The sequence below is a fragment of the Natator depressus genome, chromosome 3 (assembly GCF_965152275.1).
Source record: "Natator depressus isolate rNatDep1 chromosome 3, rNatDep2.hap1, whole genome shotgun sequence".
Taxonomy (NCBI): Eukaryota; Metazoa; Chordata; order Testudines; family Cheloniidae; genus Natator; species Natator depressus.
Window position 1 is genome coordinate 105320661 of NC_134236.1, and position 72089 is coordinate 105392749.

The following is a 72089-nucleotide window of genomic DNA, read 5'->3' on the forward strand; positions in this document are numbered from 1 at the left end:
GAAGCTAATATCTTGCATGCCTGTAGAAGGTATTTACACTAGAGTCAGAGTTTAAGGACAGAAGGGACCACTAGATCTAGTCTGACCTTGTGTATATCACAAGCCAACACCAACACCCAGCACTCACACACTAAACTTAACTGAAATTAGCCCCAAGTGTTGCAGCCTACAAGAGGCTAGACTAAAATATAGACTAGACATTCAAATATAGAAGTGTTCTTACTCTGCTGATGGTAAAGGGAAAACATCAACATGAACATTTTAAGGCTAGATTTCAAAACTTTAAGACTGTTATTGATACTATGGTGAAGGGTGACACAGAAGAACCTATAGATTCCTAACCAAACTGCTTTCTTACAACAAAAATGTTAAGGCTTACATTTAAATGTTAAAAGAAATTTCACCAATGAGATTCTAAATGTAACTGAACGCTTCCAAAGTACGTGGCAGTTAGCGGTAGTACAGAATTGTGACAATACTATAGTTAGAATATCAACTAAATCTCATTTTTAGTTAAAACTCAAAAATGACTGTTCAGACTAAAATTTTTCATACTGAGTGCAGCCCAAAAGGGGAGGAGGAAAATGCAGTCTAAGCCAGTTTCTAATAGTTTATAAGTCTCTGCCACAACTGCCAAAGAGGCAATGAAATACCATTTCTCTGGCTAAGAGGTGGCAGAGTCCAAGTCAAGAGAGCTTTTCAGAATGTAAATCACTTAGGGTATGTCACATTTCAATAAGAGACCTGTAGCCCAGCTATGGCTGCCCCGGGTCAGATGCCTTGGGCTCACTAGGCTACACAATTACAGTGTAATGTTGAGGTTTACTAAGGGTTTGTCTACACTGCGATCAAAAACTTGCGGCACCAATTCTCGGAGCCCAGGCTCCAGCCGGAGCCAGAACGTCTACACTGCAATTTTTAGCCCTGCAGCCTGAGCCCCACAAGCTTCAGTCTGCTGACATGAGCTCTGAGACTTAGTGCCATGAGTTTTTTTAATTGCAGTGTAGACATGTTTGTAAACCCACATTACTTCCACACAACCCCAGAAGGCAGCAAGTCTTGTTGCCAAGGGATTATCTTATTTCCAAGAGAAATCAGAATGTCATCCACTGAAACTATAACCACAACACTCCCTTTTCAAGAATTTGGCCCATTCACATAAAGCAGGAGTTGGGAAGCGTCTGGATTTTAAAGCTTTAATGATAAAATAATAAAGTAACAGTGGAGAGTGATGGGTGCCCCCCACGTCACTCAGAGGAAGGAAGAAAGCGTTAGTGCCCCAAGCCCTAACCCACTTTCATACTCACACGCTCTACCCGAGGCTGGCCAAGCCTGGGTGTAACGTAAGAAGAAGAGAGGGAGGGCTGGATGGGAGTTCTTGTCCCGTGCACGGGTCATCCAGGGTCCGCTGCCAATCTCCAATATGCCTCAGCTCCCGGGAGGGTTTTAAGTCCTGGGGTCTCTTGGGGGCATCTCCTTCAGAGACCTTTGTTCCCCCTGCTCTGTGTACCAGCCCAAACCAGCCTTCTGTGGCTTCTTCAGTTTTCCCAAAACATCCTGGCTTTAGGGATGCTACATCAGTTGTTTTCCCTCTCGTCGGCCTTCAGTGTCTCGCTCCTTTTCGTGGCCCCTGCATTCGTTCAACAATTCTCCTTTCTCACAGCTGGTCGGGGGGCGGGGGGGTGTGGTGGACTTCCCCCACTTGTGTCTTGGCAGGTAGCAGCTGGCCTTGGGCTAAAGTCAGCTTCTATCTTCGGGTTTAGCTAGAACATCAAGTTAACCCGTTCCTTTCTTTTTTTCCCTCCCCCTTCCCGGCCTTTTGCAACCTGCAATGAAATCTTTTAGTCCGCATTCATACCTTTAACCCTTCCCTACATTGTTTCCATTACCTACAAAAGCATTAGCAGCATACAAGGCTACCGTTTACTCAGCCCCCGCATATTGTGACAGTGTCCTGTGGCCCCCAGGCACAGGGGCCATCAGGGAAATTCCATGTGAGGTCCCCGACCCCAGCGCCAGCTCCGCAGCTCCCATTGGCTGGGAACCACGCACCACGCAGAGCCACCTGGCTGCACCTCTACCTAGGGGCTGGACATGCCAGCCGCTTTTGAGAGCAGTGTGGAGCCAGGGTAGGCAGAGAGCTGGACTTACTCTTGCTGCGCTGCTGACCAGGAGCTGCCTAAGTTAAGTGCCGTCTGGCCAGAGCCTGCACCCCAACCCCCCTGCCCCAGGTTGGAACCCCCTCCCGCACCCTAACTCACTCTCAGACACCACACCCCCACCCCAACTTCCTGCCCCAGCCCTGAGCCCCTCCTGCACCCCACACACTTCATCCCTTCTTGTTGCCAAGAAGGCCAATGGCATTTTGGGATGTATACGTAGGGGCACTGCCAGCAGATCGAGGGACGTGATCATTCTCCTCTATTCGACATTGGTGAGGCCTCATCTGGAGTACTGTGTCCAGTTTTGGGCCCCACACTACAAGAAGGATGTGGAAAAATTGGAAAGAGTCCAGCGGAGGGCAACAAAAATGATTAGGGGACTGGAACACATGACTTATGAGGAGAGGCTGAGGGAACTGGGATTGTTTAGTCTGCGGAAGAGAAGAATGAGGGGGGATTTGATAGCTGCTTTCAACTACCTGAAAGGGGGTTCCAAAGAGGATGAATCTAGACTGTTCTCAGTGGTAGCTGATGACAGAACAACGAGTAATGGTCTCAAGTTGCAGTGGGGGAGGTTTAGGTTGGATATTACGAAAAACTTTTTCACTAGGAGGGTGGTGAAACACTGGAATGCGTTACCTAGGGAGGTGGTGGAATCTCCTTCCTTAGATATTTTTAAGGTCAGGCTTGACAAAGCCCTGGCTGGGATGATTTAGTTGGGGATTGGTCCTGCTTGAGCAGGGGGTTGGACTAGATGACCTCCTGAGGTCCCTTCCAACCCTGATATTCTATGATTCTATCCCCAGCCCCATCCCAGAACCCACACCCCCAGCTGGAGCCCTCACCCCTTTATCCCCTCCCACATCCCAACCCCCTCCCCCAGCCCAGAGCCCCCTCCTGTACCCTGAACCCCTCATTTCTGGCCCCACCCCAGAGCCTCCGGGAAGCCCCAAGCCTCCGTGCCCCACCATGGGGCTGTGTGTGGCCCACAATCAGTTTTTTTCTGTGGGTGAATGGCCCCCGATAGAAAAATGGTTCCCCACCCCTGACACAATCGTTTTAGAGGTAGGCACCAATCAGGACCACCACCTATGACTGATTCCTGCCTTACCTACACAGTAAAAGGAGTAACAAATTCCTGCGACATCAGCTAAAGGGAGAGGGAAATCTGCTAGCCACCCTAAAATATACAATAGTCTGACCTATTCCAGAGAAACCACTGCTGGACCCTAATGATTTGGCAAACTAATCCTTAGTGTCCAACTTTTTCTAAGCAAAATGAAAGACAATTTAAGCACTTTGTCTTCAACTCCTGCTCATTTCTATCTGAAATTGTCAAGGAGATTGCTCCCCAACCTGTCAGTCTCAGACTTAACTAAGTGATCTAAACATTTATGAAATCCAGGCTTGAGGATGACAATTCATATTTAGGTATAACCACAAACCCCCCCCAAAATGTCATCTGGTACAAAATGCAGCAGTCCAAATGCTTAGCAACACAGACTGCCATTGTGCTTCACTGTGTTCCACTACATTCACTGGCTTCCTACTGAAGACAGTCCAATTCAAAATTTCTGTCCTGATAACCAAAGCCCTCCATAGCAGTAGCACAAGAAACTTGAGAATGCCTCTCCCTCTACAACCAGCTCACCTATCTTCTTCTGGAACTTGAGGCATGCACCGAATAGAATTTTCTTGGGGCTAGACCTAGAATATGGAATTCACTCTTGCAAGAGCTGAAAGTGACCAGAAGTCTCATTTCATTTAGAATTAAGAGCCAGATGCAAAAGCCAGGCATGCAAATGGAAATCTTTCCACTGATTTAACTGGTCTCTGGATTAGTCTTAATCGCAAAATTCACATCTAACTTAGCTTTTCCTCAGATTTTACACATACACACAAATGAACTAATCAGCTGTTTTTCCTGTAGGCTGAGAAGGGGAAAAAAGAGCAAGATACAGATGCTATGGCAGTTGAGACCAGATAAATACAGTAACTCCTCACTTAACGTCCTCCCGCTTAACGTTGTTTCAAAGTTACGTCGCTGCTCAATTAGGGAACATGCTCGTTTAAAGTTGTGCAATGTTCCCTTATAACGTTGTTGGCTGCCTGCTCTGTTCACTGCATGTAAGATTTTGTGGAAGAGCAGCGACTTTACAAGGTAGCAGTGCACAAGTTCCTCTTCTCCGCCTCCTCCCCATCCCTCCCAGCGCTTCTCCAGGTGCTTAGGACTTTCTGGGAGGGAGGGGGAAGAGCGGGGAAGCGCCAGGTCTCCACTCCTCCCTCTCAGAAAGTCCTAAGCCCGCCAAACAACTGTTTGGCGGCGCTTAGGGCTTTCTGGGGGTGGGGAAGGAGCGGGGATGCGGCGTGCTCTGGAGAGGAGGTGGAGTGGGGGTGGAAAGAGGTGGGCCTGGAGTAGAGCGGGGACGGAAAGAGGCGGGCCTGGAGCATCCCCCGGCAAAGTCAGCGCCTGTTCTCCTCTGGGTAAGCTGCCACTGTTGCTGCGAAGATGCTTCCTAGCGTCCTTGCCTGCAGCGGGCTGTGCCTGTGTGGGATAAGCCGGGGCACTTCCCAACCACAGTACAGTACAGAATGCCTTTTGTCTGCCCCCCCCAAATTTCCTTGGAACCTAACCCCCCGCATTTACATTAAAATGTATGGGAAAATCGGATTGGTTTAACATCATTTCACTTAAAGTTGCATTTTTCAGGGACATAAGTACAACGTTAAGTGAGGAGTTACTGTACCCTTTTTCCCTTGGGGAGATTGGGCCGGTGGGTTGTTAATCCAGTGACTGCTGTGGAAATTAACTCTGGATTTCCTTGCTTGTGAGTGTTCACCAAAGAACAATAAATGTAAAGACAGATCTTTCACTGACATGAAGTTCACTAATGGTTCCCCATTAAAACATTCAGTTTGCTCCAAAGTGCAAATATTTTGGCAAGAATTAAGCATTTTCAAAACACACAAAATACCTCTACACAATGCACCCATTCAATAAAGATGAATGTTACTATGAATATAATATATACCTGCAAAATTATGTATTTCCAGCCTTTTTCCTGTATTGTTTCCTAGCTTCATTTGGATCCATTTCAAAACACTTCTGGCAACACAATAAAATCGTGTCTACAGGGGGAACTATATTTAGAGTGCAAGCATCTAGCCTTAGAGGCCTTTAAATAGTAATAAAGAATTGAAATATAAAATCCAAACTTTCTATTTTCAGTTTGATAGCTTCATGCTTCAGAGTTCCATCAAGGGATCTAATTAACTACATCAAATTACCAAAAAATATTCCATTGTCTCAAGAAGATGAAAAAATGCTATTAAATGGGCATTTTTAATTTGATAAGAAAACAGTTATTATTTCCACAAAGTTCAATGGAATTATTAGCAAGCCACATATTTCTTTTAAGAATTAGGATAAAAATGCTTTAGAGGAAAAGTGCTAAACATTTTTAATAACTGCCTTAACCGTATTGCTTCTTCAAGAAATAGTGCAGATAAGAGTTCAAAAATAGTCTTTTTCAATGAGGGTAACGTAGCATGCTAACATCCAGGTTTCTCATAGCATAAGACATGATTGCACAATATGGTTTCTGTATACAAAACATGGATAAAGCTATAAGCACAAGAGATAGCTGTTTCAATAAGTGCAAATGTAGAATGTGGGCATTCTGAAGGGGTGGCATACTGTCTTGCAATTAGTGCAGATGTACAAATTTATGACCCACCATGCAGAAGCACTTCTAGTTAAAAAACAGGCTCCAATATAATCTGTTCTCAGCCATGGAGTTGGGAATTCCCAAACTGATATGGTATATAGATGATTCTTCAATGCACTTTATTTAGAAGATACTGCAGAATCTTTCCTTTGTATAAAGATAGTTCTTTAATAGCCTAAAGGAAAATGTCAAAGGCAAACCACCAAGTAGCTTAATGTGAGACCTAGAGCCACTTCCCCTTTTTCTGCACTGTCATCAGACATAACATTAGTTGCAGTTTCCATTTGAGTCCCCTTCAATTTTAAGAGTCTGCTCTAAGAAGTCACATTGATAATCCCATTAGGACTAAGATGTTCACAAACTTCTAAATCTCTATGTTGTGGACACCAAAAGGGACTCCCTGTAGTCTTCAATGATTCTCTTCATGACTCACGCACTTCATCAGTATGCCTATATGCAATCACGGACTCCTCTTCCCCAACATCTATCAGGAGATCCACTGGTACATGAGGTTTGTCATAACCAGAAAACTTGTTGCAGCTCTTTAGGACAAGGGACTCTTGCACCTCAGTGTTGGAAGGCTCTGGGTTTGAAGGAATACTATTTAACTCCGTTTGGCTACTATTAGAATGAAAATAATTCTCTTTCACTCTCGGGCTTTGTTCATCATCAGGGGTCATTTCAGCAATGCTTTCTTGGATAGCCATCTCTTCTGTTTTGTTTGATATCTCCTGGGAACTGACAGTATCTGATTCTTCACTGCAGTCTTCAGAATTAGGGGTCCCTATTTCTTTAACTTGGTCTACTTGTTCTATCACGTTTATCTCGTCACTCACCAAAAACATTGGCTTGGATGATGATGAGGATATGACTGAGATATATTTTGCTTCTGGTTTTGTTTCTAAAACGTTGCGCGAGTTCAGATTTCGTACCACAGTGACCTTAAAAAGTAAAGAGGAGGTACTTTTAGTTATACATAAATTACGTATTCTGATGATAATCTAGTTTACTGTCTCTATAAATCAAAGTTTAGAGGCAAGACAAAATAATGCTTTAAAAGGGATACATGTGATAATTTAACTACATTTTCCTTTCAGGAAATCTGAATTCAAACAGGAGTTAAGTGGAAATCAGCAACTGACATCAGCGTATGGCTTTGACACCAACAGACCTGCTGGACTTTTTAGGTGAGATGTCACAAATTCCACAACCATCTAGCAGGGACCTAAAAGAAGTTTCATCACCCATTAGACTAGAAGAAGTAGTGGTACGTAAATGAGAAGGAAGGAGGAGGAAAAAGCAGGGAATATTCCTCTTACTCCTGTTATTTAAGCAATCTTACAAGCTTCAGCTACAAAGGAAGTCAAATCTTGAAACTAGCCATTTTCTTCACCAACTTCCAGCCCAGCTACTTCACTTGCAGAAAGTTGGGCTTTTTAGGTTATTTAGGCTTTGTCTACACCACCACTTTTGACAGTAAAACTTTTATCGGTCGGGGTGTGAAAAAAACATCCCCCTGACCAATGTAAGTTTCACTGGCAAAAGTGCTGGTGTGGACAGCTATGCCCCTCCCGTTGACAACAGTGCTCATTGGGGTGGTTTAATTATGCCAGCAGGAGAGCTCTCTTCTGCAGGCAAAGAGTGGCTACATGGTAGACCTCACAGCGGTACAGCTGTGCTGCTGTAAGGTCCGTAATGTAGACATAATCTCAGTCTTACAACAACATTAGAGCCCTAAAACATCCCTTTTATAATCTTTAGGTATGTTAAAAGTGACATTTCTCCTTGAAAATTAATCCACAAGAAGAGCACCTGATATGCTTTGGCTGATTTTAACTTGCTGAAAAAAAGATGAGTTGAGGGGTGCTTTAGGGCTCTCAATTTCTTGGGATTATAAACTGAGGATTATGGGATGGAAAACAATGTAATTTTAAACTGTCATGAGCCCTGCTGCTTTTTTGGCAGCTGTGTCTCTCTAAATATGTGTCACTTCTTTCTGTTATAATGGAGACAAGTATTCAGGGTCTAAAGCTGCTAAAGAACAGTCACAGAAAATATAGGGAGAGAGACCAGGGGTCAGGAGTATTCATGTATCTCAAAGTAGTTATGAACTGCTGCAGTTAATCCCTAACTTTTTGTACTGGGGTGGGAGGGTGGGGAAGAGACTCTTACATTGCTACTTCTAAGAGGACACAAAATAGTTAAAAGTCCAACATGTTAAAAGTATCCTGGTCCTGGAGTGAACATAAGGCTCAAGTCTCTACATTCTGAACCAAATCAGAATTAACTCCCTCTCAGGTACTAAGAAACTGGATGTTAACATCTAGATATACACTAGATAGAAATAGGAATTGAGATCTGTGTAAACACAAAGCTCCTCCCTTCACTCTTAAAATAATGTTATGCTCTGAAATTCATTTAGTTCCTTGGAGCAGCTACAAATCCAACTCCAATATCTCTTATAATTGGAGGGTAAAGAGAGAGAATTCCACATTTAAGCCTGAATATGAACCACGGGAATTAAACTGAAATGAAATTCTGTAAAAGCTATTAGCAACAAGAGAACAAAATGTGCATCTGCGATAATGGGTAAAACATCTGCATGATGGCTATATTACAGCTTCCAACATTTTAGCACCAGCGTCAAAGATCTCTAAATTTTTTCTAACAGTAGACTATGCCTATGAGTGAGGAAGGGAGCCTTCATCTTGATGTTGTTCTTAACAGATGTTCAGAAGGGACCATTATCATCATCTAGTCTTGACTTCCTTTGAGTTTGCAGTGTTGTGTTATAATATAGCTCTTTATACTGCCTCTACATTACACAGTCATGTTAGCAATGGATACTATGGTGACAGAGGCTTTCTTTATAAATGCTGAGAGGTACTTGCAGCTAAGGCTTTTGTAACGGACAGTAGAATAAACTTCTCTGCAGTTAGTTTTTGAACAAAGCAAGCCCTGGTACATACACGGTATGTCTATACTGCAATTAGATACCGGTGGCTGGCCAGGCAACTTGGGCTCGTGGGGCTTGGGGTGCAGACCGAGCTCTAGGACTCTCCCCCACTCACATGGTGCTAGAGCCCAGGCTCCTGCCTGAACCTGAATATCTACACCACAGTTAAACAGCCCCTTAACCCAGGTCACCTGGCATGGGCCAACCACAGGTGTCTAATTGCAGCGTAGACATACCCATAGACCTACCTATTTCTCTTGCCATAAAACAAGGAAGTAATTAGAAGGGAAAAAAAACCTCCCCTAAGCAGATGTTTCCTATCACCAGATAGATTTACTGAAGCTAGGTCTAAAGGTTCCTTATAAAATATGACTCAATGACTTCAAAAGAATTTAGCAATTCAAGGAGCCCAGCTCCCATGACATACTTAAGCACCACTCCTCCCATCACAAATGCACTTCCAGTAACATAAGAATAAGTGCAATTAAGATATAAGTTAATGTTTTAAGAATGGATACTAAGGGCTTGGCTACACTTGCAAGTTAGAGCTTATTAAAGCAGCCCCAGGCGCCCTAACTTCCAACCCGTCCACACTGGCAAGGCACTTAGAGCGCCTTGACTCTGCAGCTGAAGCGCTCCTGGTAATCCACCTCCACGAGAAGCATAACGCTTGTTGCGCCTTGGCTGAAACGCCCCAGTGTCAGCGTGAACGAGGTGTTGCATTACTGCGCTTTGATCGGCCTCCGGAAAAGTCCCATAATCCCCTTAAGTCAAGTGGCCTCTCTTGTCATTGTTTTGGAATCGGCTGTAGGAATGCGGATATGCCCTTTCAAAGCTCCGTTTGTTTCTGACAGCCGACATGCTTATCTGCTCCAGGACAAAGCAAGCCATCAGTGTGGAATATTGCTTGCTGCGAGTATGTGAGAGAGCGGTGGCGGCGGCGGGGAGGTGTGAAGGTCTGCACTTACAAGACAGCATGCTGACACACTCAGCACCCCAAAACCCCACTCTCACCCCCTCCACATACACACAACACACTCTCTGTCACACTCCACTCCACCCCACTCCCTCATTTGAAAAGCACACTGCAGTCAATTGCATGCTGGGATAGCTACCACAATGAACTGCTCTTTGTGACATTGCAAGAGCTGCTAATGTGGCCACGCCAGTGCGCCTCCAGCTAAGTGTGTAAACACTCGGCAGCGTTTTCCCTGCTGTGGTCTCCGAAGGCGGGTTTAACTCCCAGCGCTCTTCATCTGCAAGTGTAGCCATGCCCTGAGTACTTAAACCTGGCCTACTGGAGTAAACTCATTAGTAAGGAGAAAGTCTAGTATTAAAGGAAATACAAAGCATCTAGTTGGAGTAAAAAGCTTACTGGTGTATAAATTCAGAGCACATATAAGATCATGGTGGAAGGATAAGACAAGTGCAAAGGATTTAATTTAAGAACCCATACAGATATTGTGACAAATAAAGGCTATTTAGTTAGTTAATACTGTGGCTATACAGTATGCAGTTTTGTTTACTGATGTTTGTTTTCTCCTACATGTTGCCCACTAGGTATTTCAATACAAATATTAGCTGTAAGACTAAGCTTCTTAGATATTAAAACGTGCTACACAATAACAGACTGACACCAAATGTGCTACTGAACAGTACTGTAAACTTACCAAAGACTTGGGTAGTTCAATTTTTCTCTTCTTTAGTTGCTTGCAAAGACAATACACTGCAAAAATCAGTCCAACGCCAAAGACAACGGTAACACCAATAATAATACTTTTTAAGTCTAGAAAGTTAAAGCAAAATATAGTGAGAGGTTTGGAAAACAGGACGTTGCTCTTTCACAAAAATCATAAAACAGAAATGGCACACAACCTTTAGAGCAACTAAATCCACAAATTAGGGTTTTCACAATTGAGTGTATATTTTGGAATTAAATGTATGATTTGGTCCAAGAGAATTCTTTAAAAAACAGCTTTAGGGTTTCTTTTTATTGATGTTTTCTTTAATTATGAAGAGGACAAGAAATGCATGAGCAAATTGTAGCTTTTTCTGCTCTTTATAGAGATTCAGTGTGGATAAATAACTTGATATTTTTAAAAAACAAGTGCTCCAAAACACAAGAATTGTAGAACTACTGATTACAGACATAGGGGTAATAGGGGAGTTGGTCTCTTAAACAGAATTGGGCTCAGCTCTCCTGTGTGCCCAAGTTTGCTGTAAGGAGGAGGATGGGGCTGTCCCAGGAGTTATGAATGAGAGAATCCCAAAGGCAGGAGAATTCAGAACCCAGTGTTGAGAGAACACATAGTAAGGAAGATTAGCCATCCTCCCTCATTTTTAAGTTGGGGAGAGGGGGAGGGGGAGAGACACTTGCTTTATATTTGTATCACAAGCTTATGGTTACCTTAAACCCAGGAAAGCCTACACATTTTAACTGGTTATAAAATTTCCAACTGAATGTCACTTGTGCAATTCCAAAGTCTGTCTTCCAAAAACTAATTTAATGATCCATTTTTTATTCAGTAAATTACACAACTGTCTGGCTGCAACTGAAACAAATTATGGTACAAATCAAGTAGAAAATGACAGCCATACAACTGCTGGACAACGTTAATACAATACCAGTTAAAAGTCTTCAGAAATATGGATCAGATTTTTATAAATTGTTTTACCTAGTGGCTGTTTTGAAGGAACATGAATGCAACTTTCATTTGATTTGGAAAATCCTCGATCTGAAACAATCGATGAACGTCCTCGAGCTGAAACACAGTAGGTGGAACCGGTAGAAAACACTGGAATGTATATGCTACATGTATGCTTCTTACATTCCTCTGCTTCAAGCTCTTGGGGCTGAAAGAAAAGTAAAGTTAGATTCAGACCCTTAATCATTTTGAACTTACAATATTGACTCAATATGTAAAGACAGTATTGTCACCTTACAGTGTGATAACTTTTAAAGTGCTGAGTATCAGACCTGTGGCTCCTGCATCTTTGTGCATTGCAAAAGCTGTACATCTCAACTAACAGCTATTTGCAAGGCAACACCTCTAACTTCTAGCATTATTAAGAACTCATATTAGACCACTGTGCCCATGGGTAAAATATTCAAGAGCATCTAAATGACTTAGGCTCTTAAATCCCATTGATGTTCAAACATTTCCATTCTGAGGCTCTTTCAGTTGCTTATAACTGAGAAACTTTCCCGTCAGACTGAATTGGTTTCCACCTAGAGGCAGTTTTTTTCTCTTTTTTTTTAAAAGGAAATTTGAGCATAAATGGCTTAACATTTTTTGAGAGCAAAGCTCTCATTTACTGTTAAAAAAAAGTGTTGCAAGCTTTTTTGTATTGCTTTAGTGGCTTAGTTGATAGGGATATAAGATTTTAAATCTTCCACAGAGGTGGTCCCTAGACTGGATATGTGCCTTTAAACCGTCTGGTGAAAATCTGCATTGATTTCAAAATCAAGGATGTAGATGTGTACACAGAGTACAGTAATTTTTAGATCATTTAAAAAACCCCAATCTCCCAATTTTGCATTGGCACCAATTTTTGGATCACACTAAAACATTTCCCCTGAGGGCCGCTGCTTCATTCAGCGTGCAGAGCAGACTGGATGGTGTTCAGTGAATGAGGTAGCTCAACGCACCTAAGAAAATTTGAGACTTGCCTTATATGAAGTCAAATTCTGTGTGTCATTATCGTGCAGTAAATTCATACAAGTTAATGGATGTACTCTGAATCCACAGTGGTGACTGATTATTTGGACAGGATAAGTGAACGAGTTAGTGGACAAACACATTTATCTATGAGGATAAAAGCAAATACTGAACAGCTCCCTCCATTCAATATAAGGTTCTCTATCATCACAATGAGGGACATGAAAGAAAAACCTAAATGGATTAGGTATCCAAAAGGCACGCTTAATAAAGCAGGGGTTCTACAGAAATAATGGCATGTGACCACATGATTAAAGATTACTGCAATGGATACTCAAAGGACAGGGCTATGGTCAAGGTTCCACATTCAACATTTCAGGGATTCACTTTTGCATCATTAGTAGTTTTAAAATTGTTTAAAGAAATTTCTCTTGGCTGTGTGTGTAATTTAAGGTAATAAAAACCTATTATTTATTAATATATGCCTTTTCTAAAACTATGTATCTTTGTAAAAAAGGCCAAAATACAATTTAAAACATACCAGTTCTCCAGTGGACCAAAAAAACACCTTGTACGTGAAGTCCTTATATTTTCTAACAGCAGATGGAAGTTTCCGATATGGGTGGCGAATCTCAACCCTGATTTGGTCTCTCTCAAATGAGACATTCAGAGTAGGTGGTCCTATTTTTCCTGAAACAAAGGTTCACTATTAGGTTGAAGCATTTTGATACAGAATTCAAAGACAAATGTAGGGCTAACAGATATGGCATTTATCGTTCATTTTCAAGAGGAAAAAATTGTTTCCAAAGACATGCCAGATTATTGAGAGTGATTACACACCTCGATGGGAGGGATGCTGCAGAGGAGTTGAGTCCTTGTTAAGGGAATATATGCTTTTGGATGGGCACAAATCTAGCATGAATGGGCAGTACCAGTGAGGACACTGGGCAGAAATGTTTCCCAGATGACTTATAAAACTTAACATAGAAAAATGTAAACATATGGATGAGGTTTTAAAAAAAAAAGTGTCAAATGGTCTAAATGGGCAAAGGTTAAGGCACTGAACAAGAAAAAGGATATGGCAACTGGACAGATGTGATGCTTGTTTACAAGTGCTTACACATCGTTATTTTGGTTAAAGGGTGGCTCGCCCCCCACCCCCCACAGTGTAGCTACATTAACTAGGAACAGCTGTAAGCTAAACCGTAACAAGCCACTTTTAAACCAAACAAAAATTCTTCACACAAGAGTTTTCACTGGTACAAAAATGACTGGGATGGGTAATTTGAATGTAGCCAGGGGCCACAAAATCCACAAACTCTTTGACAGGCCATTTTAATTTTTTTTAAAAGAGGCTTCAGGATACAGCAGAAGACAAAGCTGTTGTGGTCGAGGAAGAAGCAGTCCTTGCTGTCCTGGGGCAGCTCGCCTGGCTGCTGCTGCGAGAACGTGTGCCAGAGCAGCAAATCCTCCACTGATACTGCCATGCTGGGCTATGTGAAATACATCTGCCTGCCCACATACAGCTCCATGATCTCCAGGAAGGCAGCAAGCCTACTGAAATTGGAAAGCTGCTGCCTCCACCAGGTGCCGGGGAACAACCTCCTCCAGGCAGTGGAAAGAGCCTCGCCCCTTTCGCCATCCTCTTGCTCCATGCTGGCAGAGCCTCTTGCCCCTTTCCTCACTCTGGACATTGGAAGAGCTGCCTCCTCAGGCTCAGATTTAGGTGGGCCTGGGTACTAACACAGCTGACCCTGGCCTTCCCATGGTTACACCCCTGGTTAGTAGGCCAAATAAAAATGAATCAGAGGGCCAGATGTGGCCCAGGGCTGCCAGCTGCCCATCCCTGATTTTAATTAAACCAGTGTAACTTTCCCCACATATAAGGCCTTAAAATTCAGCTCTTTGACATCAATTAGAAAAGCAAAACAAGTCATGTATACATGAGACTAAAGCACAAAATAAGGTACTATTGACTGATGAGATTTCACTCAAGTATCATGCAGAATCTAAGACCACCACATTAAAACAAAGATTATTAAATATGAAAAACAATCTCAGGAATTATCAGGACAACAGGCTAGAAAGTTGCTCATAAAAAGGTAGCATCAATTTATGTAAGATTAGGCATTGGAAATGGATGTGATGAGACTACCCTAATGGGCAACAGCTTTAAGAACTCAAGACACCTAAGTTTAAGGCAAGGATTGGGCACTTAAAGGATTTAGGGAAAGGTTTATACAAAAGTTTAAAATTTATATAAGCCAAGGGCCTTGCATATGGCACCCTTTTTTTTTTTTGGTGTAAATCTAAATGAAATGCTATTGATTCTGAGCACGCCCAAAACATTTTATAATTGAAAACTATATATGCAGTACAGTCTTAGTTATCCAACTACAAAAAGTACATTAAATGTATCTGGATAATCCAAAAAGAGATTGTTATATGCATAAGGACTGCAATGCATAACTTTCAACACAGGACATTATGCTCTGCAGTCATACTACAGGGGACTTCCGCTTCAAGGTAACAGTTTTGGTTGATCAGAAGATGGATAACTGAAGCCACACTGAATAGGGATCATTTCACCCAGCATTGTAATACAGCAATGTCTGGGATGTCTAAGAAGGCAGTACTTTCCAAGCACAACAGTGGTCTCCCTACCCCATATTGGGGCATTGGGACAGTAGCAAAATAAGGAAAGCATGCCACTGAGTGCATCACCAGCACCACTTCTCTTTTTAAAATATTTGGAAAGGTGCTCAGACATTAGTGAGGGAACCATACAAGTAACTACCTATAAAAAGAGTGCTCCTAAGCAACTGTTATGCTCGTTTTTCATCCTAAACCCCAAGTTACTGCTATGATATTCCTAACCAAAAGTACAATATTGCACCAGAAATATATTTATATTAATCTTTAAATTTAATAGAAGTACTATTAATTCATCTGAAGTGATCTCAAATCACTTTTCTAGATGTAAAGTTTATGTTTACATTTAAACTTACCATCCCGTCGCAGAACAAATTCTTTGGTCTCAGCATACTCAGACTCTTCTAACCCAATGAAAGCTGTAACTTTTGCCCAGTAAGATTGACTCAGTTCTTCTATTTCATTAGAGAGGTCACAATAATGTTTTGTTGTGTTCATGCAGGTGCTGACTGGCTTATATTTCCCTAGCCTGTAAAATAGATTAAAGAGTAATTAATGTAATTTTTGCAGTCAATGTATTACACAATACAGATGTCAGAATGGAGACAAATTCTGTCTTAATTTACACTCATACTGAATTTCATAGGGACTGCATGATTTCACTGTGTATAAATAAAACTTTCCTGGAGATATGGCAAAATCAAAGGAATCACTACATGTATGCCTTTTAAAGAAAATAAGGTTAAGATATAATGCAAGACAGACACTTACTCATAAGGTTTGATTTGCACAGTAAAGCGAGGGGTTGTAGACATTCTCCTGTAATCCCAGTGCAATACAGTATTGAAGTTCAAGGATTCTATTTCAACCTTTGTTGGCGGAGGCACTAAAAAAAGAAATCAAACAGAACAATCAGTACCCTGACAGAATAGATTTTTGTGATGTATGAGAACAGCCATCAATATTCCTGAAGTATTCAGAAGACAATGCATTTACTGGAAGTTACTTCAGAAGTCATTAGAGATAAGACTCTGCTTGTTGCCTATATGAACAGGGCAGAGCCTGGCAGATTGATTTGCTGTTCTTCTTACAAGAAAAGGCAGTTAATCCTTTTTGTCCAAGATTGCGCTGAATGCCTCAGAGTTTCTCTTTCTTCTCTCTCTTTTCCTATATTACATTCTCCCACCTCCAGTATATATTCTGTCTCTTCTTCCACTGCCTCCACTCAAGGGGCGGTCTCTCTCTCGCTTTCCATACAGGATTTCATTATCCGGACACCACACACAAACTCTGCTGCCAATCATCCCACTCACACAGAGGGTTTGGAAATATCAGGCTCCTGAATCCCAAGAAGAATTAAGCCTAATAACTAAAGGCAAATATGAAAGATGAACCCCCATCCCTCACTGGCTGGGGTAATGGCCCTGGGGATACACTATCTCTTATTCCTCCAGCTGCTGGGTAAGGGGATGATGCTGTTCCGGGACCCACCTTCAAAGGCTGCCTATGGGACGTGAAGAGGAGCATTTACTGTTTCTGTTTCTTTCTCTAATCATAGATGTCAGCTCCTGTGATGGTTGTAGAATCCCCATTATTCTACTCCTTTCAGCCTCTTGGCTGCTGCAAGGGGTTTGTGTCCTCACTATTCTATCTTCTGGTCTCCATTTTTGGGTCCCCAGCTAAGTGAATGGCTTCAGTTTCTAGCTCTGAGCAAATAATTCCTAAAAGCAGTGAAACTAACACGATTCTTTTCAATGCTACTGCTGTCTACAGGGTTCTGAACAGTAGCAGTGAAAACTGACAAGACTTTTGTTGTTAGTCTGCTATAGCTTTTAACAGCTTTGAGCAGCAGCAACACTGGAGTTCTAAGCAGACTAGGTCTTGTTTACACACAGAAGTTACACCAATTTAACAGAGTTTTAAAATAATTCAGTACAACTGTGTGTACAAAACCCAATATTAGCAAGTTTAAATTGACTTAACTTGTTAGTATATTTACAGGGGCAAGTTATCAGTAGAAGACAGGTTTAAAACTGATTTAAGTGTCCACACTAAGTTGCACTGGTTTAACTACATCAGCATTTAAAACAAACAAAACAAAACCCCCCAAAAAAACCAAAACCCAAACACCACACTATTAGTTAAAACAGTGCAAGGCCTGCTTAGACCAGGCATAAATGGGTTAAAAAAAATAAATCCATAAAATCACACCTTAATTTAAATAGTGCAACTTTCCTCATAGACAAGCCTACAGAAAGGTTACACTGCACTGTTTTCCACAGAGTTCATGTTTGAGAGGTTACCTTTTTTAAAGAAAAAAAAACCAAACCACAAAACTTAAATTCTGCATAAGCTGATGACACCTGTTTAGGAAAACTTCCTACTTGCCCAGGGAAATGGATTTTCAGGCTCTGTCCATGCTTAGACACTTCAACGATTACAAGATAGAGGATGTAAAGAGTTTCTCTTAGAAGTATTGCTGTTCACCTGAAACAGATAGCCAGAACATAAGCAAAGAAAGAAAGGCACTGACCTGTCCAAAAGCATATTGGCCCAAGTGATCAAAAAATTATATGCTTTCTGATGTCCTCCTTCCTTACCTTTAAAGAGGGACACCAACTTGGGGGGGGGGGGGAAATCACATCTATTTGAAGTGTTTATAGCTTCTGTTGGTTGAGAAGTAACATCTATCATTACTACAACTCAAAAACTGTTAAAGAGTGCCTCTCCTTCAGTTTGTTTACATTAAGCATGAAAATCTACCCAGCTTCAGCAGAGTTATAAGTCTTTGAAAAATGCTATTTGCACATGCTCAGTGGAGCTTGTTAGAGGCTTACTTACTCCTAAAATCTCCAAAGTTTAATCTCCAACATAGTCCAGCCTATAGGGATCCCTACATCACAGCAAAAGCATTGGACATGCTCCCTGAATGGGGTGATAAATCCTAAATTAAGGGAGCCTTGCTTTTCACACATTTTATTATTAAAGGTATTAAAGGCAAAACTAGGACCAGAATGCGTGTCTCATAGCATTTCCACTTAGTCACACTGCTTTTCAGAATATGCAAACTCTGTGTAGTTGGCTGTGCTGTCTATAATCACAAGCCTATAACCCCCCCCCCCCCCCCCCCCGAGTTAAGAGTACAACCCAGGATTTCTCATTTCCAACGTATTTCTGCAGTCTGGCAAGTAGCCACGTAAGCTCTGACAAACTGTGTGTACCATCACCCTCTAGTAGCTGTTTCATATAAGATGACCGCATACTACTGATACCAGGTGTCGCTTTAGCTCAAGAGGTAGATGTCTATGCTGGATACCTAGAAGGCCTGGAAAGCGTTCAGCAAGTGAATCAGGGTTGTGTAGTGAATGCAGCTGTCTGTAGGACATCTGATTCATCCATTGTAGAACTACAAGGTGTTGAGAGAGTGAGGAGGAGTTAGGGGACTGCAGAAAGAGAAAGGACTGCCTTCAAAGGCAACTGAATGCCACCCAGGAGAACTGGGTTCCATTCATATATCTGCTATAGACTGCATATGTTGGTGGGTAAGTCACTTAAATGAAGATTTTCACATTGTATTCCTCATTTTCTCGGTACCCAACTTGAGACATGGGACCTTGTTTTCAGAGTTGCTGAGCACTCAACTACAAGTAAAGTCAATGGGAACTGCAGCTACTAAGCACCTCTAGGAGCAAGATGTGGAGTTGGGAAGTCCTGGGCTTCAATTCTGGTTATACCATTGACTCACTCTGTGGCTTTGCACGAGTCATTATCTGTTTTAGTCTCCTTGTGTTTAAAAAAGGGTATAATATTTACCCATCTATTTCATAGGGGTGTTGGCAGCGGTTGGTTAGTGTCTGTACATTGCTTTGAACATACACAATTATTAAAAATGTAGAATACTCTAAAAATGGATCCTTAGTTCTCAAGTTAGGTATCCAAACATGGAAGCAACCATAATTAGTGGACACTTCAAATTATAGCCTAGGTTCCTTATCTGTAAAATGAGGAGAACTCATTTATTCCTGGACTTTAGCAAAGCTTTTGATACGGTCTCTCACAGTATTCTTGCCGGTGAGTTAAAGAAGTATGGGCTGGATGAATGAACTATAGGTGGATAGAAAGCTGGCTAAACCATCGGGCTCAATGGGTAGTGATCAATGGTTCCATGTCTAGTTGGAAGCCGGTATCAAGCAGAGTGCTCCAAGGGTCAGTCCTGGGGCCGGGTTTGTTCAATATCTTCATTAACGATCTGGAGGATGGTGTGGATCACACCCTCAGAAGTTTGCAGATGACACTAAACTGGGAGGAGTAGTAGATATGCTGGAAGGTAGGAACAGGATACAGAGGGACCTAGACAAATTGGAGGATTGGGCCAAAAGAAATCTGATGAGGTTCAACAAGGACAAGTGCAGAGTCCTGCACTTAGGACGGAAGAATCCCATGCACTGCTACAGACTAGGGACCAAGTGGCTAGACAACAGTTCTGCAGAAAAGGACCTGGGGTTACAATGAACGAGAAGCTGGATATGAGTCAACAGTGTGCCCTTGTTGCCATGAAGGCTAACGGCATTTTGAGCTGTATAAGTAGGAGCACTGCCAGCAGATCAAGGGACGTGATCATTCCCCTCTATTCAGTATTGATGAGGCTTCATCTGGAGTACTGTGTCCAGTTTTGGGCCCCACACTACAAGGATATGGAAAAACTGGAAAGAGTCCAGCGAAGGGAAACAAAAATGATTAGGGGGCTGGAGCACATGACTTATGAGGAGAGGCTGAGGGAACTGGGATTATTTAGTCCGCAGAAGAGAAGAATGAGGGGGGATTTGATAGCTGCTTTCAACTACCAGAAAGGGGGTTTCAAAGAGGATGGATCTCGACTGTTCTCAGTAGTACCAGATGACAGAACGAGGAGTAATGGTCTCAAGTTGAAGTGGGGGAGGTTTACGCTGGATATTAGGAAAAACTTTTTCACTAGGAGGGTGGTGAAGCACTGGAATGCGTTACCTAGGGAGGTGGTGGAATCTCCTTCCTTAGAGGTTTTTAAGGTCAGGCTTGACAAAGCCCTGGTTGGGATGATTTAGTTGGGGATTGGTCCTGCTTTGAGCAGAGGGTTGGACTAGATGACCTCCTGAGGTCCCTTCCAACCCTGATATTCTATGATTCTTATCTCAGAGGAGTTGTGAAGATACATTCATAAGACACTCCTACTAATACCATAGAAAGCTAATTAATAATTAGGCATTAGAAATTAATAATTCTGTATCCAGCATAGCATTTGGATGGTTTTCAATAAATAGAGCATGAGGCCAAACCTTAAGCCTAAGAATAACACTGGATAGTTTCCTCAAACCCATCCTGTGCACTGATTAAGGCAAGGGTCACGTGGTAAAAAAAGTCTGTGATCATGTAGTTAGAGATCATCATAATACATATACACAAGGGCACCAAATTAAGTTTGAATAGAAAATTTTACTTCTGGCATTTCCTACCTTTTAAATGTTTGAATTTGCAATCTTATTTTAATGTAGGTAATAGACCATAACTCAAACCTGACCTTTGCCAGATTATATTTTTGTTTACAGAACACAGCAGATAGACTTGAGGCTGTACGTTAAGAGAGCCTAGACTTTGTTTCGTATTATACTAATAAGGGAAAGTAAAAAAAAACATTTCCCTCATCTTAAGAATGAGACCACAAAGATTTAATATGTGCAATGTGCAAGGTTTGAAAGTGGTTTAGTCATTCTCTAACACATGCAATGTGACATTTCAGTTATTGGAAAGAGCAGCAGATTCTCAACCACAAGAAAAAAAAGTGTCAAAAGTATTTATCTATTCTAAAATGCCTAACAGTAAATACAATACTTGGTGCAATAAGCCATGCAGAATATAAATGCAAATTAACATACTATTACACAAATAAAACTACATACAAATATTAAGGTTGCAAAATCAAGCACTGAAAAGTTAGGAAATGCCAGAATTACGGCTGCCTGTGGAACCTTAATTCAGCCCCCTTGCACATGTACAGTCTTTAATTACATGATCATATACTATTTTTTCCACAACCACCCTGCCTCATTAAGTGCACAGGAGGGATTGTGCTCACTTAATGAGCAACTATTCAATGTGTTGTTTTCTCCACATTCTTCAATGTGTTCCCCCACGCCTTGTTCACATCCATTGTTTGAACTCTGTTCTGAAGGCACAATTTTTAGTTCCCTCATAGGCTTTCTATGGTGCTTGTCACTATGGTATCTGGTTGTTTCATAAACATTCATGAATTAATTTAGACACCCCTGTGAAATGAAGAGGTATTATTCCTATTTTGCAGATAGGGAATTGAGACACGGAAAGATTAAGATCAAAAGTATCCATTAATTTTAGGTGTCCAAGTTAAGACACCTAGAAACAGATTTTCTGAATGCTTAGGATTATATATGACAGGTTTCAGAGTAACAGCCGTGTTAGTCTGTATTCACAAAAAAAAAAAAAAGGAGTACTTGTGGCATCTTAGAGACTAACCAATTTATTTGAGCATAAGCTTTCGTGAGCTACAGCTCACTTCATCGGATGCATCGGAGCTGTAGCTCACGAACGCTTATGCTCAAATAAATTGGTTAGTCTCTAAGGTGCCACAAGTACTCCTTTTCTTTTTAGGATTATATAGCATTTTATATGTTCACAGCACTACTCTGATTAGCTACAATTGCAGCTACTGAATGCTCTGCACGTTAGACCCCAGGGCCTAGCATCAGGCATCCAGAAAATGAGGTACACACAATTAATGACCGCCTGTGCAAAGTTTGGTTTAGGTGACTTGCCCAGCATCATACAAGAATTCTGAGGCAGGGATAGAATCCAATTCTTCAGGGTAGCATTCAATTGTCTTAACCATGAGACCATCCTTTCTCTACCTGCAGTTCATTACCTCACTCACTACACACCACCTTCCAACTTCTGAAACAAATGAAGAAGGGGTCCTACAGTCACTTTCACTAAAGAACACATTCACTCCAGAGTGTGTCTATCTTGTGCATTGAACGAGGCAGGTATCCTGTGGGAAAAAATGGTCTTCAATTATATCACCACATATTACTATATGCACAAGGGAGGGTGAATTAAGATTGTGCAAGTAATTTTAATTCTGGCATTTCCTAACATTGGAGTGCAGACTTTACGCTGACACCTGCATGGGAGACATCAGCATGGGCAGAACATATAGGTCCATTGTAGAGACTTCTGTCACTTGAACTAATGGAGTACCTAATAGCAGTACTAGGCTGTCCTCTTCTGTGGGGACCAGCACTAGAAGGGAATGAGACACTTTACTATCTGTGAAACCTGCTATTTGCTGACAACTGCAGAGGAATAGTGAAACTCAGGGATCATGGATTCCATTCCAGGCTCTCAAGGAGAGTGTGTTGTAGTGGGCATAGACCAGAGGTGGACAAACTTCAGCCCAGGGGCCACATCCGGTCCTTCAGACATTTTAATTTGGCCTTGAGCTCCCACCAGGGAGTGGAGTCCAGGGTTTGCCCCCCTTCATCGCTCCAGCCGTGGAGTGGGGTTCGGGGCTTGCCCCCCTCTGTGCGTGCCGTGACTCCGCGCAGTTCCTGGAAGCAACAGCATGTCCCCCGTCTGGCTCCCATGCTTAGGGGCAGCAAGGGGGCTCTGCACGCTGCCCCCGCCCCAAGTGTGGCCCCTGCAGCTCCCATTGGCCGGGAACTGTGGTTAATAGGAGCTGCAGGGGCAATGCCTGTGGACGGGGCAGCGTATGAGCTGCCTGGCCATGTCGCCACGTAGGAGCCGGAGGGGGGACATGCCGCAGCTTCCGGGAGCTGCTTGAGGTAAGTGCCACCAGGAGCCTGCCCCCCCCCGCCATGCCCCAACCCCCTGCCCCAGCCCAGATCCTCCCGCCCTCCAAACCCCAACCCCTCATCCCCATCCCCACTCCAGAGCCCACACCCCCAGCCTGGAGCCCTCACCCCCCCCCACATCCCAACCCCCCTGCCCCAGCCCAGAGCCCCCTCCCGCACTGAACTCCTCATTTCTGGCCCCACTCCACAGCCCACACCCCCAGCCGGAGCCCGCACCCCAACCCCCAATTTCATGAGTATTCATGGCCCGCCATACAATTTCCATACCCAAATGTAGCCCTCGGGCCAAGAAGTTTGCCCACCCCTGACACAGACTCATCTGTGAATTTCCCTCAACTTTGACCCCTCCTGCCTCGTCCCCTCTAACTTGCATAGTTGTGCATCTTCCTCACCCCTAGTTCTTCATCCCAGTCCCATTTTCCCCACTTGACCCGTCCCAGTCTATTCATTCAGCTCATTATCCCAGCCTGTCTCCTTGCCCAGCCAGTTCCAGTTCACCAGCTCAACTCCTCATTGATTCTGTCTCTCCTCCCACCCCCAGCCACTCCTCGCACCCACATTATCCATCTCATCTGAAGGTAACACTTCAAGAAGATATTTGGGATCCCCCCCAGCCCAACAAAGACTACAAAACCAAAGGGACTATAACAAAGGCCTTCTCAATTAGAACACATACAATCTTAACAGTAAGTTTCACCATGCATGCCAGCTATCATGATACTTAAAAAGTAGCAGTTTCCAAATGATCATTAGTCACACTCTTCAAGAATATTATTGCTACACATTACAGAGAACATATCATGGTCTTGAACTAGTACATTGGGGGTATATAAAAAAACAAACAAAATACATAATTAAACATCTCTCCATTCTACAATATCCCATCCTGCTCTGCTGGTCTAGCCACAATTTTGGGACACCAATCAATATTGGTTACAGACACAGTGGTTACTCAAACAGAAAAGTCTCCAATTAATACCTTAAATCTAAATAAAATGCACACAAAGTACAACAACATTTGTGATGCAAAATCATATTTAACCGTAAGAAGTCAAGCATAAAGAAGTCAGGAAATTCAGCAGTAAACTGGGGCGTACGACATACCCCGTGTAAATATACAACATGATCCAATTTACCATGGAATTTCTTGACTTCTCAGAACTATTTTCTTAGCCTTAACGTTAACAATTCAAATGCTTACAAATAGGCACTTCCACAGCTCTAAAATCTTATCTCATCCCTTCCAATTCTCTCCTCCTTCCAGACTCCCATCTTTTACAATGTTAAGTACAAGTAAAACTAAAACTTATCTAACTGAAGGACAGGTATCCGTACTACAGGGTGGATAAAAATCAATTTAAAATTTTTTTTTAAAATTTTTTTAATTTAAATAGGTTTTTTCCCCCCTCAAAAAGCATTTTATCAAAAAAAAAAAAAAATCCTATCTAAAGATAGCTACAATGTATTTTAATTAAAACTCAAAGATATCTCATTATGGAATAGGGATTATAAATTCTAATTCTATTCTCATATTCTATGAGACAATATATTCATGTAATGTTTAAGAAAAGTTTTGTAAATGAGTTCCAATAGTTCACTGGTCCCCAACCTTTCTGTGGGAATAGCATATTCCTATTCCCAGAAGACTGTGGTGGGTGCCAGACCCTCTGCCGCCGAAATGCGGAAGCGACAAGAAGCGCTCCTGCTGAAACGCCGCGGAAAAATAGCAACGCTTTTTGACGGCATTTCGGAGGGCGGTTCTACGGTGGCCGCACTTGGCAGTGGCGTTTCGGCGGTGTGGTGTCCTGCGGGCGCACACAACTACCCCGGCAGGCACAACTGTGTTCGCGGGCACCGCGTGGGAGACCCCTGCAATAGTTAATGGATTAGGGACCCAATCTTCTGGGGTTCAAGGGGCTTCTGTATAGAAAGATTAATCTAAACAATCTACCCACCCAATGGGACTCAGTGATCAGTCTAGAAGATACCATCAGAGATGCTTAGTTTTGCAGTTCTCAAAAATGTGGAGGTGTGTCTCCAGAGATAACATACTTGTTAACAGCAAAAATGTTTTAAAATAAATAATATAGAGAGGTGAGAAATAACAGACCTCAACCCTATTGTCCCTCTGCAAATTTGTGTACACAGAGTCAATCCTTACCTCTCTCTGAAAGTGCAAAGTTTCAGAAAGTTCAATGAATAGAAGATTGTTGGGGGCGGAATAGATCTGGACAAGGAAAAGAAGTCTGGAAATAAATGTGAGAAGGGAGGGACAGGCAACAGAAACAAAAGTGAAACTGTTCATATTCCAGAAGTCTTGAGGTCCTTCTGAGTGTAGCCTTCATTGATTTGAGATCTACCATACCATTCTCCCACTAGAAGGGAAAACCTATAATGGCAGCAGGCAGTAAGAGACACCCAGTTTGGGAATATTTTAATGAAGTTCCTCTACCTGTGGGTAAGACAGGCATGCATGCAAAATGCAAACAGTGCAACAAAGAAATGCAAGGGCTACTTGCCCGAATGAAACATCAGGAGAAGTGTTCCTTCTCAGGAGAAAGCTGCGTTGAAGACCATGAAAGGAACATGTCTGAACATGCAGGATCTTCATGTTGGTAAACTTTTTTTATTTCATACTTCTTTCTTAAGGAATGCCTGTCTTCCTTCTGGATTATACTTGAATTCTCATATTTGAGCAAAAAATATAGCTGTTACTCTATGGTACTATCGTTTTAGATGCAGTTGTGATAAAAAAAATAAATAGCTGAAATAGACAGATCTTCCTTTTACAATTTCACCTTTAAAGTAGTACTGAGTATCAGTGAATGCAATGAGTAATACTAAATGAGCAGTATGATAATAATAATTAAATAACTGCACTGACTTATTTTGTTTAGGAGAATCCATCCTCAACATACAGGATTCTGAAGACTATCCACCTTCAAGATCACCATCATTTTCTATAGTTTCAGTTATCTGCCAATGATAGTGTTTCAGTCACATCATGTATGTCACCATAGCCACAGTATATCACCTGTAGCAAAAAGAAAAAAAAAAAAACTCCATCATCCAGAAACAACCACAGATAAATTTGTGATAAGAACCAGCAGATTACAAAAAAAAGGTAATTGATGAAAAAATTGCCCGGTTTGTTTATGCAACAAACTCTCTTTTCCATATGATTGAGAACCCACATTTCATTAACATGGTTCAGTCATTAAGACCAGGATACAGTCCCCCCAACAGAGCAGATGTTGCAGGTAAATTGCTGGATAAAGTGTACGAAAGAGAAATTGAGCAGTGTGCAAAAGGTCTAAAGGGTGAAATTGTTAAGTCTGAGTCTTGATGGGTGGAGCAATGTAAAATGATCCTGTTGTATGTGCTTGTGTGACAACAGAAGAAGGGAGTGTCTTCCTTACAGAAACAACTGATATATCCGAAATGCACACACAGCAGAATACTTACAAGAAGTAGCTATAAGTAAGAGCTATAACACACTGAAAAAAAATTTCAAATTTCTAGTATGCAGCTTAGTCACAGACAATGCTGCAAATGTATCCAAGATGAGAAGAAATTATTTAGAAGGAAGTGGAGAGTCCCAAGCTAACATACGGTTGAAGTGCTCATTTGATGCACCTCCTAGCCAAAGACTTCAGTGTTCCAGAAATAAAGGCTAATGTTGTTGAAATTGCAAAATACTTCTGTAACAACCACTTTGCAGCAGCTGCTCTGAAAAAGGAGGGAGGAACCAAGCTAACACTTCCACAAGATGGAACTCAGTAATGGACTGTTTTGAGCACTGTATCAAGAACTGGCTTAATCGGATGACAGTTTGTGAACAAAATCATAAAAAAATAGATGGCACTGTCACAGCCAAAGTTCTCAACATTAGGCTTAAGAGAAATGTTGAAGACATGCGGAGTACCCTGAAGCCTATTTCTGTAGCCTTGAACAAAATGCTGGGAAATAGCTGTTTTATTGCTGAAGCTGTTGAAATTTGGAAGGAACTGAGTGAGATCTTAAAAAGAGAAATATGCAACGACACAGTTAAATTACAAGCATCAATAAAACAAATGGGACAAGCACCATCTCCAGCTCATTTTCTTGCAAATATTCTCAATACTTGGTACCAGTGTCAAACTTTAACTGCTGAAGAAGAGGAGGAGTTGGCTATGACATGGACCTCCAGCAATCACCACTCCATAATGCCAACTATAATAAACTGCAGAGCTAAGGGTGAGCCATTCAAGAAATATATGTTTGCTGATGATGTTTTAAAGAAAGTCACACCAGTGAACTGGTGGAAGTCACTTAAGCACTTGGATTCAGAGGCGAAGTGATCATCTCACTTTTAACAGCAGTAGTTTCTTCTGCTTGTGTAGAAAGAATATTCTCTTCCTTTGGACTAATTCATTCCAAGTTGAGAAATAGTTTGGGACCTGAAAAAGCAGGAAAGCATGTTTTTCTTTTCCAGATTATGAACAAACAGGAAAATGAAGGTGAAGACGACTGAGTTAACTGCAGAAGCCAATATTTTAAGTTTCTCATATTGATCTGGCTGAGATAATCAATTTAATTTTTTTTTTTAAATTTCATTTAACTATTTTAGTTAAAAACAAACAATTTTAACAAAAACAAACCTGATTTTAAAGAACTTGAATGTTTTACTAAATTCAAAAATTCACATGCCTGTTTTGTTAAAATATTATGTGTTTGCTGTTGAAGAAAAAAATCCAGAATACATAACGTTGTTGTTTTAGTTAAATAAAACAATTTAAATGTCTGTCTGGTGATGGTCTCCTCCTAATACAGCATGGCAAGAAAATCCTCCAAATATTAGTGATTAACTTGTTGAATTGCAGATAGTTCACCTCCCAATGACTTCATAAATATCTGCTTCAATTACCTTTGGTAAATGAAATAACCAAACAATCATTCATTTTCTGATATAGCTGTAAAACTAATCTGAAAAGGCTTCAAAATAAATCACTTAAAAAAATGTATAGTGTGTACCTTCTAAAAACGAAACCTACATCTGTGAGTTGTGAAAAAATATGTATTAAGGTCATAACAACCAACAAGAATGCACTTTTATGTAGCAATCCATGATTAAATAGAGTCTACCTGACTAGTGATTTAAATCAATTTGATTTAACTCAAATCCACCCTGCTGTACTAGTCTAATTAAGGCACATATGAATTAGGCCACAGAAGTCAACAGCAAGGCAGACCTACTCAGATTCCTTGAAAGTAGACAAAACAGCATTTGTCCCAATAAAAAAAGAAAAAATATGTGGCGTGACAAGCAGACAAATCTATTAAGATACCATGACTCCAGAGACAAGAAACAAAGGCTATTTAACTGAGTGGCAAGCAACCTAAATTCTGCAGCAAAATCCCTGGTTTATGTCACTGGAAATTCTGTGGCAGTTTCAAGTAATTAAAAAATGATAGGGAAGATATTTTAATACAAAAATGAATGCAATCAATACACTGTTCTGTATTGACATTAAAACTTTAGTACAGCATAAAATGAATTGGATCTAATGTATAACCTTCTGGAGACTTTTATATTGACAACATACAACTGCATTGTAAAAGTTGTCAGGAGGAAACTGGAGATTATGGCAGCTAGGTAGGGAACTTTGGGGACTAGGGAAAGCGTGGGAGATAGTTTGGGACTTTGGCCTCAGGTAGGTGTTTAAGGGGTGAGGGAACAGGGAGGCGATGCATTTCTTCCCGCCCTATATTGGTGGGATTAGAGGCAATGAATTGGGGTCATGAAGTTGGTTTAAAAGCCTGTCCCAATGGAGTCAAAGGAAGTTTTGCCATTGTCTTTAATGGAGCCATGATTTCACCCTTCAGACTCCAACCTCAGCAACTGTTAAAAGTCACCTGTTCTTCAATCCAATAGTCATAACTACATCTAGTAAATGATGGATAAACTGGATATTTCTGCTTAGATTACTAGCAGTGAAGTAGTTAATTTTGGCATTCAGGTTCTCACGAAATTTCAGAGCTGATGCCCCAATGATATAGGTTGAAGTTATAAAACCTAGAAATGTACTTTTTTTTTTAAATAGTAACTTCGAATCTGTTGATTATCTCTCATGCAAATTCTGTGGCAAGTTTACATGAGGCCCTGGTCTAATACCCAAAAGCTGTATCTGCAGAAGACCAAGTATCAGTATAGTTTTGATAACACTTGAAGCAAACCCCAGATGAGAGCTCTGCACAGATCCTTTGCTAAGAAGTCTCCCTTTTAGCCCCAAATGCTGAGACTGAAAAAGTGGAAAGAATGGGCAACCAATTGTCCTCTCTCTCCTAGCTGATATGACTGCATCTAGGAATGGTACCTTTTAAGATGAGAACAGTTTAAAAAAAGAGGCTAACATGGGACATGCAGACAGCTGCAGCGGCACAGGAGCCAGCAAACAGAGCTGTAAACAGGGAGTTTGAAACGGGAGTTTGTATTGCGGCGCTTGTTTGGGGTTTGTTTTTGCTGTGGGCGCTGGTGTTTTGGTGTGGTTTGTGTTTCCCAGATTAACAGGATTTAGGTGGGAAGGCTACGACAGCTACAGAGGCAGCAGTGGGAGTGACCCATGTAGCGGAAGACACAATGAAGATGACTGGATGTGGAAGCTGCAGTATGTACATGATCCTGGAGGGGGGGACCTGGAAAGAGTTTCGTTTGCATGAAGTGCCGTCTGATAGAACTGATGGAAGAAAAGATAAGAGGATTGGAGATGGAAAGTCTGGTTGAGTTTAGAAGGGGGTTCGAGAGGATTATGGAGCAAAGACATGAGGCGGCTGAAGGGAAAAACTCAGACTTGCAGATGGAAACAGGACTGAAGAATTCTAAGGGGAGACTGCTGGGTGAAGAAAATGGACAGTGGAAGCATGTGACTAAGAGAACCAAGCAGAGGAAAAGACGGGCTAGTGAAGGAGAAATAGAGCTCAAGAACAGGTTTGCAGAGTTGGAAAATGAAGAAGGGGCTCAGCAGGTGGTCACTGAAGGTGGAAGGGCAAGGAAAAAGAGAAGAGTGGCTAGTCCTATAGGAAACAGGGAAGAGTCAATGGACACTACACCAAATATGAACCCCAGGAGGATACAGGATGGGTTGAAGAGGACAACAAGGGAGAATAGGAATGGAAAGAACTTGCAGCCAGAGGGAACAGGGGATAGACCGGAGAATCGCATCGTCACCAGGAAAAGGCAAAGTCTGTGATGGGGGACTCCTTACTGAGAAGAACAGACAGGCCTGTAACCAGAGCTGATCCAGAAAATAGAAGGGTGTGCTGTCTTCCAGGTGCTAAGATATAGGATGTGGACCTGAGGTTGAAGAGGATCCTAAAGGGAGCAGGAAAGAATCCACTGATCGTCCTTCATGTGGGAATAAACGATACTGGTAGATTCTCACTGGAACGTATCAAGGGAGACTATGCCAGGCTGGGGAAGACACTTAAGGAAATCGAGGCTCAGGTGATCTTCAGTGGGATTCTGCCTGTTCTGAGAGAAGGGCAACAAAGGTGTGACAAGATTATGACTATCAACAGATGGCTCAGGCAGTGGTGCTATAAGGAGGGCTTTGGAATGTATGGCCACTGGGAGGCATTCATGGACAGAGGACAGTTCTCTCGGGATGGACTTCATCTGAGAAGGGAAGGAAATAGACTTCTAGGATGGAGGCTGGCACAACTGATTAAGAGAGCTTTAAACTAGGAATTTGGGGGAGATGTCCAGGTAATCTCCACGCTGGATTTTAGCATTGAGAGGGAAGAAAACAAAGTAAGAAAGGATACAGCCGTGGGTAGGAGAATGGACATAAGGAGGAAGGGCAGTGTGGATACCAGTCCAATAGGTCACACTGGCTGTAGAATGTCCGTGCCTAATCGGGTAAAGAATTTGAGGGAGGCCAAACAGCAAAAATTAAGATGTTTGTACACCAATGCGAGGAGCCTAGGTAACAAAATGGAGGAACTAGAGCTACTGGTGCAGGAAGTGAAACCTGGTGTTATAGGGATAACAGAAACATGGTGGAATAGTAGTCATGACTGGACTACAGGTATTGAAGGGTAAGTGCTGTTTAGGAAAGACAGAAATAAAGGTAAAGGTGGTGGAGTAGCATTGTATCTCAATGATGAGGTAAAATGTAAAGAAATAAGAAGCGATGGAATGGATAAGACAGAGTCCGTCTGGGCAAAAATCATATTGGGGAAGAAAACTGCTAGAGCCTCCCCTGTGATAGTGCTTGGGGTGTGCTATAGACCGCCGGGGTCTGATATGGATAGAGCCCTCTTTAATGTTTTTAATGAAGTAAATACTAATGGAAACTGCGTGATCATGGGAGACTAACTTCCCAGATATAGACTGGAGGACAAGTGCTAGTAATAATAATAGGGATCAGATTTTCCTAGATGCGATAGCTGATAGATTCCTTCACCAAGTAGTTGCTGAACTGACAAGAGGGGATGCCATTTTAGATTTGGTTTTGGTGAATAGTGAGGACCTCATAGAAGAAATGGTTGTAGGGGACAACTTTGATTCAAGTGATCATGAGCTAATTCAGTTCACACTGAACGGAAGGATAAACAAAAATAAATCTGCGACTAGGGTTTTTGATTTTAAAAGGTCTGACTTTCAAAAATTAAGGAAATTAGTTAGGGAAGTGGATTGGACTGAAGAACTTATGGATCTAAAGGCAGAGGAGGCCTGGGATTACTTCAAGTCAAAGCTGCAGAAGCTATCAGAAGCCTGCATCCCTAGAAAGGGGAAAAAATTCATAGGCAGGAGTTGTAGACCAAGCATCTCAGAGAGGTGATTAAGAAAAAGCAGAAAGCATACAGGGAGTGGAAGATGGGAGGGATCAGCAAGGAAAGCTACCTTATTGAGGTCAGAACATGTAGGGATAAAGTGAGAGAGGCTACAAGTCAAGTAGAGTTGGACCTTGCAAATTAAAACCAATAGTAAAAGGTTCTATAGCCATATAAATAAGAAGAAAACAAAGAAACTCAAACAGCTTAATGAGACTCAATCGGGGGGCCCAGATAATCTTCATCCAAGAATATTAAAGGAATTGGCACATGAAATTGCAAGCCCATTAGCAAGAATTTTTAATGAATCTGTAAACTCAGGGGTTGTACAGCGTGACTGGAGAATTGCTAACATAGTTCCTATTTTTAAGAAAGGGAAAAAAAGTGATCCGGGTAACTACAGGCCTGTTAGTTTGACATCTGTAGTATGCAAGGTCTTGGAAAAAATTTTGAAGGAAAAAGTCGTTAAGGACATTGAGGTCAATGGTAAATGGGAGAAAATACCACATGGTTTTACAAAAGGTAGATTGTGCCAAACCAACCTGATCTCCTTCTTTGAGAAAGTAACAGATTTTTTTAGACAAAGGAAACGCAGTGGATCTAGTTTACCTAGATTTCAGTAAGGCGTTTGATACGGTGCCACCTGGGGAATTATTAGTTAAATTGGAAAAGATGGGGATCAATATGAAAATTGAAAGGTGGGAATCAATATGAAAACTGAAAGGTGGATAAGGAATTGGTTAAAGGGGAGACTACAGCAGGTCATACTGAAAGGTGAACTGTCAGGCTGGAGGGAGGTTACCAGTGGAGTTCCTCAGGGATCAGTTTTGGGACCAATTTTATTTAATCTTTTTATTACTGACCTTGGCATAAAAAGTGGGAGTGTGCTAATAAAGTTTGCGGATGATACAAAACTGGGAGGTATTGCCAATTTAGAGAAGGACCAGGATATCATACAGGAGGATCTGGATGACCTTGTAAACTGGAGTAATAGTAATAGGATGAAATTTAATAGTGAGAAGTGTAAGGTCATGCATTTAGGGATTAATAACAAGAATTTTCGTTATAAGCTGGGGACACATCAATTAGAAGTAACAGAGGAGGAGAAGGACCTTGGAGTATTGGTTGACCACAGGATGACTATGAGCCACCAAATGTGATATGGCCGTGAAAAAAGCTAATGCGGTCTTGGGATGCATCAGGAGAGGTATTTCCAGTAGAGATAAGGAGGTGTTAGTACCGTTATACAAGGCACTGGTGAGACCTCACCTTGAATACTGTGTGCAGTTCTGGTCTCCCATGTTTAAGAAGGATGAATTCAAACTGGAACAGGTACAGAGAAGGGCTACTAGGATGATCCGACGAATGGAAATCCTGTCTTATGAAAGGCGACTCAAGGAGCTTGGCTTGTTTAGCCTAAGCAAAGGAAGGCTGAGGGGAGATATGATTGCTCTCTATAAATATATCAGAAGGATAAATACCAGAGAGGGAGAGGAATTATTTAAGCTCAGTATCAATGTGGACACAAGAACAAATGGATATAAACTGGCCATCGGGAAGTTTAGACTTGAAATTAGACGAAGGTTTCTAACCATCAGAGGTGTGAAGTTCTGGAACAGCCTTCCAAGGGAAGCAGTGGGGACAAAAGACCTATCTGGCTTCAAGATTAAACTTGATAAGTTTATGGAGGAGATGGTATGATGGGATAACATGATTTTTGCAATTAACTGATCTTTAACTATTCATGGTAAATAGGCCCAATGGCCTGTGATGGGATGTTAGATGGGGTGGGATCTGAGTTACCCAGGAAAGAATTCTCTGTAGTATCTGGCTGGTGAATCTTGCCCACATGCTCAGGGTTCAGCTGATTGCCATATATGGGGTCGTGAAGGAATTTTCCTCCAGGGCAGATTGGAAGAAGCCCTGGGGGTTTTTCGCCTTCCTCTGTAGCATGGGGCACGGGTCACTTGCTGGAGGATTCTCTGCACCTTGAAGTCTTTAAACCATGATTTGAGGACTTCAATAGCTCAGACATAGGTGAGAGGTTTATTGCAGGAGTGGATGGGTGAGATTCTGTGGCCTGCATTGTGCAGGAGGTCAGACTAGATGATCATAGTGGTCCCTTCTGACTTTAATATCTATGAGTCTATGAGACATTCAAAACCAGACTGAAATATGGGTGAGGGCGGTCTTTAATGAATGAAGGGAAGGAGAAGCTAGGGGATCTGTCCCTTATCTCTAACACTGTTAAGAGAGAAGATGTTTTGAAGGATACGTCAAAAACATCCAAAGCTAGGAATTCAAGTTTTCTGTCCCAGACATCCTTAGCAGCAAAGCAACAGCTAAAACTGTCTGCCTGTAACAAGCCACTATGATCTTTTTGGATGCCACCATAATTTTAAGAATTTTGTTTGAAGACAAAGTGGAATAAGACACCAGTAGCAAGAGGATGAAACTAACTTAGTTTAAACACAGTTCAGTTAAGTGTTCAAATCTACATAATGAATACTCAATTGTGTTTAAAAAACACTAAGTTAGCGTAGTTCCCGTGCTACTAGGTGTCTTGTTTCTTCAGCCTGTACATCTGAGGGGTGAATGGAAGAGATTTGTTCTCTCTCCCGCTTCTTATCCTATCAAAACAGGTAGAGCAGTGTTTTTCAACCTGTGGGTCGGGGCCCAGAACTGGGTCGCCAGAATGCTTCAAAGGGTTATGTGGCAGCTCCTGTGGCTACTGTCCAATAAGGCTCGCCTCCCTGCTCTAGGCACTGCAACTTCTGGAGTCCCAATGCCACTCCAGTTTGGCCCAGCCATCATCATGACAGGAGTCTGGATAGGCCAAATTTGAGTGAGTGGCACGGCAACCCTATGAGCCAGGTCAGAACTCCACTCACAAATTTAATCCAGGCAAAGGGACGGGGCCAAAGCTGAGCAGTGCTGCAACCCCGGAGGTTCCAACGCCAGGAGCAGTAGCGTAGCTAGGCGGGGAGCAGGGCAGCAGCTGCTCCCCCACCGAGCAGAAGTGGCGCCTTTTAAATTCTTTGGCACCTTTTTAATTTTTACTCACCCGGCGGCGCTCCGGGTCTTCTGTGGTGGATCAGGCGGCGCTCCAGGTCTTCAGCAGCACTTCGGCATCGGGTCCTTCACTCACTCCGGTCTTCGACGGCACTGAAGGACACCCCCCCACCACTGCAATGCCGCCGAAGACCGTAGCGAGTGAAGGACCCAACGCCGAAGTGCTGCTGAAGTCCCGGAGCGCCGCCTGACCCACCACAGAAGACCCGGAGCGCCGCCGGGTGAGTACTAGTGGGTGGCGCCTTTATTTTTTTTTTTATCTCTGCTCCCCCTGTTTTCTCCACCTGGCTATGCCACTGGCCAGGAAAGCCAAGCCCAGACTGTCCCACAGCACAGGAGCTGCAACTGTGGGGTCAGTGCTGGGCAGGACCCAACCCCCCCCCCCCCCAGAGGACAGGATTCAACCAAACCCACCCCAAGGTGTCCACCCCCATACCATTTACTGGGTCACGACAGGCCATAAACATTTACAAATGGGGTTGGGGTGCAGAAGGCGGTAAGGGGCACTGGCTCTGGGAGGGGGTTCAGGGGGCTGTCTCCAGGAGGGGGCTCAGGGCTGGGGTGCAGGAGGGGTGCAGACTCCCACTGGGCAGTGTTTACCTTGGGTGGCTCCCAGGCAGTGGCGCAGTGGGGTTAACGCAGGCTCCCTGCCTGCCCCAGCCCTGCGCATAGGCACCAACTCTGTGGGTGCTCCGGGGCTAGAGCATCCACAGGGAAAAATTAGTGGGTGCTCTGCACCCACCGGCAGCCAAGCTCCCCGCCCCGCCCATGGCCCAGCACTGCTCCCAGAAGCTGCCAGCAAGGACTCCCTGTGGCCCCTGAGGGTGAGTGGTTCACATGGCTTCTCGCGCTGCCCCTCCCTACAGGCACCGCCCCCACAGCTCCCACTGGCCACAGTTCCCCATTCCCGGCCAATGGGAACTACGGGGGCGGTGCCTGCAGGCAGGAGTGGCATGCAGAGACTCCCTTCCCCACCCCACACCGGGACGTGCCAGCCGCTTCTGGGAGCGACACAGGGCCAGGGCAGGCTGAGCCGCCGGACTTTTAGCGGATGGAGATTGCGATCGACTGGCAGAGGCTCTGCGATCGACCAGCTGATCACTGTCGTACAAGTACTGTATGTGTCATACTGGCTAGTGATAGTCCTAGGGCTAGTAGTCAGGTACATTTTTCAATCCCCATAAATATACATGTAAGATACAAACAGAATAAAAGATATAGTATAAAAATTTTATCTGCATTTGTCTGTATGTCACATTAAACATGCCTTTTAAGAAGCTCAGGTTTGGAATGTTAGAAGCAGTTTAGGAAACAGATTAGCAGGCTGAGGGCAGGTGAAGTATGTGACAGTTAAATGCAATTGATTAAATGCTTCTATCACTTGGAATTATATAAATCCCATCTTGCCTTTCTGAACCAGCCTTGAAAAAGCTGCCATTTAGCATGCATACATACCCATTAAGATGTTATTAAATCATCTTAAATAATATGTTTAATTGAAGTATTAATATTGAGAAGACTGGAAGCACCTGTTTTTACACACACAAACATTTACAAGCAGAAAGAAACAAAATGAAAATAAGCAGGAATATTTCAGGGGTAAAACCTGGATGCCACTCTGAAACTATTGCTTCATTACTGTCATTTGTTCTTTGGCTTTATTTACATAATAGTAGTAGATGTATAGGTTGCTCCAATGAAGTTTGTGTCTGAACTGCAACCATGTATGAAAGACTAGGGGAAGGAAGAAAGACAACTCTCCGCACTGATTCTGTGGCTGCGTAAGCAGTGCATCTCTGTTTCAAAGAATTCTTTTCCATGTATGTTAAGTCAAATCTAATTTGCATTTGTCCTATGTGACATGTTCTCAAATACTACAGAACTTTATCCTTCAATCTTAAAAGTGTACAGAAAGATATTCCTATTCCAAATGGAGCTGGGTTTTATTGTTTACAGTGTACTTTATATGCACTTTATATACACAGAATACTGTACAGGTAAGGTTACTTTGCTCTACTTTTGACCAATTTTTGAGTGGAAAGGATAATTTGTCAGTGAAGTGTGTTCTTGGAGTACTCAGAAGTAACCTAGTATACCTTAATATTCCATATATATTCCAAATATAGTACTTCCCCAACACATGCTGTAACCAATAGCAATGAGTCTAAATCAAACTTTCCAAATGATGCTGAAAATCCAATGGAATTTTAAATGTCACCTTTCCCTCTTTCAGCAAAACCATGAAAAAGTACACTTTTTCTACTCACTACCCTTTCTAAATCCAATGCAAATATTTAACTAAGTGCAGCTGAGGGTATTTAATTAATGCTCTCTAGATCTGAATGATCAAGAGCTCAGCAAAATAAGTGTTGATGCACTGATCCAAAATGAGACATTTAAGAAAATTAATGCAGGAACCTTAAAAAGGATGATTAACTTCTTTATTTTTAAAAAATATGGTTTAACTTTCATATTAAACATCAGAAATAAAAGGAAATCAAGATAATGTAGTGTATGTCCTTTTATAGGATTATAGTGTATGCTCAAAAAGAAAAGGAGTACTTGTGGCACCTTAGAGACTAACAAATTTATTTGAGCATAAGCTTTCGTGAGCTACAGCTCACTTCATTGGATGCATGAAGTGTATGCTCAATATTTTCTAGAATTTCACCTTCTCAATTCAGCATTTTTATTGTATGTACGGCATAAGTCACATTAAGGGGATTCTAAATTGATTGACAATTGAGAAAGACTAATTTAGCATTGAGGGCACACAAAAATAGTAACTAGATTACATTTTAGAATCATTTGTTTTGGAAAGCAATTCTAGTGGGTCACTTACTCCAGTCCAGCATCATGGCAAGTTTGATTTATATGTCCCTAAACTTCTTGCAACTGAAGCCCATTACAACTCATTCTGTGCTAACTGGAAATTAGTTTGGTTGTTGGCACTGATAACTTAGGTCTTTGATGTCATACCTATTATGCACAGCTGATATGTTATTGCAAAAATATATTGAGATCAGCAGAGTCAGTGTATGTTTTCAGACCACGCTTTGGGGAAGCGGAACCCAGAGAGCACGTGTGATCAACATCTACACAATCGACTATTAATAGTGTGTCAGGTAGGTGGGCAGAGTCTGGAAGAGTATCACTACCTTTCCCCCCTCCAAATCTCATCCCTGCATATATGCCACAATGTTTAGACCCTTTCATGGGAAGGATAATATACAAGGCCTGATCTAACTATTCTTTAATATTAGGTGCAACTGCAATGATTTAAACATAATTTAAGCAATTAAAACTAGACAGGTTTCAAAACCATTTCAAGATTTTCTGCCAGATCTGAACCACACTTACATGAACCATTTTTAAAGAAAAGTGTTTTCTGATCTCTACTAGCACATAATAATCATTCTTAAAACCTGTTAAAATGTTAATTATACAATGTTCTCAAGTAGACAAGTCTCAACCAGGACATTTTTTTTTGGCTTCTGGCAACACTCACAGTTAGGGCCGTCTGCAGGGGAATGTGAGGCCTGGGACAACCCCCCTTCCCCCCCCCCAAGCCTCTGTCCTGCCTCTTTCTGGCTTCCGCCCCCTCCCCAAGCGATGCCAGGAGCCAGCGCGGCAGAGCGGGTCCAGGTTGCTCACTGCTGCCAGCACCAGACCCCCGCTAACCTCCCAGGCCACCCTGGACCCCGCATCCTGAAGCGCGGGGCCTGGGGCGCTTGCCCCCGTCTGGCCTATGGACAGGACGGCTCTGCCCACAGTTGCTGCTGTTCCCCGATCGTACTGCAGCCAGATACTGTTCCTAAAAAGGAAGCCATCTGGAGACAAGTTATTTTAAAAAAATCCTAAAGCTTAGTGCTATGATGCTATCCAAGGCATTCTTTGTAGGCAGGAAATGTAAACAAAACCAAAACAATCACGTGGGAGATGAGGAATAGGGATAAAGAGGTTGGAACAAAAGGAGGAAATAAACATGCTATACCCTCCACATCCTCAAACTCAGACACACACACACACACCCCCCAACACGCCCTCTGCGACCTAACAAACCCAACAGGGCCAAAACCTTGTCTTCATTACATCTGCAACACAGAGCCTCTCATCCTGTCCTAAAACCCACCATGACCACTCAGAGACCCCTCTCTTACCCCAGATTCCACCTCAACCTCAGCCCCCATCCCATCACTCCACAACCCTATTGCCAAAAAACATCCCTCTCCGGCCCAACCACCTCCCCCAGCATAGCAGCCTTCCACTATTCCCTTGCTACTATTTCCCCTTCCACCCCAGCCCCCTCCTCAACAACCCTCCCTCACACCAGGGCACTGCGGTTGTTTAAAGCCCCAGATTCCGGAGTCCAGGGATTACATGAGAATCCCATTACCCCTTTACAGAGCAAAGGGTGCATTTCTAGCTGCTTGTGGCTAGGGAAAAAGATTGAAATCAGAGCCCAGTGCCCTCTTCAGGCTCCGAATCCGGGGAGCATGGGCAGAATTTTTTAAATACCATGGTTTCCTACCCATCTTACTGGGGGAAGGGGAGAAGAAAAGAGTCTGATGTGATATTTGAACTCTCAGGGCCGGCGAGTTACTGCCGCCCCTCCCCTTTGCCGCCGCCCCTCCTCGCCCCGTCGGTACCTCTTTCCGGGAGCTCCCCGGAGCTGGCCCCGCTCCGGGGTAGCAGCATGGGGAGCAGGAAGAGAAGCGGGGCCGCCGGCCGCATCCTGGTTCGGGGCGCGCGGGCCGCAGCGGCCGAAGGCGCGAGCGGGAGACGGGCTCGAACGCAGCTCAGGCGCGAGCCTCCGAGTCGCGAGGAAGGGGGCGACCGCCGCGCCCGGTTCGAGTCACGTGACTGGGCGGGCGGGGTGGGCGGCCCGACCCGACTGACTCTGCACTGCCGGGCCCGTCTCCGTGCGCCGCGTTGTCGCAGTGCGGGGAGGGCTCTGCGCCGGCCCGGCCCCCCAGCACACGCTGCAAAACAACAGCCCGCCCTCCCGCCCGGTTAACCGTCAGCTGCCCGCAGCCCAGCGCGTGTCACGGGTGCTCTCCTTCGACGCAAACAGCCAGGGCAGAACCACTCCCCCGGCAGCCCCGGACGTGCAACATGCGTGCGTCTGTCTCACCCAGCCAGCCAGCCAGCCACAGAATCAGAGCAGGGGAGGGTTGGCAGAGACCCCGGCTGCTGCTAGCACGTCTCTGCGTGCCGGGGAGGCGCAGCTTCAGGCGCTGCCCTCACTCTCAGCAGCGTCTTCACAGCTCCCGCTGGCCAGTTTCTGGGGCGGTGCTTGCAGGCATAGGCAGCGCAGGGAGACCCGATGCCCCCACCCCCCCGCGGGGCACACAGAGACTTGCCAGCCACAGCTGCTTCCGGGAGTGGCATGGGGCCATGGCATGCAGGCAGCCTGCCGAATCCTGCTGCGCCGCCCGCTAAGAGCCACCTGTGATAAGCACCTCCCAGCCAGAGCCTGCACCTTGCACCCCCTCCCCAACACCCTGCCCCTGCTCAGACCCCACTCCTGCACCCAAACTCCCTCCCAGACCCCACACCCGCTCCTGCACCCCAATCCTCTGAGTGAGCCTGGAGCTCCCTCCCAGGCCCTGCACCCTCTCCATTAATATAGTAGAAATGTGTGGCCTGTGATGACTTACCAAAATTCGTGGAGTGGCCACCCCTGCAAAAAGTATTGCCCACCCTGATCTAGTCCAACCCCCCTGCTCAACTCCAACTAAATCATCCCAGCCAGGGCTTTGTAACCTTTTCAGTTACCATGTGTATAACCTCAGAGCTTTGTAACATTCCATCACATGATCAGGGAGTGCGTGAACAAGGGAGTGTGTGTGGGAGATAAGGCAGTGAGAACAAGGGAGTGTATGTGGGACTGGGCAGAGAGGAACTTCAAGGAGAAAAGAACCCAAAGGGAGGAGCCAGTTGTGTCTGATGTAATCTGCCCTGAGAAGGCAATCACAGGGAGCTGTAAAGAAAAGAAGAACTTGGTATGCATGAAAAGAACGAGGTCTGGGAATGCTTCTCGGTAACAGACACAGAAGGAAAACTCAGTGTACCTGACAGGAGCCTCTCAGTTCCAGTAAAAGAAAGAAGGCACACACACAAGCCCCCTGCTACTTGACCTGCTCGCCGGCCCAGATCCGTGACCGCAGGCGGACACACCAGATCTACTATGCTTTGGCTTCTCGGCTTCCTCTGCTGTCTCCAGTAACTCTCTGCCTGCGTGAATTTGTGGGTGCATGAGGGTATGAATGTGTGATTTCTTTAAATGCATGAATAAGCGCCATCCCTTTTCTGTTTGATCCAATAGCAGCATTTAATAAAACCACTATAAGTGTAACCCTGGGTTGGTTTCTAGGGAAATTGAGATAACACTCAAACTTCATTGCACTGCGACCTGTCAAGGTTCCTCCCCCACTCTGAACTCTAGGGTACAGATGCGGGGACCTGCATGAAAACCTCCTAAGCTTACTTTTACCAGCTTAGGTTAAAACTTCCCCAAGGTACAAATTAATTTTATCCTTTGTCCTTGGAATAACCACTGCCACCACCAAACTTTAACTGGGTTTACTGGGAAACGTAGTTTTGGACACGTCTTTCCCCCCAAAATCCTCCCAACCCTTGCACCCCACTTCCTGGGAAAGGTTTGGTAAAAATCCTCACCAATTTGCATAGGTGACCACAGACCCAAACCCTTGGATCTGAGAACAATGAAAAAGCATTCAGTTTTCTTACAAGAAGACTTTTAATAGAAATAGAAGTAGATAGAAGTAAAGGAATCACCCCTGTAAAATCAGGACGGTAGGTACCTTACAGGGTAATTAGATTCAAAACACAGAGAATCCCTCTAGGCAAAACCTTAAGTTACAAAAAAGACACACAGACAGAAATAGTCATTCTATTCAGCACAATTCTTTTCTCAGCCATTTAAAGAAATCATAATCTAACACGTACCTAGCTAGATTACTTACTAAAAGTTCTAAGACTCCATTCCTGGTCCATCCCCAGCAAAAGCAGCATATAGACAGACACACAGACCCTTTGTTTCTCTCCCTTCTCCCAGCTTTTGAAAGTATCTTGTCTCCTCATTGGTCATTTTGGTCAGGTGCCAGTGAGGTTACCTTTAGCTTCTTAACCCTTTACAGGTGAGAGGATTTTTCCTCTGGCCAGGAGGGATTTTAAAGGGGTTTACCCTTCCCTTTATATTTATGACACGACCCCATTCTGATAACAAAAATTAGTACAAGACTCCAGGAGGGGGGACTGAAGCCTGAGCCCGCCTGAGCCCTGCTGCCTTGGGGGGCGGGGGGGAGAGCTAAATCCACAGGCCAAGGGCTTCAGCCCCAGGCAGGGGTCCTTCAACCTGAGCCCTGCCACTCAGGGCTGAAGCCCTCAAACTTTGGCCCCAGGCATTGGGGCTTTGGCTTTGACCCTCGGCGCCAGCAAGTGTAACACCAGTGCTGGTGACCCCATTAAAATGGGGTCCCGACCCACTTTGGGGTCCCGACCCACAGTTTGAGAACCATAATTTAAGGGGTAAAATCCTGGCCCTGTTGAAGTCAATGGACTTCAACAGGGCCAGGATTTCACCTGAAGTGTTCAGTAAAATGTTTCAGAGGTTGTCATATTGCATTTATATTCTCTCCTTACTCGTAATTGGGAAAGTGGAAATTAAAAATAGCAGCCATACAGTTTGGGGAGAATAAATATATATAATTTTACTTACAAGTCTAACAAATGTATGGGCTAAATGTTGTTGACATTTAAAGAAGTAAAAATGAATCAGGCTTTCAAAAAGAATTACTGGCATATGACAAAGGAACAACATTTTAAAAATAAATATACAGGTGAAGTAAGACAATCAGTATAATCCAACACACTTATTTCTATAACTAGAATCCTGGGTCTTATCACACCTCTTTCTCCAAGCCCTTGTATTCAACAGCTCTTGTAGTCTACCAGAGTGAGCCCGGAAAACAATGAACCAAATGTTCAATATATCAAATATTAGGCCTAACTGGTGAACAAAATAATGGATCCATCACTTCATTTTGGGGTCCTTAAGAAAGACTTTGGGGAGAAAAATTGGCTATTGAAGCAAGCTTCACTGTTATGGCTGTCACCCCCACTGTCTCCTGGAACTCCAGGCCTTTATCATCCTGGTCCTGAGAAATGTTCTGATCATATCTGTGTTTGTCTCTGGCCCCAATAACATCACCACTTTTACCTGTTCTGGCTGAATCCCAAATACCACCTGAGATGAGAGTGTGTCAGACTTCCCTCCCCCTCCCTTGTGTGTTCCTTTCCCATCTTATTTCTCCTCTTTCCTCACTCATTTTTCCTTCCCAGTCATCCTTTCACATCCCACTTCATATTCCTTCTCCCTTCCAGTTGACATCGCCCACCAGTCAAGCTCATGGCACTGCAGGGGTTTAAAAAGACACAACACATTGTAATACAGGGATGTTTATCGAAATATTTGATACAGAAGAAAAGGCAATATAAAAAGTACTTTGCTTCACAGTTTGAGCAATGGCCTGAGCTTTCAGCTACCTCACTAATTCATGAGGTATATTTAAAAAAGTATAGTTATTATAAGGCACTCCGCTAGTTTTAATAGACTGTCAGCACTGTTTTTTTTTCAGAAGAATTACTGCAAAAAGTTATTATTTTGCAGTATATTTTGTGCATAGCTGCAGGTGATATAAAACAGAATTTAAAGCAAAGATAATACTCTATTTTGGCATAGAATATGCAATGTCCTCTCAGGGCTGCTTATATAAGTAGCATTACCCTTCCAGTCCTGCAGCAGCTGGGGGGCGGGGAACATTCTGGTGAATAGCATATCTTGCTGCTCTGCCCTTTGCCTTTTTGAACAAGGCCCTTCTCTGCCTTTTGGTGGGTGACAAGTATCAGGGTAAAGTTCTCCAACATAAGGACTGCATACAGAAGTGCACAATAACTAACCTATACCTTGCAGCTCCCACCTTCCAGCCCATGCAAACCGCTAACCCACCTGCCTATGCAGACCCCCCACATTACCAGCACACATAATTACTAACCTGACCACTGCTGCCCACCCATCCATCCAGTACACCACCATTCTGGGACTGGAACAGGCTTTCTATGCAAAGGAAAAGTAAGGTGGAAAGCATATTGCCATTTCCAAGCTCACCCCACTAATTTCCAGATATCAGCACTCTGAGAGTCCAGAACTCATTTAATTCCTAAAGAAAGAGAAACAGGAAATAGAACATAAAACTGCTGCAGCATAAACAAATAAAGCAAAGGAAAAAAAGACAAGAATCTCTGATACTCCATTCATATCACATTCACTCAGTCATATACCACACGCCATGTAAGAATTGTGTCAACATCAGAAACTTCTTCAAGGTAAGGTAAAAAAATACTCCCCTAACTTATTCAACCCCATGAAATCCTAGATCCTGTCACTAAATGACAGGTTTCAGAGTAGCAGCTGTGTTAGTCTGTATTTGCAAAAAGAAAAGGAGTACTTGTGGCACCTTAGAGACTAACAAATTTATCTGAGCATAAGCTTTCGTGAGCTACAGCTCACTTCATCGGATGCATTCAGTGGAAAATACAGTGGGGAGATTTATATACACACAGAACATGAAACAATGGGTGTTACCATACACACTGTAACCAGAGTGATCACTTAAGGTGAGCTCTTACCAGCGGGAGAGCGGGGGGGGGGGGGAACTTTTGTAGTGATAATCAAGGTGGGCCATTTCCAGCAGTTGACAAGAACATCTGAGGAACGGGGGGGGGGGGGGGGGGAGATAAACATAGGGAAATAGTTTTACTTTGTGTAATGACCTATCTATCCACTCCCAGTCTCCAAAATTGAGGGGAAAAAACATTTTTCATTGTTGTCATGGAGACTGGAATTAGTACAAAAACTACTTGTTCTTTTTCTCAGTTCCCCCAGCTCCTACACATGATGTGCTGCAATCCCCACAGACCTGAATGTTATCAATCTTAGCATACCTGCTAAATCTCCAGGTCAAGAAAAGGAAGACAAGAGATGAAATATCTCAGGAACTTGTGAATGCAGCCAAAAATAGGGATAAGAAGACAGAGGATTGGAGGCAAGATCTCCTTGCAGAGAGGATCAAGGACAGAGAATTGATGAATGATAGCATTGAGAAAGAGAGAGATATGCAGAAACAGCTTATGGAGTTGATACAGAAGCAGACAGTCTTGCTGGAGAACATTTTGAGGCAAAGTTCCCACACTGCACCACAGCCCTAACCCAGCCATCCTTCAGCCCCTGGAGAACAATGCACAGTGGGAGTAGCAGTAACCTTCTCCAAGTGCCAGCCACAGGCACTTCCTTCACCTTTCCAGAACCCAAGACAATAAGAAGAGCGAATACTGGAACCACAGCTTGACTCCTGCAGCCACAGTTGATGATTTCTTTCCTCTCCATTCTACATGCCATGCTAAGGACAACATGCAGCAATGTTTGTGACCAGTACAGCACAAACATACATATGCCTAAAAGTTCTGAGTGTATATCATATCAGAACTATTGTGTTCCATAAAGTTTGCACTATTTTATGAAGCTCCCTGGAAGTAGGGGGGCCACCAGAGCCTGGACCATGGCTATGACTCCCTGCTCTGCCTCAAGGCCCACTCCCACTTACCTGAGGTCCCCCAACCATACTCCTGCCTCTCTGCTCCCTCCCCCCAAGGGTCCCACCCACTGCTCATACGTGTCTGCCCCCTCCCCTGAGACTCCCCCACCCACTGCTTGTGTCTCTCCACCCCCAGTGGGCAAGAGGCCCTCAGGGGAGGGGCTGGAGAGGCCTGAACAGGAGTGCCTCTAGAGAAGATGCAGAGTGGGGACAGGAACAGGTGGAGTGAGGGCAGGGCCTCTAGGGAAAAGGCAGAGCAGGGGTAAGAAGAGGAGCAGCACGGGCAGGGCCATGGTCGGAGAGGATGAGTGGGATCAAGGCTTCTGGCTGAAGCTCAGGTAGGGCCATAGCTCTAATGTAGTAGCACTCCAAAGGCAGCAGATCAACACACCTCCAAACAGAGGGGTACCATATCCTGTTTAGGGAGGCTTAGCCTTCCCTGGCCTCTTATACCTGCTGCCCATGCTGGCCTGGCTGTCTAAGTAGCCCCACCCTCTGCACCTGAGAAAGGGGTGGATCTTAATTAATTATTAAAAAAGGGCAGCAGGCAGTTAAGGGGACCTGAGGTGGTCCTCTTAATAGATTGTTAGTGGTGTTACTGCTGAGATCATCCATGCTGAGAGGAAATGTTCTAGAAAGCCAAATAGATAAGAGGAGAGACTGTGTGAGAGCTCTTTCTTGTTGAGGTTGTTAGGTAAGAGCCAGGAAATCTTGAGGTTATTGCTGAAGAGAGAGATTGATTTACTGTGCTTCTTCAGACTGTGAGGTAAGAGTTTGTAAGGCCTTCTCTTGTTAAGAAGGCTTAATTAAAAGGAAAATGCCATACCTGAAAGTGGCTTGGTTGGATTCCCTGAGCTACCTTGGGCAATAATAGCACGAGTGGCATTTAAAACCATGTTAGTTGACTGTAGTTAAGGTGTAACTGCATTATTATTTATTTAGTGTTCAGTTATGTCTAGTGACATGGTCCTATTCTTCCACAGAGAGCTCACTCGAAATGCAGTGTTGACAACTTGGGATTTTAATGTGAGTTTCACAATATTTGGTGATTTGCTTAAACCCAAGATTCACTTCCTGGATTCAAGTGATTGCAAGAATTTCAGGTTTTAATTAAAACAAACAACCAAAAAACTTTCTAGCCCTTGTGGCTGCACAGAAAAGCTTTAAAAAGGACAACCTGAAAAGCTAAAACCCAGAAAACAAATAGCAAGAACCTAACATTTTTTTTTTTTTCAAAGTTTGATTTCTGTGTGGGCTAACTCCTGATTTTTGGATGTTTGAGTCTAGCAACACTGCTGGTGTGTACTCTTGAATATGGAGGTCTTCAGCCTGGATCAGTGGCACATGTTTTCCTATCTTAACATAACCTAAAGATTGAATTGCACTGCCTGTTTCCTACTTGATTCAGTTGTGTGTGCTTCAGAGTACCATCTGAAGAATTCCAAACCATGTCATGCTGCATTGTGTGCTACAGCATACACATTTGAATGAGAAAGGAAAATAAGCTGCATAGCTCAGGGACTTTAGATCCTAAATTATGTAGAGGTGGCAAGGGTCTGTGAGATGAAGTTGGTAGCTCTGTTGGTAGACTCATTAAAACCAGAATAATACCCTGGTTGCAATAGAGTCATTCCACTGAGCTGGGAAAATATTTCACCCAACTGTGTGCTAAATCACAAAAGAGGAAGGGTATAGAAGAGAGTGAAAAATGTTTAAGGCTATTCAGAACTGGCTCTAGGCACCAGCAAAGCAAGCACGTGCTTGGGGGTGGCACATTTCCGGGGCGGCATTCTGGCCACCCCTTTTTGGGGGGGGCGTAGTTGCGCTCTTAGATGGGGTGAGGGTGCCGTGCCCCCAGCCACTGCGGGAAGGGGAAGCCCCAGCCCTGGGATGCTGAGCTGCTAGGGCCCAGCTGCTACCTGGGGAGGAGAGGGCGAGTCCTGCCGGGGAGCCGGGGCTGCACCACCTCATCTGCACATTGGCTGCTGCGCTGCCTTATGCCACCCCTTATATCGGGGCTTCTCTGCGTGGCCGGGCGGGGGAGGGGAGGAAGCCCCTGCAGGCGCTGGGAGAAGGTGACGTCACTCCCTCCGCTTCCAGCGCCGCCTGCGAGCCCCAGCCCCACCTGAGCTTGGGGCGGCAAATTTTCTGCTTGGGGTGGCAAAAAAAACCTAGAGCCGGCCCTGAGGCTATTGCTTAAAGGTATCTGTTCTGAAAGTCTGGTAAAACATAAATTGATTACTAATAAGATAAGAGGCTTTTTTTTTTTTTAAAGTAACTTCCTGCTAAGAATATTTTCTTTGGAAGTATTTTTCTTTGCAGAGCAAATCATCATCAATAACCCTTCATCTGTTTTTGAGTTATGGTAAGGTGAAGAAAAATACATTTTCCCCTAAGTGAAAAATTCTGCCTACGCTATTTTTAAGTTAGGCTATTGATCAGTGTCTGACATTTGACACTTGGTATGAATATAGTTGTGTATTTACTTGATTGGGTAAAAACAAGAATTAACAAATGAGACCAATTTTATAGTGAGCACACACAACAGAAAACTTCCTAAATGTACAGACATGCACAGAGGCCCTAATCCAGGTTTCATTGACAAAGGGTGTCATTAACACTGGGCTTCGGTTGAGGCCCATATACATGCATGGAGTTAAGAAAGTGCCCAGGTATCCTATGTGGACTAACTGGCTCAAGGACCTGACACAACATGATTGAACAACTCCAACCCAGGAAAAACTTAGTGCTATGCCCAAGTCTCTTTGGCTAGGTGCTAAAAGTAGCAGTATTGATGTTGCAGCTCAGGCTCTCACGCCTAAGGGATTGGGGGTGGGCTTCAGAGCCCGAGCTGCAGTCCAAACTTCAACATCCACACAGCTATTTTTAGCATGCTAGCTTGAGCCCAGCAAGTGTGAATCTGTTTATCCGGGCTGGGAGGCTCCCTGCTCCCAGCTGCAGTGTAGACATAAGCATGAGATAAGCTTAGCATGCTAATGCATGACTCTCACTCCCAATGAGTGTGACTTGACATATCTGTGGGCTGGCTGGGCCCTCTCAGAGTAAATACACAACAAAACTCTTCCCTATGCCAACCTAGGCTGTAAGGGCCTAGAGGCCTTTTACTTTCCACCTCAGTCTGTGGCCAGTCAGAGGAGCCAACTTCCCTCCTGCGGCTCTCCCTTGGCTGAAAGTTCAGCCCTTTAGGGAACACCTGACCCCTTCTATGTCTGATAAGTGAACAGAGTTGGCTGGCCCCAGGCCCGTAAAGGGGTAGACTGCATACTCTTACACTGGATTTCTTGGTTACCCGTGCTGTTACACTCCTCCTCCCAGAACCGTCCACAGCCACAGGGCTGCAGGATCTGTGCACGTATGTGTTCCAGCTCCCCTTCAAGCTCACAGACCATCAACAGTAGGCAGCACCTCTCCTTCAGTGTTTGCTGATGCTCTTCTACCACTTGTTCCCAGGTATACTGATGTGTCCCCAACATATTCCATTTCTCTTGAGACAACATCTGGGTTCCCACCATACACTGATCAGTCTCAGATCTGAACTTCTGTTCCTTAGCACTCATATCTGCCTGGGGAAGAGCCAATTCTGCTCCCGCAAGTATTTTGCAATACAAGTCTATAGGTTGCAAGGTTGGATTACAACCTCTACTCTGGTCTTGTCAGCCCTGCACTCAACTTACCTGGGTGTACTGGTCTTTGAGTCCAGTCCCTCTCCTTTGGCCAGAGTGAAACCTTTCTTCCCTCCTCTCTAACTTCAAAGGGCACCCCTTTAATATGTGTCCCACCATCCCACATCCAAAGCAAACCTCAGAGTAGTCCTTCATCTATGGTTAGCTGATACACCACTCATACTGTTTGTGGGATTAACTCGTAGGAGGGGATCTCAGTCGTTCCCCATGTAGCTGCACTCCGTTAATGGGCATTATCTTGATGTGACCAGGTTTTTTGCATTGGTAACCTACTACCAGGACTTTCTGGCTATTCCCTAGGGGAAATTCCCCTAGGTTGGGGACTGGTAGTTCTTCTGAAACACTCCATCTAGGGCTTCCCAGGATTCTGTCCCCTTGAGTCTTCCCCCAATTTCCCCAGGTCAGGGCATCTTCTCCTCTTGCCTTTCCAAGTAGGATACTCTTGGTCTGGCATACTGTTCAATTCCCTTGACCTCCAAGTAGATCTCCATTCTCTCTTGCACCTCGTACACGGAAGATGGCTGAAAATGCCTTCCCCAGCTTTGGGCTCCCAGAGGCAGGATCTACAGTAATTGTTTCAGAGCCACCAGGCCCATGACTCAGAGTTACCCTGCAACAACTGGCCCAGCCTATACACACCGGAATGCTCTGAGTGGAAATGGCTCGACCCAGAATCGGTGACAATATGCCTCTAGAGTCCATCCTATTTGGCTAAGTGGCAGCTTTTACCTCAAGATATGAGCCAGGCTGCTCATTGCTCAAGGCTTGGTATGCTCCTGGGCCTCTTCCATCAGACATGGTGCCACACCAGGATCAGCTGGCAGCACTGGGCACTCAGGGCTTATCTACACTACGCAGCTTTTAGCGACAAGGCTATGCTGACACAGCCTTATCGCTAAAAGTCAGTGTGTGTGAATGCTCTTGATCGGTATTTATACTTCCAGCCCTGTGAGCGGCAGTAGCTTTTTGAGCAGGAGAGTGCTCCTGCTGCTAAAGCCGCATTCACGCTGCCACTTGCGTTGGCAAAACTTTTGTCTTTCGTGGGGGGGGCTTTAAGTACCCATGAAAGACACAAGTTTTGTTGACAACGTCGCAGTGTAGACAATCCCTTGGAAGTGTGGAGGAAAGCTCTAACTTCACCAACCCCGGCCAGGCCTTCCTGAACTATCCTCCCCAGGACCAGCAAGGCTCCCTATAGCAAGTTACTTCAGGAACAGCTCCTGTTGCTAATGTTGGGCCTCCTGTCGCTGCTGTTGCACAGCAAACCCCTTCTCCTGTTGCTGGCTTTGGCTCTCCAGTAGTTGCAAGAGGACTGCCAGGATCTGCTTCTGCTGTTCCTCTTATTGCTGCTGGGCCACTGCCACCAAGCATAGAATGTCCACCATCTCTTCCCCTAAAACAAACACCCATACCAGGGGAGGCATCTGACAAACCATGCCCACTATCCCTTCCATCTCTTCTGTTTTTGTTGTCTCTTCTGCTTCCTCAGTTTCCTCTGAGGGGCTGACCACCTGCCTGCAGTCTCTACCAGATGCAGGCTGGTCGACTCCCTCACCAGCCCAGGAAAAACTAGCACCACATCCATGTTTCTTTCAGGCCCTTCCCCGGGACATAGTTTATTAACTCCAACTTGCAAAGCAACACCAGACACTGATCAACAGCCGCTGCAGAGGCCTTTCGCCCTTTGGCAATGGTTCTCTAGCTGAGCTCTCTCAGCCCTTCATAGAAACATCTGAGCCCTTCTGATAATCAAACTGTGTTGGCTGGCCCCATCCCCCCAGGCCCTTAAAGAGAGAGGTCACTCTGTTACACTGGACTCCTTTGTTTCAGCCGAAATAAAAGAGGTGGTGGTTCAGTTGCAGAAATGAGGAACTGATAGAAATGTCATGGGGAAAACTGTTCCCTTAATTTAATAACCCTTCCTTTGCTATATTTCTACAGTTTCATGAGGTTTTTCTTCTAGGCCCGGTCTAAACTTAGATGTTTTACCACCATAGCCCTATTGATAAGGGATGTGGCTTTTGTCTTTTGTTTTCACTGAGATGGCACTAGTGTAGCCAAGGCCTGGCATTGTGGATCCTAGACAGGCGCCAGGTAGCGCCAATATTAGAAAGAAAAACACCCTGGGGGGAAGTGAGGGGAGGAAGCTGCAATGCTATACAAGTAGAAGAAATAAAGTATGTAGGCTGAGATCTATCAGCACCCTTAGTGGTTGCCTAACTCTGTCACCGCTGAAATCAATTAGTTTTATTGTTCACTTCAGTAGCAACAAGATTAGGTCAATGATGACCCTTTTGAAAAATCCTACCCACAAGCTGCTATCCTTCCCTCATCTAGCAAAAGGTATAGTTTTATTACAGTAGCACTGGAGGCCTCAGCCAAAATCAGGACTTCATACATAGTGACATTCCATTCCCTGAAAAGCTTATCTAAATAAACAAGATACATTTGGGAAATACGGAGTGGTGGTGTCCAGAGAGAGGAAAGAGCTTCAGGGATAATGGGAACTTACTCTAACAATTTTTTTTTTCTTCAGTGCTAGAAGAAATCAGGTCAGTGCTCCTTTACCATTGTCCTATTGCTTCCTCCCATATTGCATTTTGGTGAATGTACCACATGTTTCTAATTTGCTTTATGTAGTATGAGATTCCATGGTTGAACAGAGCCAGAGCAGGTAGCAAAGTATCAAGCCTGATGCACAAATCCTTCAGTTCTTCTGCTGTTCAGTGGTGTTTATAAAGGAAAGTGAGACAGGAGTTTTAAGTGCACTTTGTCAATTTTTCCAGTAGGCAGCAAGTAAGTAAGTTTCCTGTTTCCAAACTAAGCATTAAACTGCCAAAATTATTTGTCTAGACTTCACAGACTGAAGAACTGCTAAGTCTCAAGGGCCTAAAAAGCATCAAGTCCAGTTTGGGGGATGGGGGGAACTTCTAATTAGATGTTCTGTTTTTTCTTTCAATAGTGGTCTTGTATTGCAGAATAGCAGTGGCATGTACAATGTTGGCCTTAATGCATTTACCACATTCCACACGCCACATTCCAGTTCACTACACTTCCATAAACAAGCCAGGGTTTCATGGCTTTTTGGTAGTTGAGGATTTTTTTAATTTTTTTTTTTTTTTTTACAAGTCTCTTTCAGTGTGACTATTCCAATGAAAGACAGGATTCACATTACTTAAGTCAATAAAGGGAAAACTTTCAAGTATTTACTAATTTTGGTTGCCTCAGGTTTTGGGTCCCAGTCTGAAACTGAATTTCAGAGATGCTGAACCCTTGCAACTCCTTAAAAAAAAAAAAAAAAAAAATAGGCACTCAAACCAGTGGACACACTTCATCTTTGGCATGAGTGTCTTGCCTACAAGTTCACTGTCTGTTACAGTAAAATTTGTTTTAAATCCAGCCTCCCTTAGTAACCAAAACTTGTTCCTATTGGATAAGTCTTTCTACATAAATGGTTAGTGGTCTTCTTTCCAGTTCCTAATGAGCACCATGTCTTTCAGAATTGGTATCCTCAATGGCATTCCCAAAAGAGAACCCAAAGGTGGAATAGGCATGGAAACAACTAAGATGCTCAACCCTAGATTCATGTCTCTTCTGGGACATGGAATCTGGAACCTGAAATCTTGTACTCTAAACCCACAAAAACAAGATAGCAGTAGAAGAGTATCAATCAAGCACCTTTCACAAACATGCCAAACTTCAACAGACACAAATTGATAACTTATGAGATTGTCAAGTATAGATCCTATTTTCTCTCTTTTCAAAGTTCAGTGGTATAGTAGGGAGGATAGGAAGGAAGACTAAATGCTCCATTTTTCCCTCTTTTAATGCAGCAAGACTGAATAAAAAGTTGAGCTGAATGTCAGGGGAAACCTCCTGACCTAAAAATGACCAGAAATAAACTTCCTCTCATAAAGGGATCCCTCTTTGCCAGTGAAAACACATCTGGCTGCGGCAGGAGCTCCAAGCTGCAAGTTTATCAGTGGTCATAGGTGAGGAAGCAGGACTCCTAGAACTGGACCTAATGTTTAGAGGTCTGTGCTTCATCTTCAGGAAGCATAGTACAACAGGTGCAGCCCAGGTGGCTTTATGCCAACCTTGTGCCCTCCAGATTCTGGGCTACTTGAGAGCCCAAAACAGCCTCTGGCTTCTCTGCCTTATGGCTTCTGCTGAGCTGAGTTGCAGTCCAAAACTCATGCAGCACCATGTGATGTAGCCTGCCCTCTATCCAGGGAGGTGGTGAGGGTTAGTGCCATCACAGTGGAAATGTTGCAGATGCTGATGTATGTTTTTGCCCTCTTTCCCCTCCTCCCCCGCCCCCCGATGTTTTCCAGCCCTCCAATATCTCATGGAGGTGGGAGAGGGACCCCGCGTGTTTCAGTGATGCATGGGATTGGACTGGCCACCAGGGAGCAGGAAGGAACAACTCTCCTTTCCCTGTCTTTTTTTACTTAGCCAGTCATAGGGGTCATGCTGGCCAGGGCTAGTGTGTAGGCACCATGTAGGGTGACAGTGTATGCCCCCCAGCCAGCCCAGCTCAATACCACCTTCTACCCACTGTGGGTCCTGGTGAAGACACCCAGACTGCAGGAGGGGCAGCACAGGGCATGGGGCACCATGGGATAACTGCTGGGATATCTCTTCCCTGCCTGGAGCCGTGTCCCCCAACCCCTGCTGAACTCAATAATGTCCTTTGCCCCCTCAATCACACAACTTCCCTGCCCCAGCCTGCTGTCAGCATGCCATCTATCCTAGGGCTGTGAAGGGGTAGCACAGGGCCTCTTATAGTGTCCTTATGTTGTACTTTCACTAGGGGGTCAGTTATGGTACATTACCAGTCCTTATAAGCCATACACAGCAGTGCATAGGGGTCTGAACGGGGGACAGAATCTCTCCCATTATATTTAAAAGCATGGACTTGATTCCCAAAAGATAGGACTTGTTGCAAAAGTCTGAGCAGTGTTGACAAAGTAGAAACTTTTTTTTCCCCAAGAAGAAAATTATAGAAACAGAAATGATGGACAGGGAAATTTTTTGCTTAAGCTATGACAACAAGTTTGCTGTTGTTCTGAAAGCTAAGTGAGAAAGTCTGGCAAAATAGGGCCAGTGACTTTGAGAGTTGAGTCCAGGCTTTTATTATCTGAAGAATGGGCTTGTTGTAAAATTAGGTTTCAGAGTAGCAGCCGTGTTAGTCTGTATCTGCAAAAAGAAAAGGAGTACTTGTGGCACCTTAGAGGCTAAGGAATTTATTTGAGCATGAGCTTTCATGAGCTACAGCTCATTCATCGGATGCAAGCAGTGGAAAATACAGTGGGGAGATTTATATACACAGAGAACATGAAACAATGGGTGTTACCATACACACTGTAACAAGAGTGATCAGGTAAGGTGAGCTATTACCAGCAGGAGAGTGGGGGGTGGAGGGGAACCTTTTGTAGTCATAATCAAGGTGGGCCATTTCCAGCAGTTGACAAGAACATCTGAGGAACGGGGCGGCGGGGGGGGGGATAAACATGGGGAAATAGTTTTACTTTGTGTAATGACACATCCACTCCCAGTCTTTATTCAAGCCTAAGTTAATTGTATCCAATTTGCAAATTAATTCCAATTCAGCAGTATCTTGTTGGAGTCTGTTTTATGAAGTTTTTTTGTTGAAGAATTTTGTTGAAGGTTCCACCCCCCTCCTGCTGGTAATAGCTCACCTTACCTGATCACTCTCCTTACATTGTGTATGGTAACACCCATTGTTTCATGTTCTCTATGTATATAAATCTCCCCACTGTATTTTCCACTGCATGCATCCAATGAAGTGAGCTGTAGCTCACGAAAGCTTATGCTCAAATAAATTCCTTAGTCTGTAAGGTGCCACAAGTACTCCTTTTCTTTTTGCGGATACAGACTAACACGGCTGCTACTCTGAAACTTGTCATTATGCAAGGCACTGAATTTAGCCGTATGGAGTGGAAATCTGTCAACTTCATGAAAAAACTTGTACGGATACAGACAGACATCATCTTCCTTTCCAAATGCAAACAGATGGACGACATACCAAAAGGACTGAAGGTAAAAAATCCATTACAATCTACATACCACACAGACTATACTGACAGATTGTGCCACACGCTCTCAAAGAAACTGCAGAACCACCTGATCAACATCCTATACAGCAAAAAGGGAAAGATTAAGTATGAGCTCTCAAAACTGGATACTCCCATAAAAAACAACCTTCCACACATGCTTCCTCATGGCTGGACTTCACAAAAACTAGACAAGCCATTTACAACACACACTTTGCTTCTCTACAACAGAAAAAGGACACTAAACTATCTAAACTACTACATGTCACAAGGGGCCACAATAGTGGTTTCCTTAACCCACCCAGCAATATTGTTAATCTATCCAACTATACTCTTAGGACAGATTCTTCTGCTGGGCTATCTCGGGGCCTCTCCTTCTGCCCCTCCACTCCCACAAACATGATATAGTTCTGTGGTGACCTAGAGTCCTATTTTTGACATCTCCGACCCAAGGCATATTTCCAACACACCTCTGAACAACATACTAACCCACAGAGACCTTCCTACCAACACTACAAAAAGAAGGATTTTGGGTGGACTCCTCCTGAAGGTCAAAACAACAGACAGGACTTCTACATAGAGTGCTTCCACCGCCATGCACGGGCTGAAATTGTGGAAAAGCAGCATCACTTGCCCCATAACCTCAGCCATGCAGAACACAATGCCATCCACAGCCTCAGAAACAACTCTGACATCATAATCAAAAAGGCTGACAAAGGAGGTGCTGTTGTCGTCATGAATAGGTCAGAATATGAACAAGAGGCTGCTAGGCAGCTCTCCAACACCACATTCTACAAGCCATTACCCTCTGATCCCACTGAGGGTTACCAAAAGAAACTACAGCATTTGCTCAAACTCCCTGAAAAACCACAAGAACAAATTCGCACAGACACACCCCTAGAACCCTGACCAGGGGTATTCTATTTGCTACCCAAGATCCATAAACCTGGAAATCCTGGATGCCCCATCATCTCAGGCATTGGTACCCTGACAGCAGGATTGTCTGGCTATGTAGACTCCCTCCTCAGGCCCTATGCTACCAGCACTCCCAGCTATCTTTGAGACACCACTGACTTCCTGAGGAAACTACAGTCCATCGGTGATCTTCCTGAAAACACCATCCTAGCCACTATGGATGTAGAAGCCCTCTACATCAACATTCCACACACAGATGGACTACAAGCCGCCAGGAACAGTATCCCCAATAATATCACGGCAAACCTGGTGGCTGAACCTTGTCCTCACCCACAACTATTTCACATTTGAGGACAATGTATACCTTCAAATCAGCGGCACTGCTATGGGTACCTGCATGGCCCCACAGTATGCCAACACTTTTATGGCTGACTTTGAAGAACGCTTCCTCAGCTCTCGTCCCCTAATGCCCCTACTCGTGCTACATTGATGACATCTTCATCATCTGGACCCATGGAAAAGAAGCCCTTGAGGAATTCCACCATGATTTCAACAATTTCAACATCAACCTCAGCCTGGACCAGTCCACACAAGAGATCCACTTCCTGGACACTACGGTGCTAATAAGCGATGGTCACATAAACACCATCCTATACCAGAAACCTACTGACCACTATACTTACCTACATGCCTCCAGCCTTCATCCAGACCACACCACACGATCCATTGTCTACAGCTAAGCTCTACGATACAACCGCATTTGCTCCAATCCCTCAGACAGAGACAAACACCTACAAGATCTCTATCAAGCATTCTTACAACTACAATACCTACCTGCTGCCGTGAAGAAACAGATTGACAGAGCCAGAAGTTACCTACTACAGGACAGGCCCAACAAAGAAAATAATAGAACGCCACTAGCCATCACCTTCAGCCCCCAACTAAAACCTCTCCAATGCATCATCAAGGATCTACAACCTATCCTGAAGGTTCCTACAACCTATCCTATCACTCTCTCAGATCTTGGGAGAAAAGCCAGTCCTTGCTTACAGAGAGCCCCCCAACCTGAAGCAAATACTCACCAGCAACCACACAACAAAACCACTAACTCAGGAACCTATCCTTGCAACAAAGCCCATTGCCAACTGTGCCCACATATCTATTCAGGGGACACCATCATAGGGCCTAATCACATCAGCCACTTTATCAGAGGCTTGTTCACCTGCACATCTACCAATGTGATATATGCCATCATGTGCCAGCAATGCCCTTCTGCCATGTACATTGGCCAAACTGGACAGTCTCTACGTAAAAGAATAAATGGACACAAATCAGACGTCAAGAATTATTACATTCAAAAACCAGTCGGAGAACACTTCAATTTCTTTGGTCACTCGATTACAGACCTAAAAGTGGCAATTCTTCAAAAAACAAACAAAAAAAAAACCCCTTCAAAAACAGACTCCAACCAGAGACTGCTGAATTGGAATTAATTTGCAAACTGGATACAATTAACTTAGGCTTGAATAAAGACTGGGAGTGGATGTGTCATTACACAAAGTAAAACTATTTCCCCATGTTTATTCCCCCATCCCCTCACTGTTCCTCAGACGTTCTTGTCAACTGCTGGAAATGGCCCACCTTGATTATCACTACAAAAGGCTCCCCTCCCCTCCCCCCTGCTCTCCTGCTGGTAATAGCTCACCTTAAGTGATCACTCTTGTTAATGGGTGTTACCATACACACTGTTTCATGTTCTCTGTGTATATAAAATCTCCCCACTGTATTTTCCACTGCTTGCATCCGATGAAGTGAGCTGTCACTCATGAAAGCTTATGCTCAAATTCCTTAGTCTCTAAGGTGCCACAAGTACTCCTTTTTCTTGTTGTAAAAGGCACTTCTGGATATTGAACTTGCTCATGAGAGAACTGGAACACATTGCCATCCTGGTGTAAAACACTCTTGCCCTGTGTTTTAGATATAATCTTAAAAAGCTCCTGGGATTAAATGAAAGATTGCAAGAACGGGGCTGGTACTGCAAGTCTGAGAGGTCAGCTGTAATATTCCAAGATGGTCATTAAATGTTCAGCACATACATGGTATGGAGAGTGTCTGAGAATTTGCGGAGGAGAAGAAACAGATACATTCTATAGGGATCTCCTTTTTCTGTTATAACATGTATCACTAAGTGCATGATTTGGTTAGCAAATCATGCCCTATCTATCTATCTATCTATGCAATCTGGGTGAAACAAATACTTGTTATACAGGGGAGGCGGGAAGAACTAACCTAGCAGACAATATTGTGCATATTTTTGGATACCAGTATCTGTTTTAATTTTTCTCTCTTTAATGGCTACTATGCTAACCTTTATATGCGAAGTTCTTTGAGACCGGTACTTACTTACTTTTTTTTACTATTTACATGTACATCAGAATGGACCTATGACCTCCGATAAGGTTTCTAGGCTCTATTGTAATACAGATGAACAGTAATTATACAAGTAAAGCAATGTTTGCATAATGCAAAGACTTTCCTACAAACTATTTGTATGTGATGTGAAATACCTTTTGAAGTAGCATGCTAATGGGATGGTGCAGCAGTGTAAAACACCATTTACCAAAGGAGGAATTTTTGCTGATGTGGTGGTCATTTGCATTTATAACCCATATCTTGTATGTGATCAGTGATATGTGCAGTTATACCTCAATACAGTTTTACAACAGTTTAAAGGGTGATGGACTCAGTCTCACCAGCGTAAATGGCTGGATAAGTGTTCTCATTCGTGAGAACAATGTATCAGTTCCTCAAAACAAGGACTTAAACCCTCATGAAAATCCCAACTTCTTAGCCATGTGTTCTGACTGCAAATCTAGGTTTGGCTGAGATTGTGGCATGCACATAGTATCTTTCATTATCTTGCTTGTCCTTGTTTGTATATGTTAGGATAGTCTTGAAATAGATAAGAATCATGTAATTTAAGAACTATATTGGCAGGGTAACTTGGTGATTCTTCCTATCCGAACATTAACATCCATAGACCAAAATAAACCTTGTAGTTTGACTTCTAGATTTGTCAATTTCCCTTCAAATTTACTTGCATGTGCCTTATTGAAAGTCAAAAGCAAACTTTAGTACAGGAGCAGATGAGATCAGTTGGCTTATAAATATCTGCATGGCGGATATTTGAGAAACCTAAAAGCACTGATTTAGTCTCTTATTCCAGGCATTCACTAGTCTTATTATCTAATCCAGGCATTTATAACCCTTCCAGCAGAATAGAAACTGAGTGCCCTTATGTGGCTAACATTATAGGCAAAAACATTTTCCAAAGCTATAAAACAAGCTTAAAAAATGGACTTGCTGTCCTGCAACACCATAACTCAAAGGACAGCACATTTGCAAGGAAGGTGCACAGTGTATCATTTAAACAGTATCCCACATATTTTCTTTTTGCTGCAAGTCCAGGACAGCTGACTGATTTGATCCAAAGTTCATTCTTTGTGCCCAGAGTCAGGATGACTCCCTAATGTTTAATTTCTGGTGCCTTTTGACTTCACATGTCTGTGCTTTATTAGCATTCAATTCAAACTGGAGATGGGAGGCCCATTGTGAAACAATACAACGGTTCATTTACTTGATCGTTACCTAGATGGATGGACAAATGCTCCTGATCTGAGAGAACATGTCTTGGCTGGTGACTCATACCTTGATACAGACTCTTGGCATGTATTTTTGCTATATAGACAACTTTGAAAATATTGTCAGTACATACATGTCACAATGATGTTAATGACCAAGGTGAAGCCAGCTTTCATCTGATACCTAACAAGACACTATATATGGATGAAGAGTATGAAAGCTGTGTTGTGTTAAGTTTGTCAGGGCTGATAGGATTTGCTAACACACAGTTATGAACCGTTTGCCAGTTTGCACCAATTGGCCTCTGTCACAGGAAGCACACACAATGAGTGAAAACTTCTGCAAATGCTGGTTTTTACCTTTATTTAAATCCTACTCCCAGTTTTGGAGTGGGCAGGGTTCATGTCTCTCCTAAGCAGTTGTTCTAGGTACCCATTCCAGTTGAAATTGCTGTTCTCCAATTAAAAGGCTAGGCATACAGATTTCATAATGAGAGAGAAAATGATGACCTCAGTTTAAAATAGGTTTGCTATTTATAGAGAAGTCAATGCGTGTATCTCACATAGACAATGATGTGTAGCACTTATTAATAGGGAGGATTTTATTAGATCTGTTTGTACTTAATGTGGGGTGTTTTGCAATAGATAAGTATTGAACTAAGTATTTATTTTGTTACTTTATATTGGGAACATGGACTAGTCACTAAAGCATAGGACTAAGTGTCAGGAGTCATGAGACCTATGGCTTTGTCACCTCAAGCAAGTAATTTATGTTCTCTGTTCTCAGTTTCCCGATCTACTAATGAGTCTAACAATGCTTACTTCCTTGTTCTTGGGTTAAATTTGTTGACTACCTCAAAGCACTTCACAGACAAAAGTTGTGGAAGAACAAGGTATAATATTAAAATGACTTATGCCTTGCTGGCTGTACATATCTGATTATTCATAGCAACTGCAAATGTAACTGTTACATATAGAAATCCAAATAAAATACAAGGCATAATCAAATGTTGATAGAGAATCCACTACTTGGCTGTATATCTGGCAGCCATGTTGATGAAATAGTTTTCTATCACTTGATATCTTCAAATCAAGACTGGTTGCTTTTTTGGAAGATATCCATTAGACAAACAAAAGTTAATTTTGTTCAGTTTAGGGGTACCTGGTGAAATTGTATGCTCTGATATACAAGAGGTCAGGTTGCATGATCTAATGGTCCCTTTGGGCCTTTAATATCTATGAAATACTTCTGTGTTGAGCTACACATCAACAAGTTACAAGACAGAAGCCAATGCAAAAAAGGGAAAAATACTTTTAAAATACATAATTGAATTGTACTAGAGAAGTATTCATTCTATTCATGCTAACCAAAAAGATATAGCTATGTTTCACCACTAAAGCCATTTCCTCAGTCAAAAACAACATATTCTGCTCAAGATAATAATCTTTTATACAAAAGCTCCAAGCTGTGAACAGGAAACAAGTCACCAACACCATAATTAATACTAAGCAAGATAATCACAAAGCCATTGCATACACCCACTCACTATGTCACTTTGAAGGAATTACTTGGTAAAATAAAACATAAAACTTGAGTTCTTTATTTACCAAGAAAGAAATCCCTTAGAACCTGGCATTTTTAAATAGATCAAACAGTATGGCAACCAAAGAGTAAAATGCTTGGTTGGTTTTATGAAACCCAATACTTGATCAGTTTTTAATCAAGATGAATTGAAAAATATTGTTAAAGGGAAAATGCTAATTAAGTAGTCATAACTGAACATCATAAAGAAATTGATGGGAGGTCAGAAAGGAAAAATATATTTTGCAGATATTTAGGGGTGGGTTTTTTTTTTCATGCCCTGCTGTTCCAATACAATCACATGGGAGGGGGAGAAGAAAGAGAAAATAACTCGGACAGATATACAACAACCATGGCCACCATCCTCTTTTGTTGAATGCTATGCTTTTGATTCTTTGTTGCTTTGCATCTACTGTGGTTATATGTATGTAAAGCAGGTGATAAATACTACCATTCTGATTTGGAAGCATTTTACACCCACCTTGCACTGGGATAAAATGACTACATTAATGAAGGAGAATCCTGTCCATCCTTTGGACATCTATTACCATCTTTCTCAATATATTAATCTCTTCTCAAAATAGATTTTTACCAAACTTTCCAGTGATGTAGAGAGAGGTCCTAACTGGAATCCCAGATCTAGACACCTCTGAACATTGTGAAACCCAGCTCCGGTTCTGATCTATCTGACTGAATGGGAGAGGCTAGGTGTCAGCCAGGGTCTGCATAGGGGAAACTTCCTACCAATCCCTCCTGCCCACCCCCCCACCAAAAAACCCCACAACATGTTCCATACATCTCCCACCCATACCCAACAACCCTCCAAGTTCGCACCCATGCTCCTTCTCAGCAATTTACTTCCCACTCCCTCAGCTCCTCCATTACCCCTGACTCCCCCCAGCCTTTGCACTGTTTCTTAAGGCTGTGGAAAATACAGAACTCGTAGTTTAAATGAATTATTAATACTAATTATCAAATACAGAATTGTATTAATATGGCAGGAAATAGAGTTCAGTCTCAGAATAAACCCAAGAAATTCTATTCCACAGGGTAACTTCTTCTGTAAATTATATGTGCCTGAAAATAGAGGCTTGCAATGAAGTTGTCTTCCCAATAATACCTTAATGTATGTGCTACTGTGGTCTTATGAAGCATTTATAATCTGGGGGAAAAATTGGTGGAGTGGTCAATAATGATGAGGTTGGGTTAATTATTCAGACTGATCTGGGTGACTCGCTAAGATGCGTTCACTTGCACAATATATGTTAGAATACAGCCAAATGCAAGGAGATACATTTAGGATCAAAGAATGCAGGTTACACTTACAAGAGGTACAGCTGGGGGAATTCTGCACCAAAAAATTAAAAATTCTGTGCCCAATATTTTAAAATTCTGCATATTTTATTTGTCAGAAGAACACTATATAATCACACCAGTTTCAATTATTTTGGAAATTTATTTCAAAATACCTGCCAGCAAGTATGTTTGTAACAATACACCACAAAAATGATTCAGGAAATGTTTTTTGAAAAACAGATTCCTTATTAGGCATATTAATACAGTTCTGTAGTGTAGTTTAAATGAATTATTACTCAGAGCTCTGTATTTTCCACAGCCTTAAGAAACAGTGCAAAGGCTTGGGGGAATCAGGGGTAATGGAGGAGCTGAGGGAGGGGAAAGTAAACTGCTAGGAAGGAGCCTGGGTGTGAACTTGGAGGGTTGTGGGTATGGGTGGGAGATGTCTGGAACATGTTGTGGGGTTTTTTTGGTGGGGGGGTGGGCAGGAGGGATTGGTAGGAAGTTTCCCCTATGCAGACCCTGGCTGACACCTAGCCTCTCCCATTCAGTCAAGTAGATCTGCCCCTGTTCCCATATGTCTCTGTGCCCCCACTCTGTGTCCCTGTACCTCCTCCCCATGTCCTGACCCAGCCACTCCCCTATACTTATGTAGCTCTGCACCTCCTCCTCCATCCCCATGTGTCTCTGTGCCCCCACCCAGCCACTCCCCTGTCCCTGTGTAGCTCTGCACATAGAAGCTTTTTCCATGCAAAAAATTAGAAATCTGCAGGGCTCACTAATTATGCACATGAGCAGTAGCACAGAATTCCCCCCAGGAGTAAAGATGGGGGACAGTATCCAGAAATACAATCACACTGAAAAGGACTTGGGTGGCATGACCAGCTGAACATGAGCTTTCAGTGCAATGCAGTAGCTAGGAGCGCTAACGTGATTCTTGCCCCTGCTTTTACAGCCATATTGAGTAGGAAGGTGATATCACATTAGTGAGACCAGAACACATTACTGGAATACTATGTCCAATTCTGGTGTCCACATTTCAAATAGGCTGTTGAAAAATTAGGAAAGGGTTCAGAAATGAACTACAAGAATGATTTGAGATTGGGAAAACCTGCCTTATAATGAGAATTAAGAAGTTCAGTTTATTTAGTTTACCAAGAGAAGGCTAAGAGATACCTCATCATGGTCTAAGAGTACCTACACAAGAAAGATTTATGATAGTAAATGGTTCTTTGATCTAGCAGGAAAAGGCATAACAAGATCCAATAGCTAGAAGATGAAACTAGCAAATTCAGATTAGAAATAAGGCATACAGTTTAATTATGGTAGTTAACCATCAGAACAACCAACCTAGGAACATGTTGGATTTTCTATCACGTTATTAAAATGAAAACTGGCTATATTTCTAAAAGAGATGCTATACCTCAAAAGAAATTATAGGGTTGATGCAGAAATTACTGGGAGAGATTCTATGGTCTGTGGTTTTGCCCGAAGATAGACTAGATGACCACAATGGTCCTTTCCAGCCTTAAAATCTATGAATCTACAAATGGAGTCTCCAAAATAATCATGAAGAATACCCAGACTGATACTGCATATTGCTCAGACTGCACACTTTGTGCAAGAATGTTAAGTAATACGGGAAGGCAGTAACTATCACTTCCCCAAAAGAGTTTTGAAATCATTTCTGTAAATAAACTTAACCACAGAACTAAGAAAACGAAAGAACTTTAGGTTCTAAACAAGCTAATACTAGACTTCTCTCTTGAAAGCCACCAAGCAAAAACTCCAACTAAGGATTTTTAAAAAACCTCTTTCCTGCTTGCCTTCTGTGCACTGTGTTCATAAAGTGTAGTAGCTTTATTTCTTGCATCTAGAAATGGAAAGTTTAACTTGTGTTTAATGTAGTAGGCTTCATGTTTTGAAATTATTTAATTTGTAACTACCACTGAAGAGTTAAACAGTACTTTTACTATACGTATGCCAGTTCTCTTAACATACTATTCCTAATCCTAAAAGTACAAACTATTATGCTATTCAAATGCAAGATCAGGCATCGCTTTCTCATATTGTATTTCATATGGCTATAGTATGTAATCTTCAGATGACAGTTCAAATATCTAGAAAAATGAAATCTAATCCTGTGTTTTGCTGATGCTATTTTTGTTGCAATCTTAGTTCTTCTCAGTATTAATTTAGATGTGCTAAACTATTAGAACAGTTTCAGTTAGTAACTAGTGGCATTTAATACAGTATATGTAACTTAATGCAATAATGTGAGAATATCATAGTTTAAGCCTGTTTAATATTCAAAGGATTTTGAGTCAGGTTCACTGGTCTGTTAAATCAGCTTCTTAATGCTCCTTAAGCCAGTTTACTCACCTACATGAGGATTTTCCCTGTGTAAATAAACCAGACAAGCAGCTGTCAAATGAAAACATTCATAGAAGCAGTCCCTGAGCAAGAGTCAACAGGCACCATCCATGACCTCCAGAAACAACCAACTAGCCTTGAGGGAACACAGCCGATGTGAAGGAAGACCTATGAGATGGCACTGGGATTGAGTAACACCTGGGACCTTGTCCTACCTTGACAGTCCTCTCCTGGAGCCACAAGCCTCACTTCCAGATGAAGTCAAACATAATAGCTGCTCATTTGAGGTCCAAAATGTCTTCCAGCCCAGTGGTCCTGATCCAAAGCCCAGTGAAATCAATAGAACGATTCCCATTGTCTACAATGAACTTTGGAGTAAGTCCAAAGTGACCAACTACCAATCTGATCAGAGCAAAATGACACTTTTTTTCTTCCTGACACTAATTCCAGTTGTTTGGCTGTTTCATGTAAACCTTCCATTTTAAGCTGATCAAGGTAGCTCTCAAAATTCAAGAAAAAGGTATTTGATTTCTCTGCTATTGGCCTTGTGTTTGTGTACTTTCCAAATCTCCCATAGGAGGAAGAGTCAAATGTGGTGATTCCAGTCTTTTGTCCCTCTGAATGGAAAAGGGGGATGGGCTTAAAATGGTTACTTGAGGGACTGAACAGACCTTTTATAAAAATAAGACTGTGACAGTCACTTACAGTAATGTCTTCTGGTGTCTTCCTGGGGTGGGGCTCTCCTTTTCTGTACGGAGCTCTACTGAAATTTGATTTACCTTAATGTTCTTTTGACTTGAATTGGATTTCTCTGAGACTGCAAATATTTTGCCCAATAAAGGGAAATAGCTGTCAGCCATGGTGAAGGGACAGTTCATCTAAAATACCTTCCTTCCCCCTGCATCTTCCACCCTTCCTTTTTGGGAGGGCAGGGGGATTGCCACCTTTCTCATTGCTGATAACCAGACCCCGGAGGCAGCTCCTCTTCCCCCAAGGCCCCATCCCCATTGCTTGCTCCTCTTCCCCCACACCTCCATTGCTCACTGGATCTTCTCAAGAAGCCTGTCTACAGGTAGGAGGTGGCTCTGGCTGAGCAGGGACTGGCATGGGTTAAATCTTCTTGCCTTGGGTCTTACCCTGTGCTGTGAGCAGTGAAATGGTTAACAGTATTTACATTTAAATGTATCATCATTAGAATCTGTGTTAACATCCGTTGAACGAAGCTGACTCTTCCAGGCTATAGCTTCTCCCTCTCTGCAGGCTCAGGCAGATGCTTCTGCAATGAGTCACACTGGATTCAAACTTTGAAGATGAAGGACTTTATTATTCAAAACTGGGGAATCCCAGAAGGAAAGCTGGGACTCTAGAGAACTAGTAAGAGGTCTGTCCTCACCCTTCTGCTTCTGGCTTGTCCTTTATCACTCCATGCCCTCAGGAGGGATGCCCCTATATGTTACTCTATGGTACCTAAAAACCAATACCAAAAATATGTCCTGTCTTCTACAGTCCTACATTTGCAACCATTCATTGTGCCAGGGCATAAAAACTAGACCATAAAAGTGGCTGAGTCTGTTTCCTTTGTCCAAACTGAGTGAAATGCAAAAAGTAAGCAGTCAGTATTGAAGGGGAAAAGAAGATGTTTAAAATTATTTCAGTTCTAATCATCTATCTTGTTAATAGCACAGGCAAAGAAACTGGCTCTATAACATATTTTTAACCTGTTAGCGCCCTCTTAAAATCCACAGAGCAAGAGACAGTGAGAGCGTGTTTATTGTCCAGCAGGCATCTACACATGTAAGTAGAGTTTGTCTGGTACAACATCTTGAATCATCTGGGTAACAACCAGGCTTTATTTGCTTTATATTCTGTGTAGCTTGGAGACAGCAGAAGGATATTTGAGATGGCTGACCAACTTCTGGCCAGTTGCAACCAAGTTGGCCACTGAAGGTATGTCTCCTCTGTAATAAAAATTCCGGTGTCTGGCCAATGTTAGCTGATTTGGGTTTGTAAGGCTCAGGCTGTGGGGCTATAATATTGCAGCATAGATGTTTGGCCTGTAGAATGAAGCCTGAGCTCTGGGGCCCCACAAGGGGAGAGGATGCGGTTTTCTCCACACAGCATGGCCTCGTACGTATGGGGTGTGCAAGGTCATGCTGTGCAGATGACGCCATATTTTAGAGCATATTGTTAATTGCCCCATCCACCCACGGAGAAGGCCTCATCCCATAGCTTTGAATGCTGGAAGAGAGAAATAAAAATAGTTGACATGAAGACTTTTTTTTAATTTCTTTGGTCTCAAACTTCAGAGAAACCAAACTGAAGCCAGGGATCCCCAGGGGTTATCTTCTGGGTCTGCCCTGAAAGATCTCTACAACTCTGTTAATTTTAGGATTAGGTGGTAACTCATTTCTGCACAGGCACCAACTTTCCTCTTTCCAGCTGGGTGTTCCGCTCCCTCCCCTGAGTGCACCCCAGCTTGCTCTACCTCTTCCTTTCCCTGCTCAGCCCTCTCTCCCACAGCACCTACCGCCAAGAAACTGATTGGCAGGTGGCTGCTGAGCACCCACTGAGTCGGTGCCTATTTATTTGTGTGTCTGTTTTGCTTGCTCTAACCTGTAAATAACTCTCTCGTTTCCCCCCCCCCCGCCCCCAAGGTAGTAAACCTTTAGATTGGTGTAAGAAACTAAGAATATCCTGTAAGATCTAAGGTACCAATTGATCTGGGGTAAGTGACTGGTCACCTGGGACTGGAAGCAACCTGAATATTGTGTGAGTTTTGGAGTAAGTGATCATTTATTACTAAGGCTACATTTGTCATGGAGGTCATGGAAGTCAGAGAAACTTCCAGAGACCTCAGTAACATTCTTCTCTTCAGCCCCAGGGACTCTGGGACTCTGGAGCTGGCAGCTAGCAGGGCCCTGGCAGGGTTCCAGCAACAGGCGACGGGGGCCCCTGCAAGGTTTCAGCAACAGGTGACAGACTCCTGAGGGGGCCCTCCGCAGGGTTCCAGTGATGTGCGACAGCCTTGGGTGGGAGGAGGGGGAGGGACACGCCTTGGGTGAGCGGCTGGGGATGTCCTGTTTTCTCTTTGGGATATATGGTCACCCTGCAGCTTCCAGCTGCTCGCGGGTGGAGGGGGAACCCCACAGCTCCCAGCCACCACGGTGACAGGGGAAACCATGGAGCCACAGCAGCAAAACTCAGACAGGTCACGGCTTCTATGAATTATTGCCTGTGACCTGTCTGTGACTTTTACTAAAAAATAACCATAACAAAATCTTGGCCTTATTTGTCACTAAGTCCAATTTTTGTCTGGGTGGCAAGCTAGACTGGAGAGTCTAAGGGGACTGTCTGTGACTCCATGGTAAGACTGCAAGAGATTCAGGAGTTCGTATTTGTTACTGGCTTTGGTAAAATCGAATTAAGGAACATACCACCAGTTTGAGATGTGCACTATTTTTGACTGTCTGTCCTGAGGCAGGTACTCAGTCGTGAGCCACTCCAGACAGCGTAACAAGGAGGAATAAATGAGTTGGGTTTTTAGAGTTAGTCGTGACTGGTATTCCTTTGTATGCCACAGTATAAGAGGCCTGTGAGTATGTTCTGTAATGTGTACAGTATCAGACTATAGGAGATGCTGGAATAAAAAAAGAATTGTGGAGAGTAAATGAGATATTGCAACAACTTTTTACTTTGGGGGTAGTGTAGACTAGAAATTCCTTTTGGAAAATCCAGGCAATGAAAATAATCACACTTAGAGGCAGATTCACTGGGAATTCTGTCTGTGGAGAAGTCACTGAGCATTTTGGGCGTAGAGTTTAAGGCCCTTAGCTTGCAATCCTGCAACCACTTATGCACGTGTGTAACTTTAGTCATGTAGCCACTGAAGCCAATGGGGCTACTTTGTGATCAAAACTGTGTATGTGCTTAGGTGTTTGCAGGATTGGATCCTAAACCTTCATGTTAATATATATAATCTGTACTTGCGGATTTAGGCCTTGATCTGGAATCATGCACATGAATAACTTTAGACATATGCATAGTCTTAAAGTCAATCTAAGCATGTGATTAAAGCTAAAAAATCTTGGCTACATGCTTAAACACAGGAATGGGGTCTTTTTCAATATTAGTGAAACTGTCTTGGAAGCTCAAGGTAGATTTAGGCATTGTAGTAATGCCACAAATCCACTTGGAGTCACTCGAACACAGCAACCGGCCGAACTATGACGCTCCATCCAAATTATTTGTTGTGCAAGACTTGGAACTTTATGCCTGGGGTGAGAGGAGAAAACTGTAACCATTTCATATGAACTAAAACTTTGCTATGTTCCTGCCACTTGTTAAATCTTCAGCTAAGACTTTCTCTGTCATGGGACCACAAACACATTTGCTCGGGTGGTAATGAAGAGTGTTGTGCAGTGTCAGGGCTGTTACACTTTTCTTTTTTTGGATTATGTTTGGATGGTCTCCATTACTAAAGTCTTCAGTATTATCTATTTAGAACAGACATTCAATTATTTTTTTTTACAGTACTCACTCAACTAGTTAAGTGAAATCCCCAAATAGTGAAGATTCTAATAATTCTAGTGCACTCCCCACCCTTTGTATTAATGTTAGGAGTTCCATTTGAGAATATATTTTGGTTTCAAAGGAAGATATATCTAATAAATTGATCTCCTAGATCAAAGTTACCAGGGATTTCAGGAATAGGAGATTGTAGGCAATAGAGGGTGAAATAAAAGAGGTTCGATTGAACATTAGATGCTAATTAAAAAAAATACTTAGAACCTGGTAGTGCAAACACTTACCCAGGCAAGCACTGTTAACCATTGACGTTAATAGGTCAGTTCATATGCTTAAACATAAACATGCACGTATTTTTGCAGGATGCGGTCCATGATAGAAATAGGTTGCAGAAGGAATATAAGCAGGAAGAAAAGTAACAATTTCATACTCAATTAAAATTCACAGAAAGAAGAGACTGAATATCATACATGCTGAAAATAGCTAATGGTATATTTTAAATTGGCGTTCCACTCATCCCTCTCTTCCCTCCTTCCCCCCCACCCCCCAAGTTTAGGACTCTTCCGGTATGTGAGAAGAAGTGATAAGAAATACTAAATGAAACTTTCTTTATACAGCTAAAATATTTTCCATGCTAAATAATGTGGCAAATTTTTGCAAGTCTTTTTTTAAACACCCACTTTTTAATTAACTCTTTTTTAAAAAGAATCCATCCATGCACTGGGTAGGGAGGGGAAAGACCAAATAAATCTTGGGTGAAGTAAACAGCACCAACACTATATTAAACTGTCACCTTTCTATTTCTTAAAGGATAATACTAGTGGTTCCAATTTCAGTGTCTTATTACAGACATGAGTCTATTTCAATTTTGTACAGGGACTGAGTGTGGGTTTTGGAACCAATGTGAAGTTTTCCTCAACAAAAACTGCAGGGTCAGGTCCACAGTGCAATCTTCTGGTCCCCCCCACCCCCACTGCACTTCTATTTTATATTCTGTAAATCTGGAATATGAAATATGATGTGTACTACATTACCATATTCCTTCCTTCCTAGCCACCAGCATCTTTTTGCCTAAGGTATTCTTATTTGAAGAGTAACAGGGTTGTTTCCAAACAGTGTTCTTCAAAGAAATGCCTATTTACATCCAAATTTGGGGTTTCAAACAATGTTAAACTGAGGCTGATGAGGAATTAGCTATGGTCTGTTTAAACATGAGCTGAAAAGTGACTCCAGAAATATTTCAACAATTACTTAATAATGTTTGCTAAATAATGATGCATATGCGTATTCTGTACCACACAGTATGGCCCCAATCCCACTTCCGTTGTCCCATTAATGGTAATGGGAGTTTTGTTACTCCCTCCAATGGGAGCAGAATTGGGCTTAATATTTTTGAATACCAGTGTTTTGATGTATAAAATTAGTTTATATTATATTATAATATTCCTGTTTATATTAATAGGAAACTGAGTCTTACTGCCTCTTCACTCCTTAGTCAAAATAATTCAGCCATGACCTTGTTGTAAAACACATTCACATATTTACTGCTAAATCCTTTCAACATTACAATTGCTTTGAAGACTAAAGGGACACCATTATTTCCTTATGTATTTAAAATTAATTTTCAATATATAAAATGAATGCTTTTCATTAAACTGACATCTTTTGAGCCTTACTGTTCGTGAAAATAGGCTGATAAGAGATGCTCATGATTTTATTTTGAACACTTGTATTCAGGTGCTACCACAACAATATAACACGTAATTTTATGTGGAGTCCTAAATGCACATGATCCAACGCACCTTGCAGTATTATATAGAGTGACGTTGTGCAGATTTTCACAACATTTCTTGAAGGATTATTTTAAAAAAGACTTTTAGCATGTCACTGTATAAGGGCTCCAGTCAACTCCCTTTAGGAATTGGAAAATCTCCCATTGACTTCAACAGTAGTGTTATCAAGCCTTAAGATAGCAACTGACTATTAAAATCATATCAAATATTTTTAATCACTGACTTGACCTAAGAAAGGCTTTTCATCAAAAGTATAATTTGTCTTTTTCTAAATTGAATAATTTTAACTGATTAATTATAAAGAACAAATTTCATAACTTACCCTAATGGATAATGTAAGTGCTACAATTTACCTATTTTATTTCTTTATTCTAGCATGTAGCTTATAATTGATTATATTTTGCTGTAAAAGTAAATGTATTGCAATGTATAAATTTGTATACTATATGAAGGCCCGATGCAGCATTTGTCGCTCCCTAAAATTTCTGACTTCAAAAAGAGTCTGAGTTTTTAGTAATTGAAAATCTCTGGAATATTCTCAAGAAATAAGTATACAAATAAACTAATATAGAAGATATCAAT

At 42.9% G+C, this 72089-nt stretch overlaps 1 protein-coding gene across 1 annotated transcript; it reads right to left on the reverse strand.

Annotated features, from left to right (window-relative positions):
* Nucleotides 1–3188: 3188 nt before the first annotated feature.
* IFNGR1 (interferon gamma receptor 1) lies at nucleotides 3189–39779 on the reverse strand. Its single transcript, XM_074948500.1, has 7 exons — nucleotides 39573–39779; nucleotides 15929–16043; nucleotides 15514–15686; nucleotides 13047–13195; nucleotides 11522–11699; nucleotides 10517–10632; nucleotides 3189–6831 (listed from the first exon to the last, which is right to left on the reverse strand). The coding sequence occupies exons 1-7, from the start codon at nucleotides 39655–39657 to the stop codon at nucleotides 6313–6315; spliced, it is 1335 nt and encodes a 444-aa protein (XP_074804601.1). The 5' UTR covers nucleotides 39658–39779; the 3' UTR covers nucleotides 3189–6312.
* Nucleotides 39780–72089: the final 32310 nt, after the last annotated feature.

Bases quoted from the DNA above. Each gene is read 5' to 3' on its own strand.
- IFNGR1 (XM_074948500.1), bottom strand. From the start codon at position 39,657: ATGCGGCCGGCGGCCCCGCTTCTCTTCCTGCTCCCCATGCTGCTACCC. The intron at 15,687-15,928 runs GTAAGTGTCTGT...TCTATTTTACAG, and splicing joins GTGCAAATCAAACCTTATGA to GCTAGGGAAATATAAGCCAG. The intron at 11,700-13,046 runs GTATGTTTTAAA...CTTTTCTTTCAG, and splicing joins TTTGGTCCACTGGAGAACTG to CCCCAAGAGCTTGAAGCAGA.